The sequence below is a fragment of the Equus przewalskii genome, chromosome 15 (genome assembly GCF_037783145.1).
Source record: "Equus przewalskii isolate Varuska chromosome 15, EquPr2, whole genome shotgun sequence".
Taxonomy (NCBI): Eukaryota; Metazoa; Chordata; class Mammalia; order Perissodactyla; family Equidae; genus Equus; species Equus przewalskii.
The window spans coordinates 41890839-41962458 of NC_091845.1; the positions used below are offsets into that span (position 1 = coordinate 41890839).

The window sequence follows — 71620 nt, forward strand, 5'->3', positions numbered from 1 at the left end:
TCCTTTGTCTTGTAAAGAGATAATTCATATACCTATGCCTTAAATTTAGCCCTACTCTCAACCCATGTTTGCAGCAGCTCCTCCTGCCCGTGGGTCCTGTCCCCACGCAGCAGCTTTGACTGCCCATGGGTCCTGTGCCCATGCCAGCAGCAGCAGCTCTGACTACCCATGGGTCCTGTGCCCATGCTATTCCACACTATTCTCTGAATAAAAGAGCACTACTGCCAGACCTTGAGAGTCAGAGAAATCTTTCTTTTGACTCCTCGGCTCACGGACCCTGCATCATTTCTACCTATCCATCTGTCATCTATCTAACTCATCTTTGCTGTGCCACTTTAGTCTCCTGGACTATGCCTTGCTCTATTTCACCTCTGCACACTTGCATTGTTGTTCCTTCTCCTGTGCTCTCCCTAAAGAGCTTCTAGGCAACCCTTACTCAACTGCTCAATGCCTCCTACAGCTTCCCTTCCCTGATGCCCCAGTATTTGGGTTGGGAGAGCTCGCCCACCTCCAACCCTCAGAGTCTCCTCCATGATCCTTGTTCAGAGAGGGCTTCACAAACACCACTGTAACTTTGTCTGCCTGCCTCTCTAAATAGGAAATCTTACAAGGACAAGGACTCTCTTTCATGGCATGGTCTTGTATCTTACACACAGTAGGCCCTCTGTAAATGTTTATTGAATGAATGAATGCTGAATGTTGAGCTGCAAACGGTTAATGCACAACTGAACTGAAGTAGGGAGACCCTCCCCCACTTCCCCTCTCCCCAGGTTTCTGCTTTGGCTGAAAGGAGGGCAGAACCTCTGCCCATGTTCCCTCTCCTTCTCAGGGGAAGGTTGGCGGGGTCACTTCCCATTGTTCTCCCACCTGTGACCCCCCCAGTCTCCATGAGAGGAGAGTGGGCTTGGGGTCTATTGACTGCTCCCCTTTCCCCAGGCACACCTGAGGGTGAGGGTCCCAGATCAGATTGAGGGCCATGGTAAGAAACCCTATTTCCTTCCTGCCCAAGCCACATCTGCCCAGGCGACTTTGCCAGAACTTCTTGGGTATTTAATAATTACCTAATTCTTAATAAATTAATTCCTACTTTGTTTCTCCTTGTGCATAAGCTTCTGTCAGAATCCCAGAGGGAGGGGGCGGGGAGTTGGCCTGCCACCAAAGACCTCCCTGTTTGCTTTGAGCTATAGGGTCTGCATCCAACCAGAATTACGTTATCAGGTTAATTCCCCCCGAAAGTCTTTCCAAAGTAGCTCCCTGAGGTCAAACGGTTGAACACAACTCCATGAAGTTGGGAGCCCTTTCCATCTGTTACTCTGAATCCATGGTATTTGATTTCACACGCAAAGAGCCCTCTCAGGTGTGCAGGGCTTCTGTTCCACTGCAGAAAGTGAGCTGGATTGCCCACCATGTTGAAGAGCATTCTCTGGGGAAGTGCAACCCTACTCTAAAGAGGAAACAGTCATTTCTGGGAAAGTAGCTACAGCTCCAAGAACTTCTCTGAGCCAGGCACTGCATTAAACCCTTAATATGCAATTTCTCATTTAATCCTCGGAACAAACCTATGAGGTAGGTGTTAGTAGCCCTGTATTACAGATGAGGAAACTGAGGCTTAGAAAAATTCAGTAAGAGCCAGGCCTGCTGGCCTAGTGGTCAAAGTTTGGCACACTCTACTTTGGTGGCCCAGTTTTGGTTCCCGAGTGTGGAACCACAGCACTCATCTGTCATGTCAGTAGCCATGCTGTGGTGACAGCTCACATAGATGAACTAGAAGGACTTACAACCAGAATATACAATTACGTACTGGAGTTTTGGGGAATGGAAAAAAAAAGAGAGGAAAATTGGGAATAGATGTTAGCTCAGGGTGACTCTTTCAAAAAAAATTAAGTAATTTGGCCAGTAATTTAAACATAGAAATCCCTGATGCCATTGTCCAAGTTACACTGATAGTTATTGAACATCTATCATATGCCAGACTTGTACAGTCCATTAATATAGCCATTGGCCATATTACAATTAAGTTAATTAAAATTAAATAAAATTAAAAATCTCTTCCACTGTCACATTAGCCACATTTTGCATTAGTCTGGTGGTCACTGTACCGGACAGTGTGAATACAGAGCATTTCCATCATTACAGAAAATTCTTCTGGACAGTGCTGGTCTAGACACTGTAGCCCAACATAACTCTGTCAGGTAGATATTAATAGTATCCCAAATTACAGGAAAGGAACCTGAGATCCAGAGACTCTAAGTCACTTCCCAAAACTCCCACAGCCTCAGGGCTGGAACTCAAGTCAGTCTGACTTTTAAATTCCTACTGTTTTGTCTACAAGACTCTGCTTTCTACCCTGCAGGAAGGAGTTAACCAGTCAATAGAGAGTCCGGATCTGGGTAAATGTAAGAAAAGCATCATAATTCTCTTACAAGGGATTTGAAGACTACTAGCTAGTGAAAAAAACCTAAGTAGAGGCATTTTACAGTAAATATGGACTATCGCTGTTTTTAAACCAGTTTTGTTGTATTCTCTGCAGAATTATCATTGACTCACCCATGCCTGACACAGACTTCCAGAGTTTTCCAGTCCTTCAGAGATATTGCTTTACTGGATGTAGGGGAGGAAGAGAATTCCTCCACCTGTTAGGTCCTTCTGGCTGTGCCATGAATTAAATTGACGTGAGACAGAATAACAGGAGAAAATCAAACAAAGCTTTATAACATGTATATGTGGGTGAAACTCAAGAAAACTGAGCAACTTTCCAGGATGGCTGACGTCGACACCTTAAATACCATCTTCAGCTAAAGACAAATGAGGATGTTGAAGGTAGGGAGAGTCTTTTATGGGAGATCACCAGAAAAGCACAGTAAACAAGAGTAAGGTTATTATGCAGATTTAGGTCCTTGTCTTCCGAATTGATAAGAGTTTCTAGAGAGAAGGTCATCTCCTTTCTTCTTCCTGGTACAGAGAGGGAGACACCTTTACAGATGGAGATTTCCCTTACAAATGTAAACGTCTCTTGCAAAGGGTAACTTCTACTTGGTTTTCAGAGCTTGTCCTCTGTCTGCAGTTTTTAAAAGTAACCAGCCCCAAATGATCCTCATGCCAAAGAGACACATTTTGGGATGGCCAATTCTGATCCCCCACATAGACATAGGGGTATGGCTCACAGGAGGGATGAGGAAATGGCGGGGGGAGAATTCTTTCACCAACATAAGCAAAATCTACATTCACTTATAAAGCATCTCAGACCTTTTCTAGATGAGACACTGTTCTCTCTTGAATTTGAAGCTGCCAAACTCAGCATGGGCACCAGATATCCCACTTTTATTTACTTTTCACTTGGAATGGACGGGGCAAAACATAATTCAAAACCAGAGATGAAAGCAAAATACTTGGAGCCTCAAATACAGGTATTTTATATTGCCAATTAAGTTTAGATGCATACGCTTTAAAAACCAGCATACAGGAAGACAGAGTTAATGTTCTGTTGTGAAATCGAGGAGCTGAACGCAGATTCTCCCTGGCCTGCAGGCCGCGCGCTTCCCGCCAGGCTGGGTCCTCCTCGGGCTGTAGCCCTTGCTCAGGCACACTCTCAGGTTGATGGGCTTGCAGCTGTGGTTTTCAAACTTGGCTACACTTAGAATCACTGGGAGCTTCTAAAAGTCAAAACCACAGGCCACATTACAGACCGATCAAATCAGAATTGCTGGGGTGGGACTCAGGTGTCACTATTTGTAAAACTCCACAGGTGACTCCAACGTGCAGCTAAGATCAAGCCAGGGCTATGAGCACGGCCCCCACGAATTCCAGGCCCAATCCTGCCTAATTAACATGGGTGCTGACGGTGAAGGGAGTTTGAACCGCTCCCACCTGCTCTCCTCCATGGCTCACAGCTGGCTACCCATGTGTGATGGGGAAACACCAAGCGCACGAACCCCCGCGGTGCTCTGGTCTACCACAGACCTTCTCCATCAGCGTTTCTGGGGCTGGGGGCAGACTCTGCTCTTTGCTCACCAGGCCAGGGGGTTAGATTGACTGATCTTCAACAACCTTTCTCTTTTCAAATTATACGATACAAGGAGAGTGATCAAAACGAGGTGATAACAGTAATGGAGAAAGAGTGTGAATAAAAAAGAAAACCGCCTGAACTCCAATCGTACTTGCTTCAAACGCTTGGTACCTGCAATGGTTGTTGGGCATACGAGACAGATATGTGACAGGCATCACAAAGCATTTTCTGACCCTGTTGCAAGGTCGTGAGCTCGGGGATCTGCAGAGATTGGCCCTCAGCAGCGTGGACCTTCATTTTACCACAGGCACCCGCCTATGTCTTCCACTGATGCTCCTTTTGTTCTTTAGAAAAATAAGAGAGAGCTGTGCATCATCTGCCCTGAGCTGCTGTGGAAATATTTCCTGTCCATGTGGGCATGGTGCCAGCAGAGGCAAATATTAAACAGCTGAACCTAAAAACATTCCTTGTCTACATTGTCTGCCTTCAAGGCTGCTGCTGGATGCCCTTGTTGGTTCACCAAAGTGGCCACATGGGGGCAGTATAGCCCAAGGTTCTAAACGGCTGTGAAGGCCTTTCCATTGCAACTAGTTTGAAAAAAGACTTTTATGCAAATTCTTTCTTAAGCTACCACCTTAAGAAAAAGAAACAAAAATAAGCTGCTGAAACACAGAACTTACAATCAAATTAAGGTGGTAACAGAATGGAGCCAAATATAAAACTTGTAAAAATGCTTACAGAAAATTTTGAAGGAAGATGGGAAATTTGGCACAATTATGACATATATATAATCTAAAATATTACAGTTTGACTCTGTTTTGGAAAAATGCAAGCAAGACTTTTATAGTGCATTTTACGTAAAAGCAAAGATGTTATGTAAATGCTGTCCTGTTTTTGCCCCTTCGACCCACCCTCGTCCATGGAAGCTCCACACAGTCTGACTGCACGTGAGTGGATGTGTTAACAAACCGCGAGCAAGGGCTGTTAGAAAGTTCACGACCTGTTCTCCGGGCTCACGTCTTCACTCCTAGCCCCCGGGGAGCTGGTGGTAAGTCTCTGCCTTCATGGGAAGGGTTAACACTTGAAAGTTGACCTTCAAGTTTGGGAGCCTGTCCTTCCCTCAGATAGAAAATAATTGACTTGTAAATTTACTCACAACAGCGGAAACGCCAATGCGTCTTAAGTTTTTCAGAGCTGTTTAAACTAAGAACCTTTGGAATACAAGAGTAAACAGAATCTTGACTTATGAATTTGCACATCATTCCTCTCTGCTAAGGATGCTCACCTTTACTTTGACTTTACCTATGGCATGGACTTAATGTCCTGCTTGACACGGGCCTCTGGCTGAGGCAGTAGGGTACCTTCCCCCAGGGGATGGTGAGTGGAGTCAGAACCTGAAGGTCATGATGAGTTCAAATTTGTTTGCTGATCTAAGGGGAGGGGCAGAGAGGAGGTGGGAGTGGAGGGTCCAGGCAAAGGAGGAGTGAAGGAATGGGCATGGGGAGAGAGGTGATGGAGATGCGCCTGGAAAGGCTGCAGACAGCTCAGGGGCAGCCTTTTCTTCATGCTAACCTTCCTTCATTAAGATGGAAAAGGATACAAAGTGCATGTACATTGGCCGTGAAAACGGATGCCTCCTGACGCCCCGGCAGCTGCCTTGCTGCCTTCATCGTACAGGACAGGTCTCCCTCTCCCTGACACTTCCCTCTGCTGCAGCCCCGCCCACCCTTCCTTGGCTTTTGCCTTCTTTCGGCCTAAGAGATGGAGGCAAGGCAGCCCTTTACATATTATTAGAGAGAAGCTGTCCTAAGAACCAGCCCCAGGTGTCCTTGTCTTCTGCTCACTTCAGGGACCTCCAGGTAGGATGGTGGCCGGCTCTGGGAGGTGAGAGCTCAGCAGGCTGAAAACCAGCGTGTTCCAAACTGTGAATGACCCAGACAGGTCACCTCTACCTGAAGTGCCTATCCTCTCTGATGGTAAGAGACACGTGCATAGAAATCCAAATGGGTACCGTCGTCATCATTGCAATCACAGCCCAGTTTTGGGGAGGAATTTTAAGTGAAAGAAAAGCAACCTTTATAGCAACCAACCTCATCCTCATGCTTCACGTGTGTGCAACTCAGGACTGCAGACCAATGACCAGGCCTTGACATTACCTGCCTTCTTCATTTTCAAACGTAGATGCACGACATATGCTTGGACACACATCAATTTTCTTCTTTTTCTAAATATGTTGATTCTTTTGCTTGAGGACTAGAATTAAATTTGAAATTTAAAAGTTTTCAGGGTCAGGTGCTCAGAGACTGCCTCTTTAGAGGCAGCATTTTTAAATATGAATTATTCTGGCAAGTTGAGCCAGCGAGAGGGTCAACTTTTAAAAATATTTTAAAAGAAATACAATTTTCAATATGTGTGTGTGTATGTGTGTGAAATTTTCCAAAACAGCTGCTTACAAAATGCTCTCACCATTTTATGTGCTATTCTCTAAACGTACACCTGACTGCAAGAACAAGAATACAAACCATCATTTGAGATGTTGGTTTTTATTAGATACATATTTCTTCGAAGCAATTTGTAACTTTCTTTGTACATCAGAATATCATATAAATGTATATATATATATATATATATGCATCCACCCAAAGATATCAGAATGCCCTTGAATTGCCCCAGAGCTGGGGTCATATGCCCCTTGTGTACTCTCAGCAACCTTAAGAGCCAAAGAAAAGGCTCTTCCAGTCACTTCCTGTTGACAGCCACAGCCCTCCAGTTGCATGTTTCAGAGCTTGAGAGAAATCAGTAGCACCTCTTATTATTGTGACACCTTGCTCTCCTGAGGAGCCTCACTCTTTTATGTTTCCTCACTTCATCTTTACTACGATGCTCTGAGCTACCCCAACATTCAAAACAATCTCAGGCAAGTACGAAATAACACAAGTAGCAAATGCAAAATAAAGTCATCACTCTCCGTTTGAAATTAGTAAATCCCATAGTGTTGGGTACGATTTGTCTGGAGAAGGCATCTGCGAGGTGTGTTGAAAGCCCCACACTCAGCCTGAAACACGGAGGGTAGTCAACTGGCCTTTTGTAGCTTATAAAGCTCGAGGCGGCCTGCTCCCCGATGAGTGTGTCCCTCGCCCCCTTTGCCTACTGATAGTTACATATGAAGACATACTTAAACAGTGGTGTGTCCCGAGCAGGCAGAATCTGAGTCATTTGGGCTTCCCTCCGCTCTTTGGGGCCTCTTTACTCAGTGCTTATAAAGCTCTGGATTTTCATTCACTATGTCATCAGGCCTCACCTAGATCTCGCATCTGTCCTAACGGTGTCCCTTGACCTCTGGCTCATGGTTCACAAGCCGAGCGTTTCAAAGCCCCCTGGAGATGCCTCATTCTCCGAGCTGGGGTGGGAAGAAGGATGGCTCTGAGGGCAGGAGCAGTCAGGGAGAGACAGCCCAGAGTCTGCCTGCGTGAGGCTGTGTTCAAGCTCACAAAACCGACCCTTCCTCTTCCACCAACCCCTCCTGTGTTTGACCTAAACCTCCTGCTCCTTGCGTGCTTGACGTCTCTTTTAGGCCATCTCCACTCTGCACGCTAGAAGCCTGGGGGCTCTCTCTGACTCCCCTCTGCCCTTCACCTCCAAGCCAAATCCGCCCCAAGCTGTGCTGACTCTCATCCTAAATGCTGTGAAAATACACCCCTCCTTCTCCTCCCTGGTGCCTCAGCCTACGCGGGGGCCTCCTACGCGGGGGCCTCCTCGCTCGGTCTGATTGCTGCTGGTCTCCTTCCCAGGTCACGCCCTGCCCATGGAATGAGACTTGGGCAACCCCGGCCAGGGCTCCCTGCTCTTCCCTCAGGTTTTGATGAGCAAAGCAGTCTCAGTTCCTCACTTTCTCAGCCTTGGCCTTCCTCCCCAGGGACGCCCCCATGTCTCCCGACAGCCAGCCTTTGCCTGTGCAGTCCCTGCACCCTGGAGCTCAGTTCCCTCTCCTCCACCGACAGCTGATCCACCTCAAATCCCTTCTCTTTGAAGAAGCTTCAGCAGGCCACAGGGCTTACCTAGTCCTGAACATCTGTGGAACTTAGTAACCACAACTTGGAGGGGAAATCCCCTTGGAGAAGAGCTCATACATGGAAGATGTCATTTCTTTTCTTCTCTTTTTTTTTTGTGAGGAAGATTGGCTCTGAGCTAACATCTGTTGCCAATCTTCCTTTTTTTGCTTGAAGAAGATGGTCCCTGAGCTAACATCCACGTCACTCCTCCTCTACTTTGTATGTGGGACAGCACCACAGTATGGCTTGATAAGCAGTGGGTAGGTCTACGCCCGGGGTCTGAACCCTTGAACCCTGGGCCGCCAAAGCAGAGCACACAAACTTAACCACTATGCCACCGGGCCGGCCCCAAGATGTTTTTTCTTAGTGGATCACATTCATGTCCTTTTTCCTCACAGCAAGACAAGGACCTATTTTAAGTACATTTGCAAACCGTACATTGCCTTGCACAGGTAAGAAGCTATACAATTCATTTGGTTATTCCTGCTCAGGTAAGCAAACCCAAGAATCAGCAATTCTCTGAGGAGTTTTTCTTTCCTGTAATGAACTTTTGCAGTGAAGGGAGAGTTTCCCAATAAATTGATGCACATGGAGGGGACATGAGAAGGCTGCTATTTCATCAACACATGGATTTGGCTTTCTGGAATTGATGGGCTTAAAGTATCTAATATACTTAAAAGAGACGCCAAATAGATGGATGGATCTTAGACCCTCTATGATAGTAGGTTCCTTTTTAAAAGAACTGCTCCCAGCCCCAGGCTGTGTATAAACACCACTCTAAGTCACAAGCCAACAGAGATTTCCTGTTCGCCGGTAGATCCGGTATAAATGGAGTTTACTCGCTTGGGAGCCTCTCCCTGGAAGACGGGACAGCTTTTGCAAAAGCGTCTGACGATGTGCTTTCGGAAATACCCCAAGAGGTAGTTTCTGAACTTCTCCCCGACGAAGGCGTAGATGACGGGGTTGATGCAGCAGTGCGTCATCCCAAGCGTCTCTGTCACCTGCATGGCTTGGTCCAGCCTATTAGAGCTACTGCATTGATCCAGGCCAAAGGATTTCTGGAAGGTGCTCAGGAGAAGGACGATGTTGTAGGGAGCCCAGAAAAGAAAGTACATTATCATGATCACGAAAATGAGCCTCACGGCCTTGTGCCTCTTCTTCTCGTTGCGACACCGAAGCAGGGTTTTCAGGATTCCGGAGTAGCAGATGATCATGACCAGCAGTGGCAGGACCAGGCCCAAGATGGTCATCTTTAATGCCTGGAAATTCCTCCAGAAATGGTACTGACTGGGTGGGTAATGAGGGCTGCATGTAAAACGAGTACCCTCTTTTTGGGATTTGGTAAAGATGATTCCTGGGAGAGAGACAAACACAGCCACCGCCCAAGTGACCCCACTTGTCATCAGCCCAAAGGTGACCGTCCTGGCTTTTAAAGCAAACACGGCATGGACGATAGCCAGGTACCTGTCGATTGTCAGGAGGATGATGAAGAAGATTCCAGAGAAGAAGCCTATAAAATAGAGCCCAGTCAGAAGTCGACACATTGTATTTCCAAGCTCCCACTGGTGAGCTGCGTAGTGAGCCCAGAATGGGAGGGTGAGAAGGAAAAGCAAGTCAGAGATGGCCAAGTTGAGCAGGTAGATGTCAGTCATGCTCTTCAGCTTTTTGCACTTTATCAGGACGAGGGCGACTAACAAGTTGCCCACAAAACCAGAGATGAACACCAGCGAGTAGAGCGGGGGCAGGAGCCTGGCTGCGATTTGTCTCACGTCGGTTTTCTGGCAGGGCTCTGACATACCGTAATCGATGTCATAGAACGGACTTGTCGTCTGATAATCCATCTTGCTCAACCCTGTGAGTAAAGAAACAGTGATCTCTTATAAGGTCCTGGAATGTGTTTAGTACCCCACCATGGATGCAAGCCATCTTATACAGTACTAGGTTTTTAAAGTTGGAACATAGATTTCTACATTTAACTGAGCTCCCTTTTTTTGGCCAACAATGAACTTTTTTAGTAAAGGGAAGGTTTGCTGCCAGCTTTTCTGCTCACTAGACGGACAGCCCAGCTCTGTTGGGGAAATTCACGAAAGCATCATCTCTCCAAATAAAATCTGGTGTTCTGTCACCACAGGGAGTGAATGGGGCTTTGATAAGAATTTCAAGAAACTGAGTCAGGCGCCGTCCAACACCGTCTTATAGTCCGTGCTGAAGCTGCTGGTCCCTGGAGTTAGCTTCCTCAGAGCATCCCCACGAGTGTGCCAGTCATCATGACCAGTTCCCAAGGGCGCTCTGCATGCCAACCAGTGTTCTAAGCTTCACATCCATTCAGTCATTAAACCTCAAGCTGACTCTAGGAGGCAGGTCATGTTACTGTCCCCATTTTGCACATAAGGACCTTGAAGCACAGAGAGGATGAGTAACTTGCCCAAAGACACGCAGCTAGGAAGCAAGTGATTTTGAATGCAGGCAGCCTGCACTTTTATCCACCATGCCACCCTTCCTCCTTGGTGAGAGGACTAAGGAGTGGGACTGTTAGCCTGGCACCTCATTGTGGTCAGAATGAAAGGGGATCATGCCCACATGCCCCTCACAAGGTCATAGGAGCCAGAAGCCACTTTGTAAACGCCAGACTGCCTGTCTCACATTGTCTCTGAAGTTTGTGTTTGTAGTTCCTGAGCTGCTAAAACTAAGAGCTCCCACACATACATGAGAAATGGCCAAGTGGAAAATATTTCATTCACCACCATACGTTCCGGGTTAGCTTGGCCCCTTCGCAGCCTGCTGGCTTGCCTGGTCTACTTCAGCTCCACTGCTCGGCTCAGAATTGCCTCTAATTATCTTTGTACGTCTCAAGCTCCCTGTGCCTCACGTTAGGCAGCTGGGAGAAGCACACAGAAAATTTCACCTTTAAATTCTGAGCCAGCAAAGGAATCATACACTCCATGTGTTGCAGAACTGATATATTAAAGGAAAACTTTATATCATATTGCAATTTGATATTAATTTGGAGAATATTTAGGCTTCCCTTTTTTCTGGGGAAAAACAAAACGAAACAAAAGAACCAGACTTAACACAACTTCTGGTTGGCCCCACGTTCAAGGGCATCCCCTGCGGAGGCTGTCGTGCTCCTCACCAGAAGATAACCTCTTCCAAGAGTTTGGCCAACCATCATCTCTCTGAAAATCTCTCTTTTGAAAGGCGAGGGTTTAAAAGAAAAAATTCTCCCTTTAAAAACTTTCATTCATAATCATGTTTTATATCTTTGATGTTATCATGGTCTGAAACTCTTTCTAAATCCTAAGTCTTTCCTTGTCTCAAAGATGGTATTTTAGGATAGTTCTACGAGCAGCTGGTATGGTTTAATGTCTTCTCTGGGTTTCCTCTACAGGCTGTTACTCAGCCAGGAGCTGAGCTGACTAGTGGCAAAGGGGCTGGGAGGTGACTTACCAGGAGGCCTTCTCGTCAGGGCACAGATGTCTCAGCTGCTCTGCTCTGCTGAGCTGTGTGAATCAAACATATAGACAGTGTGAAAGTAGGAAATGCAGCTTCTTTGAAAGGGGGTGGAGTTTAATGAACAAGTATATTACCAGGCAAAAAAATCAGAGAACAGTTCTTCTTCTTTTTTTTTTTTCCTATTGAGCTAAAAATAGGCTGGAGACTAGACCTCCGTCTGAGAGTGTACTTGCCGTCTCCCCCGAGTGCGCCGTCTTCTTTTGGTTCTCTGCTCGTCCACTGCGCAGTCTGTTAGAAAACAGAAAGAACTGAAGGATGTTAGAACTAGAAGGACATTCACACCATCTAGTCCAAAGCCCTCATTTCCTGAAAGAAACTGCTGTCCAGGAAGCAGATGATGTCTACAAGACCTCAGGGCTTATCGGTGGTGAGGCGAAAAGGGTGAGAGATTCTGATTCTGTTCCTATTTGTCCTCCAGGAAAACCAGCTGGAACCAACTTCAAAGTGGGACAGGAGTGCCTCACACCAACCCCACGCTCCCCTTTATCCACTCTCCTCCCATCCCCCCCGCCCACCTCGACTCACACACTCGCTCACCACTCAATACTGTTTTTCTCTGTAAACTAAAATAACATTGTCTAAAGGGTTTTAACTACAGGTTCACCTTGCAGCTAAACACGTCGCCCAGCTTTCTCCGCGTCAGGTACCTGAGGGGCGGTGGGGGGTGTCGTTATGAATGTTCCCTCTGCCTCGTCACTGTCTTGCAGCCCTCCACGCCAGCAGCACCTGTGAGCGCCTGTGCTGGGCCAGATGGAGAGGCAGCGGACCTCCTCCCGCCACGCACACAGTCTATCTGGAGTATGAGAAATTTTCAACAGGAAATGGGCAAAAATTGACAGAGGGACAGGGTCAGGTTCAGGATCATACGAGCAGACTACTGTATAGGCAGTCACATCGAGCTTTCTTCGTGGTTGGTTCCTTATCTACAAACCTCAACTGTTGACAACAGAGCTGAGAACACAGGGGAGAGCCGCTCCTGAGCCACAAGCACGCCCTCTGGGGGTGTCTGTTTCCTCATTATGAGGTAAGAAGCGTTGGCTTCTGAGCTAAGGGATGGCAAAGGAGACCCTAAGCCTGTGGAGGCAGCCTCCCCCTCGGGCTGAGCAAGCGACCTCTTCAGGCAGACGCCCGAGCTTGAGGCCTGCCCGACCCTCAGCTTTCCCATCTGTGCGCTGGGCTGCACACTCCAGCTGCTCCCCGGGTCTGTTGGGAGGATTCTGTGAGGCAGCCCCGTCCAGGATTTAGCACAGAATATGCTCTCAATAAACCTCAAAGTCTTAGTTACTCATTCCGCGATGTTTTCTTAGAGAGAGTTTATTTTATAAAATTCTAACAAAATTGGTTCGCTGGGGTCCCCGTCTAGAGCAGATTAGTGTCAGCGAACTAGAGGGTGGAAGGGTGAAGCTAATGGTTGGTGCTCAGAGACCAGGAGGAAATGAGTGTCGGGGAAGCCAGGAAAGGCAGAAGTAGCCCAGCGATCAAGAACCAGCCCATATAGGGTGATGGTTTGTGTTACAACAGCGCCCAACGACCAGCAATCAAAACCAGGACAGTGAATCGTGCAAAAGATGTTCCAGTTCATCCTGCATGGGCAATTCGAGAGGCGGTGATGAAGAACTGGACTCTGCAGACGTGCTGTGGGGTTTAAACCCCGGTTTCACTGTTTCCTTCTTGACTCTGAACGAGTTACTGAAACTCTCAAGCCTCAGTTTTCTTATCTGTAAAATGGGGGCAAAAACCCCAAAACACAAACCTACTCGATAGGTCTGCGGTCAAGATCAAATGATACAACAAGGGTAGGGTCTTTGCAGATCCCGGCCCTCTGCGAGCTACTGAAGCAGTGAAATATGGGCCACACAGAGATCCACATGCACATTCATAGAAAATAGGTCAGCTAAATTCAGTTTGTTTCTCTGAAGAGCATTCTGTGTGCCCTGGCGATGCACGTGGGTGGAACTGTCAGATGCTGCTGGAGAAATGTTACATTTCTGTCTGTGACAGTGGCCGGGTCTTACTTTGACCACAGGAGCCAAGGCTTTGCCCTGTGTTCTGGGTCTCCGTCACAGGGGTAGTGGAGCTCATGAAGGCGTGCCCACCTGCAGAGGGCGGCGTGGAGTAATGGAGCAGCCTCAGAGTCACCCAGACCCTGCTGCTGACTGTGGTGTGCCCTGGGTAAGATACTTCCTTTCTCTGAGCTTTCATTTCCTCATCTGTCAAGTGATGTGCTAGCCCTGGGGGTCCCAAAGCAGCTCCCCCCTTAATTACTAAACGACTCCATGGCCAGGTTGGTTTGGAAAATACACGTTGGGTGGGAAACAGGGTGAGGATTCACAGGCTGAAACAAGGAAGCCCAGTTTAGCAGGGTGCGTTACCTCCTTTCAGGTTTCTGGGTCCAGAGGTGAGGTGAGGTCACCTCTCGGACCGGGATTCATCCCAAGGATGCACGAGGAAGTGAGGACCCATGGGAACTTCTTCAGCATTTCATCAATGGAACATTGTTCTGGCTTAAACAACAGTGACTGCAAACTAGGGGTTTCTCATGCTGTGACTTTGTTTCTCTGCTTCTCTTTCTACCTTGGCCCTTCCAGTTTGCAGAGTCTCATTCACATATATATACGGCATTCAGGCTCCCCAGGAGACATGAGCCTTAGACTGGCTTGTCACTCTAGACTTGGTATCCATATTGGAGAGTGTCTGGTGCCAGTCCTCCTTTCTGGGCACTGGCCAGCCTTTAGACAACTGCTCCAAACCTAGACACTGCACCCAAGTTCCAAGGGTCATTCACTCTCCTTGCCCACGCCGTCCCTGGACCGTCGACTCAGAGCATCTCCCCCAGCATGGGAGAACGTCAGCCTTCTCCTTGGGTGCCAAGGGCCCACTGCGTGAGCCCGACGAGCTGAAACTGCCACACAGCGGCTGCCATGAACACAGCCGGGGCTCGAGTGGGCTCTGGGTCTGTGTCAGTCAACAGTGCGATGGGCCACAGAAACGTAGGATTCTCATTGTGTGAGATGAGGAAAAACAGAGAAATAGAAAGTAGGAACAAAATTAGGCACATTTTCACAATCTCAGAACAACCCCTCTTGACACTTGATGTTTCAATCCAGACCTTTTGCTGTGCATACTTTTTGCTTAACTGTCCCCTCACAGCACCAGTTCTGTATGATGCTCTTTTCTTTTTTGCTCAAGATTGCAGTATAGACATTTTCTCATGTTGTTAAAAAACTCTTTGTGAGTATAGTTCTTTGTTACTTTTACTGAGGTGTCACTCACATGCAGCACAGGCCACTAATCCTTCGTGTCAGCGTGGAGAGGTTTGCCATGCATGCACCCAGGGAACCACCACCCAGCTCGAGATGATCACCCAGAAGCCTCCCCCAGAGGCAAGGGCCACTCTGACCTCTGTCGTCATGGATTGGATGTGCCCGCTCTTTAACTTCATATAAATGCCATCACAGATGCTGTCCCCTTTCATGTCTGGCTTCCTTTGGTGAACAGAATGCCGTGACTGGATGTGACAGAGCTCTGCGATGACAGTCGGGCTCTCTCTGTGGTGCACTAATGTGGACACTGTGTTTTGCATGTTGCTGTCAGTGCTCGTATCCCGGCCCAGGAGGATGCTCCCAGTGGCCCCAAAGCCACCTTCACCAGGAGAACCAGAGATCCCCGTGATCCTCGCAAAATAGGAAGACTCCACCCCCGGGGGGTCGCATTTTGTCACCTGTGTGCCTCAGCAATGATGCTGGGTGCTGTGACTCCCAGCAGTCCTTCGCCTTCTGCCTCAGACGCTTCATGGGGAGCGGGGTGGGGAGGTCACTGTGCTGTCCTCTCCCTTCCCGCTGTCTCTGTCCTCTAGAGCCTCCCCTTTTCCCAGCCCACGAGTACATCCCCCATGCCCTATGCACGTCGTCGAACCAAGTAGAGGCCTGCAGGCTGCTGCCTCTGCCCTTTGTTAGATGTGTTCAGACGCGGTGGAAACCCACTCACTCAGTGGGGGCGTCTGCTGTGTGCATTTTGGGTATTGCTTTCGGATCAGGGCCCAGACCTGGGCCAACGCAATCTTAGGTGCAGTGACAGAAGCCGAATGCACCGATTAAGGTCTATCACAGGCCACTGGGATCTTCAGGGGTCGGATCACACCTGTAGCTCTCGATTCAGCTCTGTGATAACAGGATATCATGTGGGACTTTTCTTGTCCCAGAACTGGCAACTACGGCCTGAGGCTGACGGCAACAGGTGTCAAGTACCCGCCAGTTTTAAAACCACTGACACCTGGGCTCACCCACCGCCTCCAGGGCTGACAAAGAGTGACAGAATCAGCCCTGTGCCCCCATCACCAGGTCAACTCCTCCCACCGTGTCCCACAGAAGGAGACAAGCTTGCGGGGGAGAGGGCTGTAGAAGTGGGTGGGATTGACGGGGAGGAGGAGGGTTCCTCTCCACAAAGCCATGGGAGGGGCTCTGAGACAATCATGTGAGGAATGGGGACTTGCAAGAAGGGGAGGCCAGCACCTCCTTCCTGGGTGGGGCATCCACTAGGCAGCAGACCAGCTGAGCAGAGGAAGAGGACATGGGAGAGGTGATGGTGGAGACAGGGTGTGGCACTGAGGCAGCAAGGACGTCCCGAGGATGTGAGAGCACCCCTGGGTCAGGGTACAAACATGGTGCCAAAGTGGTGAGTCTGAGGAAATTTCCAACCTCAGTCACTCACCACACCCAGGGCCAGCCCGCCCCTCGATTCCTGGGCAGCTGCACAGAGGTGGCTCATCAGCCGGGTTTACACTTCTCTGCCCGTGCGTTTCCTCTTGGAGGCGCTTGGTAGACTTTGCCGCTGGCTGATCACCGGAGGCCATCTCAGTTTGTCAGGGAGATGTGAATAATGAGCAAAAGCAAAAGTGGAAAGATGGCATCTTGATGGGTGCCTCCCAGGAAGCTGCAGGGCCTCTCGGAGAAATGCTCCAACCCGGCCAGCTGCTTTGAGCACCGCAGATCAAGGAGGACGGCATGGGGCGGACTACGTCAAGCCCCCAACTCCACCAAGAGTCTTGAGAGACCCAGACCTTGGAATGGTGACCTTTCCTGAGCTCTGCTTCCCTCACACAGCCCACTCAAAGGTTCTCCCCTGGTTAAAGGAGACTCGAGGTTTCCACTGCTAGAAATGGAGATTGTTGGCAACTTTTTTTTTATTAAAGATTAGCACCTGAGCTAACAACTATTGCCAATCTTCTCTTTTTTTTCTTTATGCTTTTTCTCCCCAAGTCCTCCTGGTACATAGTTGTATATTTTAGTTGTGGGTCCTTCTAGTTGTGGTATGTGGGACGCCGCCTCAGCGTGGCCTGATGAGCTGGGCCATGTCCGCGCTCAGGATCCTAACCAGTGAAACCCTGGGCCACCGAAGCAGAGTGCACGATCTTAACTTCTTGGCCACGGGGCCGACCCCCGGTCGGCAACTTTTAAGTGGCAGTTTCTTTATTGGCAACAAAATCCTCCTGTACAATTATTATCACTGAGTTAGTCACTCTCTCCTCTGGGCTCTCAAAAAATGTCACTTATGCCTCTATTTCTGTGCTCTGCACAGTGCACTGTGATTTACAAATATTCCGTTCTCTACCGCTCCTCCCCATCAGCAGTCCCTGGACTTGGAAGTCTAAGGGCATGGGCAGTGACACATCCATCTTTACATGCACGACCCAGTCTGGCACGTGGTGGATGCCCAGGTGTGTTTGTCACATTGAATTCCATGATGGAAAAACAAATGGACACTTCTCCAAATTTTGTTTATGAAGTCATTACATGCCATATGTATTAATTAGCTCTTGTTTTTAGCAAACACCTCCCCCCAGCCCCCAACTCAGTGACTTAAAACAGTAAACGTGGGCCTCTTGCTCCTGTGACATGTGGCTGCCATGTGGCTGGGACCCTGGCCCTGTTCTCTGTGTCTTCTCGCTTGCTCACCAGGGCCTGGCTGAAGGAGTCACGGTCTGGGACGGGCCCTCCTGTGGCTGCGCAGGGATAGCCAGGGGCTCAGCGTGACTCCACTTAATTCTCCACTTGGATGAGGCAGATGTCACTTCTGCTCAGTGTCTATAGGCAGAGCCACCTGTGGATCGGGTGGCGCTGTCCCGTCTGCAGGACACACTGCAAGCCACAGGGCAAGGACCAGCACGTGTGATCACACAGGGGAAGGAGTGAAAATTCGTGAACAATAAGACAATCTATCACACCACAGTATGACAAAGCGGGCAGGCTTCTTTTATTGTGGTAAGAATACTTAACATGGGGTCTACCCTCTTAACAGATGTTTAAGTGTATAATACAGCATTGTTACCTATAGGCACAGTGTTGTACAGCAGATATTTAGAACTCATTCATCTTGTATAACTGAAATTTCATGCGCACTGATAAATGGATAAAGAAAATGTGGTATATACCTAGAATGGATTATTATACAGGCTTAAAAAGAAGGAAATCCTGCAATATGCAACAACATGGATGAATCTGGAGGACATCATGCTAAGTGAAGTAAGCCAATCAGAGTAGGACAAATACTGCATGATTCCACTTACATGAGGTACCTAAAACAGTCAAACTCATAGTTGTGAAGAATGGAATGGTGCTTGCCAGAGGCTGGGGGAGCAGGAAATGCAGAGTTGCTAATCAGTTTCTTTTTTAAAACAATCTAGTTAGAGCATTGATTCATTTTCCAAGTTATAGGTTTTTTTAAAACAATATTTAGACTTCATTATCATCAAAACGAAAGTGAATGCATTCATTAGGATAATGCAAATGTCTGAAGGTGAAGTAGTGACCTCCCCTCCCCCACGCCCATCCCAACACATACCATTTCTCTCTGAAACCTTCTGCAGCCACCAGGCAAGAAAGTAAAACCATGGTAACTTCCAGCTCCTGAGTTGCCAGGTTCCAGAAGCCCATTGTTTCTCACTTGTATCAGATCAGAAATGCACTGGGCAAAATTCCTAACATTCTTGATGTTCTTAACTTGGCTCTACTGTGAGGAGAGGCAAGTCTTGGCTTACTTAAGTGACCAACTCCCCTCCTTTACAAACAAGGTTGGAAAACTGTGATTAGGGCTCATCTTGATTTAGGAGTTCCCATTGGCCAGACAGGACCTTTTTTTTTTTTTTGAGGAAGATTAGCCCTGAGCTAACATCTGCCAATCCTCCTCTTTTTGCTGATGAAGCCTGGCCCTGAGCAAGATCTGTGCACATCTTCCTCTACTTTATATGTGGGACGCCTACCACACCATGGCTTGCCAAGCGGTGCCATGTCCGCACCCGGGATTTGAACCGGCGAACCCTGAGCCGCCAAAGCAGAACATGTGAACTTCACTGCTGTGCCACTGGGCTGGCCCCCAGATGGGACCTTTTGAGCATCAATAAGGACATCTGCAAAGCACAGAAGCATTCAAATCTGATGAAATCCATGACATCATGATGAAACAAAAAAAGGTTTTTGGCAGCAAGTCTGAGAGAACAAAGGCATAGTTGAGAGGACAGTCGTGGCATGTGTACTGTGATCCAAATGATGTTATAGACACTACATTACTGTAAACTAGTAAACCCGTAGGTCATAGACCTCCAACTCCCTGATCAACAACTATTTCTGTTGAGTCGGCAGTTTCCAAAAAAGACAACGTGCTCCAAAATTTTAACCTGAAAACCAGAATTGTTTGTGACTAATACACAATTTCAGGCTCAGGATGATAGTAACTCTTAATATGATACTTTACTATGTAGTGGAGGAAGACATTTCTTCTACCCACTCTAGGTCCTTCCGGCTGGAAAACGAATTAAATTCACATGGCACAGAATAACAGGAGAAAATTAAACAAAGCTTCGTAACATGTATACATGGGAGAGACCCAAAACTGAGTAACTCACCAAAATGGCGGAAGCTCTCACCTTAAATACCATCCTCAGCTGAAGACAAAGGAGGATGTTGGGATTGGGGGGAGTCAGCAATGGGAGATCACCAGCAAAGCACAGTAAACAAGAGTAAGGTTTTTATGCAGATTTAGGTCCTTGCCTTCCACACTGATTAAGAGTTTCTAGAGATAAGATCATCCCCCCTTCTTCCTGGTACAGAGAGGGAGACACCTTTACAGATGGATATTTCCTCTAAAAATGTAAATGTCTCTTAACAAAGGGTAAGTAAATTCTACTTTCAGAGTTCCTCTCATGTCTGCAGTTTTAAAAAGTAACCAGCCCAAAATAATCCTCATGCCAAAGAGACATATCTTGGGGTGGCCAATTCCAGTCCTCCATAGTCCCTCCTTTCAAACTTTTAAGTTTCACAGTTCTTTGAAACTTTAAGAGGTTTCATAGTCAGAAGCTGAGTGGTAGATTATTCCATCTCCCGGAACTCATTCCTTAGACCTGGTATAGATCAGTCCAGGGAAATTCATTTTAGAAGTGGTGATGCGGGTGGGCTCCAAATTTGGGCCTATATTGTGGAGGCTAATGATCAGATATTTAATAAGAAGTCTTTCTATGGAAAGAAAAAGAAAAACAAGGTTAATGGTTGGAGCAAATTATAAACCGGTTTCTGAGCCCAGGGGGCAGCCAGTCAAGATTTCTAGATGTCAGAGTCGAAGCATGTTTTGCAGTTTGAGATGTCTGTGATAATGTCATTGGGTGTTAAAGTATCTTTTTGAGTGGCTTCCAGCCTACACAACAACAGACAGGAATCTCTCTTAAGTTTACATCAAGTTGTGCAGCTTCAGTTTGCAAGGCTTCAGGAAAAAGGGCAGGTTCAGTTCTCAATCATTCCGTATGAAAATAAGGGAAAAATTTGAAAACGTTAGTTTGGGGATTTGTAGCCAGATATTTCAGGAGACTGAAAGAATTCAGGATCCAGTCCAGTTCACATGTAGAAAAACCCTCAAAGACAATTAACAGGACTAGGATCTAATATCCACAAATGTGTATTATAGTTTTTTACTGAAACATAATTTTTCTCTCTAAAATCACTCTCATTTTTACCAAGGATAGCCAAATTAAGACTAACTGATTTGCCGAATAAGTGTAGTTTCAATAAAACTTGGCCCAATTATTTACGTAAGTGCAGCAAGAATAGCAATTGATCATATAGGCTCTTAAATCTGCTTTCCTGGAATTTTTTGTGAGGAATCTCAGATTGAACTTTAAAGGCCTCTTGAGGCCAGAAAAGCCAAGCCAAGGACTTGCCATCAGATTTTGCCTGCAATACCTACAGATTTGGGTGGACTCCTCTCTTCTTGAGGTCCTCCAAAATATTTCAAGTTTCCTTGCACCTGCCAGATAAGTGAACTTCCTTACTTACCAGGTAAGACTGCTAGAATCTCTCTAAAAAAGGTACCAGGCCAATATTTCCAAGTGGCTTTATTCCAGAAAGTCAACCTTATTCCTCAAAGGCAGTATTGTCATATCTATGCCTGTATGTTTCTCTCAAATATGACATTCTGTTCAAAGCCTTGGTAAGATAACCAATGTTTCCACTTGTGTCCTGTTATAAGGAGAACAGATTCCTATTGAACTTATGCAAATAACTATATTGCCATGAAATAACCATATTCTCTCACTAAGTTTCCAAATTTTGGAGGGATCAGATACAGAGAAAAAGATAAATGTTTCAGTTCTGCTCGCAAACGTATAATTTCACCAAGTTGCTACAAGTCATAGCTAGCATAAGAGAAAAGAGAAGAAGATTTCCTTAAATCTGAGAAAACAAAGCAAAACATCAAAAAATGAACAATATTTCAAGCAAAAGTCATAAAAAATTATTATCATCCTCATCAGTTATACAGTCCTGTATAATTGATTCTTGATCTTAATCTTCTGTTAGCAGATTTATGAGGTCATCAGTTTCTCCACCAGATTTCTGTAATTTCTTACCCAGTTCAGTTTTATTATCAGAAACCTGTATTCCAGAGTAAGTGTCAGAGTCTTTTCCATGAATCTTTCTGAAGATGAGACATATTTGCAAAAGCGAAAAGCATCAGAGTAAAACAATAAATGTCTGTAAACAACAAGACTCAAAAATGGAAATTGACAACAAGTTATTTATCTGACAAAGGGTTAATCTCCATAATATATAAAGAACTCACACAGCTCAACAACAAAAAATCAAAGAACCTGATCAAAAAATGGGCAGGGCACATGAACAGACATTTCTCCAAAGAAGATATATGGATGGCCAATAGGCACATGAAAAGATGCTCATCGTCACTAATCATCAGGGAAATGCAAATCAAAACTACACTAAGATATCACCTTACACCTGTTAGAATGGCAAAAATATCCAAAACAAAAAGTGACAAATGTTGGAGAGGTTGTGGAGAAAAAGGAACCCTCATACACTGCTGGTGGGAGTGCAAACTGGTGCAGCCACTATGGAAAACAGTACAGAGATTTCTCAAAAAATTAAAAATAGAAATACCTTATGACCCAGCCATCCCACTACTGGGTATCTATCCAAAGAACTTGAAATCAGCAATTCCAAAAGTCCCATGCACTCCTATGTTCATCGCAGCATTATGTACAATAGCTAAGACGTGGAAGCAACCTAAGTGCCCATCATCTGATGATTGGATAAAGAAGATATGGTATATATATATATATATATATATATATATACAATGGAATACTACTCAGCCATAAAAAAGGATAAAATCATCCCATTCACAACAACATGGATGGATCTTGAGGGTATTATGTTAAGTGAAATAAGCCAGACAGAGGAAGATGAACTCTGTATGACTCCACTCATAGGTGGAAGTTAAACATGTAGACAAAAAGAACTGATTGGTGGTTACCAGGGGAAAGGGGGGGGTGGGGGGAGGGCACAAAGGGTGAAGGGGTGCACCTACAACATGACAGACAATAATGTACAACTGAAATTTCACAAGGTTGTAAACTATCATAATCTTAATAAAAAGAAAAAAAGGAAATTGACAAAGAAATTTGGTTACTTTTGTGACATAAAACACCTTAAAATAATAACCAGAATTATGCCTGATAACCAGGATAGATAAGAATTTTAGGAATGTCATATAATTTTTTAAACATCTATATCAATAACTTTTACCCACAAAATACCATAGGTCCCTTTGACACAGTGTTTAGTTATGCGTTTAACCATAGTGACAACTAAAGACTTTTAGGCAAATTCAGAGGATCAAACAGCTGTAAGACCTTAGCGCCTGTGATTAAAGACTTGCTAAACAATACAGGATATTTATTTTGATAAAACATACAATCCCTTCTGCTAGACAACTTAAAGAAAAAACTTTCCATACTCTCTTTACCAAGAGCAGACTAGAAGTTCAGGAGAATTATCCTTTGAGAGAAAAACCAACGTTTAATTTCTGCACCAGCTTATTTTTAACATTAAAACTCATTTACTTTAATATTAGTCAACTTCACCAGCATAAAACTCCTTTCAGAATTGCTCCCTCACAAACCTTCCACTACTTTCTTTTCACCTTCAGAATTCGTCCCAAATTTTCTTCCCTTCTGGTACTTTAGGACAAATTTATCTTTCTTAACCCAACAAACAAACATATCTCACTCTTTATACCTTCTTTACTGAAAACATACATTTTACTTTCCTTAGATACAAAGATGTTTTCCTTTTAAATTTTTAGTGGCTTTAATTACATATATCAATTAAATTTTTAACCCTTACAGACCCTAGTAAAAACTAAAAAGTAAGCAACTATGAACTGTGTTTTATATTAGCATACTGTGGTTTGGCAAATTTATAAATACTTTTCATAATTTCTAGAAACATGCTACTTCGTGGTAAAATACAAGACATGTTTACTGATAGACCCAAACTCCTTTTAGTTTCTTTGTAATAAGAAGCCAAAAGTAGATAAACATATATTTAATAATTAATGTCTAATATATTATTTGGAAATGATCTAAATACTCAATGAATGTTATCATTTAAATTGACCTAGCAAAACTTCAAACTTTCAAGTTACCAAAAAGATTCTGGAATTTATTTTAAATATACATGTCATAAGACATAATTATTTTAAAAAGTTTACCTAACACTTGTAGCTTTTTCACATCTGTTTAGTTTACTCGATCCCAACAATTATTTAGATTGCCTATAAAACTTCATGAGACATTAGTCAAAATTAGCCATCATTTAAGTTATTATTTTTGTTAACCAGTTTTGTAATAGAGATAACATCAGCTTATTTGACCAATAAATGTAGAAGAAAGGCTGCATGTCTGCATCATATCCAGTGCTAACTCTGGAGGACATGTCCATTTTAATCAAACCAACATACTTAAATAAGCTTTCATTTACCAAAGATTAATTTATATCATGTTAACTTGAAAGACAGTTGAGTTAGGTTCTATAATATTTACAATTTACACAAGCGCTTATTTTTAGCCAATTGAACAAAGCTCTTAATTGTAGTCATATCATCTGGAGGTAAAAATATCATACACATCTAACATACATATAGACACACATGCACAGAGTCTCCACACCTATTGTTTTAAAAGCTACTGCCATGAATCAGGTACAGTAATACAAAGCTCCCTAGTTATGAATCCAAATTTTTTTTTGAGCCTTTTTAGTAATATTTGTGGAGAAGACACTCAAGATGCTAGATTTTTGGCAAGGGCACGCTTATGGCCACGTTTTTGGCCTTTTCCCTTTCCTTTTTTCTTCAGTCTTAGAAATTAGTGATGGGCTAGATAGTCCCCAGAGGATTTGCAGGCTCTTTGAGATGAGGGAAGTGGGTGGAGCCTGAACCACCTCTAGAGCTGCTTTTCTAGCCTCACAGGATTTTTTTTAAAGATAGTTGCTCTTGATTTCCCAGAAACTGGGTTGTAACTCAAATGATAGTATAGGTTGATCTACCTGTCCAACTACATAATAAAGGTACAGAGAGAGAAATCTCTCAAGTTTTCTCCAAGATGGAGTTTCTGGGGCATAATCCATCCAATTGAAAATGTTTCCAATTAAAATGCACCCAAGGGGTGAGTCTCCGGGGATGCTTGGGGTATTCCCCATAGCAGTAAAGCCGGTGTCTGACTGACAGTGGGCTGGAGAAAGGGTGCAGAGCCCAAGTGTGGGCATCGATATAGTTATAAGATGTAGTCAGGTCCCGCTCAGCCCAGGCACTTAGCCCCTGAGCCAGCACAAGGTGAGCCAAGGGAAGCAGGAGGCAAAGGCCTGGAGCTGGCCGGAGGCTGGGGCTCCCAGCACCGGGGTTGAGAGTTAAGTCCCTGGAAAAAATGTTTCAAGCGTTCAATTTACCAAAGATCCAGGTTCTGCTCAGGTCCAGCCTGAACTTAACCTCGACTTGGTGACAATAGAGGAGATGACAAAGGAAACAGACAAAGAAAGGAAAAGAGGAGATCAGGCCTCATCCTCGTGGCCTCTTCCAGAGGTTTATCAAAATAAGGGTCATACAACAGTTCTCATGCCGGGGCACACAACACGGGCAGGACAGTTCACAGAATAAATTACAGGTCTCCTATCCTTATACCCGACTCAGTAGGCATCTAAAATACTCAACGAGTCAACTGCCAAGAGAGGGTACCCCATTTGGGGTCACCGGGGTGATCAGGCCCAGAAACCAGAGTGGGGGCTCCCAGGGGCGGATCCTTTGACACTTTAAAGATTTCTCTGTTTCTCAATTGCAAAGCTCAAAAGGAGCCCAAAATGGCCACTGTAACTTTAAGAGAGATGAAAGAAAAGGGTCCATTACCTTGAAAATCCCCCCTAAACCTAGGGCAGCGTCCTACCCGTTGTTCCTCCTGTGGAGTTCCTATAGCAAGGGGTGATGGGGACATCCCCCTGCATTGCATCCCTTGTATATCTTCCCTATTATGCCTGGCAGTAATAGGCGCCTGGTGAATGGTCTCAGAGATAAAAGAATAGAGAAAAACAGTGAAGAATTTTCCACCCATCTGGGGGACATTCTACCCAATTGCATCCTGGAGCTGTTCTCCCAAGAAAGGGTTCCCATACTCAACCAGAGGTTAGAGTTTGTTACTTTCCTTGAACCAGAGTCCCAGTTGGGACTTTCCCGAGGTTCAGAGTGTGGTCAGGAGCCATAGGGAGGGATTCCAAACCAGCCTTAGGAAAAGAAACCTGCTGCAGGAGTCTTGGAGATTGGCGGCCGTCCTGATGAGTTACGTGGTCTACCTGTGGCCATGTAAAATTTATATATTAGAGATAGGATTAGGAAGGAATGGTTTAATTTGTTCTTCATCACCCTCAGGCTTAAGGTACTGGTTCTCTTCGGGTTGAATGCCATGGTTTGCCCCATAAAGTAGCCATGGGCAGCAAACGTGGATTCATACAGCTGTCCAAGAAGGTTCCTGATGGAGAAGTGAATTTAGATCCATCCTTGAAAAAGAGAAAGGCACAAGGAAGAAAAGTGCACTTACCAGAACTTCAGCTCACAAGCTGGTGAAGCAAGATCTCCATACGGGCCACCAGAAGAAGGGATGCAGGCTCTGCAAGCCAAGGAGTCGAAAGAAAGATTTCTTGGACTCTCAGGGTCTGGTAGTAGTACTCCTTTATTCAGAGAATAGCGTGGGGACAGGACCCATGGGCAGGACTTTATCAATAGGTCATGGCCTTATAATATTGGACAGGGAAGTATTCCCAGTTAGACATTTTAAAACATACTCAGGCAAAGTTGATATAACCTCTTTATAAAAAAAAATCAGCTCAAGCATTCTAATCTTTATAAACTTATCAACACTTACACTTTTATTTTTCATCATTTCAATTGTAACCTGAGTCAGGGGCTTAAAGCTAGTCACTGTTTTTCTGTGTGTGTGTTTCTTTTTTAATTTGGCCTTTTCATATGTACCGATAAAAATTATGATGAGAACTCTCACAAATTTTTTCCCCCAATTTAGAAGTTTTCCCAATTTAAATGATCCATCGTCTGGCCATATTGACGAGTAGGATCTTAAAAGCAACTCAGCCAATAAGCTTAACTGTGGACAGGGGAGGCGTCCCCAAAAGAGATCCAGAAACGTTCACTCCCAAAAATAGTCTAAGAAAGTAAAGGCCTTCCTTGCACAGCAAGCAACAAAGGTTGAGATGACAAACACCCCTCATGAAAGCAGTAGGGACCCCCTATGACAAACTCCCCTGAGAGCTAACACAGCCAGACAAAGAGAGTGTGTCCCGGCACCCCAGTCTACTCCACTGGCCACCAAGATGTGTGCCAGTACATGCCTCCTCCAGATGGCGGAGACCAGAAAATTCACAAAACCAAGCTCTCAAGACATAGAACAAGACAAAAGGCCCAGACAACAGGCTTATAGAGGTGTCTGTACCTTATGACAAACAACAAAAAAAGACAGACGAGGAAAAGTACTCTCTCTGGGAGGAAAAGGATCTACAACCAACGGGTGCTCAACCAAATCCCAGAGTTGCTGAATCCAAGAAGCTAGCGACAAGAAATTTTCACATATTGAGGTATATAGGGTAACTATTCGAGTTCAAAACTGATTCGGCTTGAACTAGAAAGCCTGACTTATGGCCTATCAAACACACATTGTACATCTGCTTATCCATTAAAGTAAGGACTCTCTTGAGAGAAAGAATGCATACTTCCGCTCCTGTGACCTATTGGTAACAACACCTTATTGGTAACGCCCTATTGGTAACGCCTGGATTAGTCCCTTTCCTGGCATCATGGTCATGTTGACCCGCTAATTTGCAACCGAATACCTCTTTGAAAATGTATCCTGGGTGTGTCCAATGTATCTTCTTTGTTCTGAAAAGATATAAGACAGTACTGAAACTCACACTTCTCTGGAATGCCTTCTAAGGCCTTCCCCGGTGATAATCTTCACTTTGGCTCATAATAAACTCACCCCAATTTTGATTTATAGGTTGGTTATGGATTATTTGCATTGACACTAGCCTCACCAAAATTCCCCCCACTAGTCTAAAATTAGAAAAGCAAAAAATCTCACCACTCCTGCTTCCATTGGACCCTGCAAGCAGAGATCCGGGAGACTGACGTCGTAAGAACTCTTAGCTCTTGCCAGCTCTCATCAGGGGTCCAGGATCTCTTGGTTGCAAGCAGTCCAGGAGTGAGCAGTGTCCAGCCAGTGAAATTTTATCCCATCCAAGTCGCCAAACTGTAGGGGAGGAAGACATTTACTCTACCTGCTCTGGGTCCTTCTGGCTGGACAACAAATTAAATTCACATGGCACAGAATAACAGGAGAAAATTAAACAAAGCTTTACAACATGTATACATGGGAGAGACCCAGAAAAACTGAGTAACTCACCAAAATGGCAGAAGCTCTCACCTTATATCCTCAGCTAAAGACAAAGGAGGATGTTGGGATTGGGGGGAGTCAGTTATGGGAGATTACCAGAAAAGCACAGTAAACAAGGGTAAGGTTATAATGCAGATTTAAGTCCTTGCCTTCCACATTGATTAAGAGTTTCTAGAGATAAGGTCATCCCCCCTTCTTCCTGGTACAGAGAGGAAGACACATTTACAGATGGAGATTTTCTTTACAAATGTAAATGTCTCTTAACAAAGGGTAAGTAAATTCTACTTTTCAGAGTTTCTCTCATGTTTGAAGTTTTTAAAAGTAACCAGCCCAAAATAATCCTCATGCCAAAGAGACATGTCTTTGGGTGGCCAATTCCAGTCCCCAGCAACCACATTTGCAAACTGCAGCTTTCAGCTTTAATTTTACTTTTACAAAAAAATGTTGAACTCTATGCCTATATTCAACAATGAGGTCCTGGAAGGTAGTTTGTACCAACCCATCTACAGTGTTCTTCATCTAGGCCCGCCCAACCTGATAACTTACACCCTGAGATCATAGGCCAGACGGGTGATTTCCAAGGCAGGGGTCTCTGTCACATCTCAGACCCCTTCTCTGCCCCAAGGACACACCCCAGTGCCCCCACCCATTGTTTTCCCTCTCCTGGGCCCAACGAACCTGCTTGTTGCACAGTTTCCTTCACATTCTCCCCAACTCTACCCCGCTAGACATCCACAAACTGGGTTTGGGAGAAGGACAATCCTACAGGCAAGAGTTATGTGGCAAAGGCTGTGGGGAAACAGACGGGTCAAGGGCAGCAGGGAGGCAGGCAAAGGCAACAGGAAACAGATGCACACAACACACACACAAACACACTCACACACACACACACACGCGTGTGCATGGTCCGATCTAAGACGTGAGGCCTCTACTGGTGCTGGTGCATCCGTCCTGGCCTCTCCTCTGAGCTGATTCTGGAAGCATAGTGGTCTCACACGTCCTCCTGTGTTCTTGCTAAGGCTCTTCCACTCCTGATGGAGGAACTCACTAGTCCCCACACTTTCCCATAATCACTACCTCCAGCCCACACCGTTCCCTGGAAAGACCAAACCAGGGCTTTTAATTGTTTATCTCATTGTAGCTCATGCATATTTAATAAACAAAAATTGTCACAAATTTTTATAAAGAGGGATGTGGCCTAAGAACCATGTGAAAAATGGAGCATGATATTTAGTAAACTTCAAATGTAGGGTGTGTGTTTGTTATAGATAAAACGTAATATGGCGAACATGTGTCATGCGTGTACGGAGAAGGGGATCACGGACCCAACCAAAGCTCCAGAAAGTTATCGCAGTTCCCAAGCTCTCCACGACCTGGTGGAGTCTTCAAAGTCAAACACGGGTGGGAGATTTATTTTCTGGCTGAATGAGCGAACCCATCACCTTCATCTTCATCCAGCCTCAGCTGTGCTCATGTCTCCCTCCTCCTTACACTTGGCCCTGACCCCACTCACTCTCATTCTGTTCACCGGTACCTGGCTGCGCTCCTCCCCACCTCCAGCTGGGTCCTTGATTACAAGAGATTGATGGAATCAGAGAGCGAATGAAGACATGGAGGAGGCTGGAAAAAGAGCATCAGCACAAGGCGATGAGGCATTTCCAGGAACTGAGATGAGTTTGCTGGAGAGTTAACGTCTCTACCCACAGTTGTTCTGGAATATTCCCTGAGCACACATTGGCTATGCAAGGAGTGACAAAAGTCTGTCTTGGTACACACAGCCCTGAGGTTCTTGGGCACTTGCTTTAGAGACTTACAGGCCTCTATTCCTCAGCAAACCCCGAGGTGTACTATCAAATATAGATTGTTATCTCCATTTGAAAATAAGCAAACTGCTGCTCCTTTATCAAGCTATTGAGAGTTCCTGCTCCCCAGCGGAAGGGGTGTTTCTTGAACTCACTCGTTCTACAGTCTTCCCACAGAAAACTGGGCAGCGAGGTTTGCAGAGATGTTTGGCAACGTGCTTTCGGAAGAACATGGAGAGATACCTTCTGAACTTCTCACCGACGAAGGCGTAGATGATGGGGTTGATGCAGCAGTGCGTCATCCCAAGAGTCTCCGTCACCTGCATGGCTTGGTCCAGCCGACTGGAGGTCTCAAAGTCACTCAAGCCAAAGATTTCCTGGAAGGTGCTCAGGAGAAGGACGATGTTGTAGGGAGCCCAGAAGAGAAAGTACACTATCATGATCACGAAAATGAGCCTCACGGCCTTATGCTTCTTCCTGGGGAGACACTGAAGCAGGGTTTTCAGGATTGCTGAGTAGCAGATGATCATGACCAGCAGTGGCAGGACCAGGCTGAGAATGGTGATCATTATTATATGGAAATTCCTCCATTGTGGTGGAAAATAAGGGCCGCAGGAGTAAACAGACTCTTTCTCAGATTCCAAGAAGTCTTCTTTTTGGGATTTGGTAAAGATGATTCCTGGAAGAGAGGCAAACACAGCCACCAGCCAAGTGACCCCACTTGACACCACCCCAAAGGCGACGGTGCTGACCTTTAAAGGAATCACAGGATGGACGATAGCCAGGTACCTGTCGATTGTCAGGAGGATGATGAAGAAGATTCCAGAGAAGAAGCCTATAAAATAGAGTCCAATCGAAAGTTGACACATTCTATTTCCAAAAACCCAACTGTGTGCTGCGTAGTGAGCCCACAATGGGAGGGTGAGAACGAAAAGCAAGTCAGAGATGGCCAAGTTGAGCAGGTAGATGTCAGCCACCCTCTTTAGCTTTACGTACTTTATCAGGACAAGGATGACCAGCATGTTGCCCAGAGAACCACAGATGAACACCAGCGAGTAGAGCGGGGGCAGGAGCCTGGCTGCGATTTGTCTCACATCGGTTTTTTGGCAGGGCTCTGACGTACTGTAATCGATGTCATAGAACGGACTTGTCGTCTGATAACCCATCTTGCTCAACCCTGTGAGTAAAGAAACAGTGATCTCTTATAAGGTCCTGGAATGTGTTTAGGAGCCCACCATGGATGCAAGCCATCTTATACAGTAATAGGTTTTTAAAGTTGGAACATAGATTTCTACATTTAACTGAGCTCCCTTTTTTTGGCCAACAATGAACTTTTTTAGTAAAGGGAAGGTTTGCTGCCAGCTTTTCTGCTCACTAGACGGACAGCCCAGCTCTGTTGGGGAAATTCACGAAAGCATCATCTCTCCAAATAAAATCTGGTGTTCTGTCACCACAGGGAGTGAATGGGGCTTTGATAAGAATTTCAAGAAACTGAGTCAGGCGCCGTCCAACACCGTCTTATAGTCCGTGCTGAAGCTGCTGGTCCCTGGAGTTAGCTTCCTCAGAGCATCCCCACGAGTGTGCCAGTCATGATGACCAGTTCCCAAGGGCGCTCTGCATGCCAACCAGTGTTCTAAGCTTCACATCCATTCAGTCATTAATCCTCAAGCTGACTCTAGGAGGCAGGTCATGTTACTGTCCCCATTTTGCACATAAGAACCTTGAAGCACAGAGAGGATGAGTAACTTGCCCAAAGACACGCAGCTAGGAGGCAAGTGATTTTGAATGCAGGCAGCCTGCACTTTTATCCACCATGCCACCCTTCCTCCTTGGTGAGAGGACTAAGGAGTGGGACTGTTAGCCTGGCACCTCATTGTGGTCAGAATGAAAGGGGATCATGCCCACATGCCCCTCACAAGGTCATAGGAGCCAGCAGCCACTTTGTAAATGCCAGACTGCCTGTCTCACATTGTCTCTGAAGTTTGTGTTTGTAGTTCCTGAGCTGCTAAAACTAAGAGCTCCCACACATACATGAGAAATGGCCAAGTGGAAAATATTTCATTCACCACCATACGTTCCGGGTTAGCTTGGCCCCTTCGCAGCCTGCTGGCTTGCCTGGTCTACTTCAGCTCCACTGCTCGGCTCAGAATTGCCTCTAATTATCTTTGTACGTCTCAAGCTCCCTGTGCCTCACGTTAGGCAGCTGGGAGAAGCACACAGAAAATTTCACCTTTAAATTCTGAGCCAGCAAAGGAATCATACACTCCATGTGTTGCAGAACTGATATATTAAAGGAAAACTTTATATCATATTGCAATTTGATATTAATTTGGAGAATATTTAGGCTTCCCTTTTTTCTGGGGAAAAACAAAACGAAACAAAAGAACCAGACTTAACACAACTTCTGGTTGGCCCCACGTTCAAGGGCATCCCCTGCGGAGGCTGTCGTGCTCCTCACCAGAAGATAACCTCTTCCAAGAGTTTGGCCAACCATCATCTCTCTGAAAATCTCTCTTTTGAAAGGCGAGGGTTTAAAAGAAAAAATTCTCCCTTTAAAAACTTTCATTCATAATCATGTTTTATATCTTTGATGTTATCATGGTCTGAAACTCTTTCTAAATCCTAAGTCTTTCCTTGTCTCAAAGATGGTATTTTAGGATAGTTCTACGAGCAGCTGGTATGGTTTAATGTCTTCTCTGGGTTTCCTCTACAGGCTGTTACTCAGCCAGGAGCTGAGTTGATTAGTGGCAAAGGGGCTGGGAGGTGACTTACCAGGAGGCCTTCTCGTCAGGGCACAGATGTCTCAGCTGCTCTGCTCTGCTGAGCTGTGTGAATCAAACATATAGACAGTGTGAAAGTAGGAAATGCAGCTTCTTTGAAAGGGGGTGGAGTTTAATGAACAAGTATATTACCAGGCAAAAAAATCAGAGAACAGTTCTTCTTTTTTTTTTTTTCCTATTGAGCTAAAAATAGGCTGGAGACTAGACCTCCGTCTGAGAGTGTACTCGCCGTCTCCCCCGAGTGCGCCGTCTTCTTTTGGTTCTCTGCTCGTCCACTGCGCAGTCTGTTAGAAAACAGAAAGAACTGAAGGATGTTAGAACTAGAAGGACATTCACACCATCTAGTCCAAAGCCCTCATTTCCTGAAAGAAACTGCTGTCCAGGAAGCAGATGATGTCTACAAGACCTCAGGGCTTATCGGTGGTGAGGCGAAAAGGGTGAGAGATTCTGATTCTGTTCCTATTTGTCCTCCAGGAAAACCAGCTGGAACCAACTTCAAAGTGGGACAGGAGTGCCTCACACCAACCCCACGCTCCCCTTTATCCACTCTCCTCCCATCCCCCCCGCCCACCTCGACTCACACACTCGCTCACCACTCAATACTGTTTTTCTCTGTAAACTAAAATAACATTGTCTAAAGGGTTTTAACTACAGGTTCACCTTGCAGCTAAACACGTCGCCCAGCTTTCTCCGCGTCAGGTACCTGAGGGGCGGTGGGGGGTGTCGTTATGAATGTTCCCTCTGCCTCGTCACTGTCTTGCAGCCCTCCACGCCAGCAGCACCTGTGAGCGCCTGTGCTGGGCCAGATGGAGAGGCAGCGGACCTCCTCCCGCCACGCACACAGTCTATCTGGAGTATGAGAAATTTTCAACAGGAAATGGGCAAAAATTGACAGAGGGACAGGGTCAGGTTCAGGATCATACGAGCAGACTACTGTATAGGCAGTCACATCGAGCTTTCTTCGTGGTTGGTTCCTTATCTACAAACCTCAACTGTTGACAACAGAGCTGAGAACACAGGGGAGAGCCGCTCCTGAGCCACAAGCACGCCCTCTGGGGGTGTCTGTTTCCTCATTATGAGGTAAGAAGCATTGGCTTCTGAGCTAAGGGATGGCAAAGGAGACCCTAAGCTTGTGGAGGCAGCCTCCCCCTCGGGCTGAGCAAGCGACCTCTTCAGGCAGACGCCCGAGCTTGAGGCCTGCCCGACCCTCAGCTTTCCCATCTGTGCGCTGGGCTGCACACTCCAGCTGCTCCCCGGGTCTGTTGGGAGGATTCTGTGAGGCAGCCCCGTCCAGGATTTAGCACAGAATATGCTCTCAATAAACCTCAAAGTCTTAGTTACTCATTCCGTAATCCTTTCTTAGAGACAGTTTATTTTACAGAATTCTAACAAAATTGGTTCGCTGGGGTCCCCGTCTAGAGCAGATTAGTGTCAGCGAACTAGAGGGTGGAAGGGTGAAGCTAATGGTTGGTGCTCAGAGACCAGGAGGAAATGAGTGTCGGGGAAGCCAGGAAAGGCAGAAGTAGCCCAGCGATCAAGAACCAGCCCATATAGGGTGATGGTTTGTGTTACAACAGCGCCCAACGACCAGCAATCAAAACCAGGACAGTGAATCGTGCAAAAGATGTTCCAGTTCATCCTGCATGGGCAATTCGAGAGGCGGTGATGAAGAACTGGACTCTGCAGACGTGCTGTGGGGTTTAAACCCCGGTTTCACTGTTTCCTTCTTGACTCTGAACGAGTTACTGAAACTCTCAAGCCTCAGTTTTCTTATCTGTAAAATGGGGGCAAAAACCCCAAAACACAAACCTACTCGATAGGTCTGCGGTCAAGATCAAATGATACAACAAGGGTAGGGTCTTTGCAGATCCTGGCCCTCTGCGAGCTACTGAAGCAGTGAAATATGGGCCACACAGAGATCCACATGCACATTCATAGAAAATAGGTCAGCTAAATTCAGTTTGTTTCTCTGAAGAGCATTCTGTGTGCCCTGGCGATGCACGTGGGTGGAACTGTCAGATGCTGCTGGAGAAATGTTACATTTCTGTCTGTGACAGTGGCCGGGTCTTACTTTGACCACAGGAGCCAAGGCTTTGCCCTGTGTTCTGGGTCTCCGTCACAGGGGTGGTGGAGCTCGTGAAGGCGTGCCCACCTGCAGAGGGCGGCCTGGAGTAGTGGAGCAGCCTCAGAGTCACCCAGACCCTGCTGCTGACTGTGGTGTGCCCTGGGTAAGATACTTCCTTTCTCTGAGCTTTCATTTCCTCATCTGTCAAGTGATGTGCTAGCCCTGGGGGTCCCAAAGCAGCTCCCCCCTTAATTACTAAACGACTCCAAGGCCAGGTTGGTTTGGAAAATACACGTTGGGTGGGAAACAGGGTGAGGATTCAGAGGCTGAAACAAGGAAGCCCAGTTTAGCAGGGTGCGTTACCTCCTTTCAGGTTTCTGGGTCCAGAGGTGAGGTGAGGTCACCTCTCGGACCGGGATTCATCCCAAGGATGCACGAGGAAGTGAGGACCCATGGGAACTTCTTCAGCATTTCATCAATGGAACATTGTTCTGGCTTAAACAACAGTGTCTGCAAACTAGGGGTTTCTCATGTTGTGACTTTGTTTCTCTGCTTCTCTTTCTACCTTGGCCCTTCCAGTTTGCAGAGTCTCATTCACATATATATACGGCATTCAGGCTCCCCAGGAGACATGAGCCTTAGACTGGCTTGTCACTCTAGACTTGGTATCCATATTGGAGAGTGTCTGGTGCCAGTCCTCCTTTCTGGGCACTGGCCAGCCTTTAGACAACTGCTCCAAACCTAGACACTGCACCCAAGTTCCAAGGGTCATTCACTCTCCTTGCCTACGCCGTCCCTGGACCGTCGACTCAGAGCATCTCCCCCAGCATGGGAGAACGTCAGCCTTCTCCTTGGGTGCCAAGGGCCCACTGCGTGAGCCCGACGAGCTGAAACTGCCACACAGCGGCTGCCATGAACACAGCCGGGGCTCGAGTGGGCTCTGGGTCTGTGTCAGTCAACATTGCGATGGGCCACAGAAACGTAGGATTCTCATTGTGTGAGATGAGGAAAAACAGAAATAGAAAGTAGGAACAAAATTAGGCACATTTTCACAATCTCAGAACAACCCCTCTTGACACTTGATGTTTCAATCCAGACCTTTTGCTGTGCATACTTTTTGCTTAACTGTCCCCTCACAGCACCAGTTCTGTATGATGCTCTTTTCTTTTTTGCTCAAGATTGCAGTATAGACATTTTCTCATGTTGTTAAAAAACTCTTTGTGAGTATAGTTCTTTGTTACTTTTACTGAGGTGTCACTCACATGCAGCACAGGCCACTAATCCTTCGTGTCAGCGTGGAGAGGTTTGCCATGCATGCACCCAGGGAACCACCACCCAGCTCGAGATGATCACCCAGAAGCCTCCCCCAGAGGCAAGGGCCACTCTGACCTCTGTCATCATGGATTGGAAGTGCCCGCTCTTTAACTTCATATAAATGCCATCACAGATGCTGTCCCCTTTCATGTCTGGCTTCCTTTGGTGAACAGAATGCCGTGACTGGATGTGACAGAGCTCTGCGATGACAGTCGGGCTCTCTCTGTGGTGCACTAATGTGGACACTGTGTTTTGCGTGTTGCTGTCAGTGCTCGTATCCCGGCCCAGGAGGATGCTCCCAGTGGCCCCAAAGCCACCTTCACCAGGAGAACCAGAGATCCCCGTGATTCTCACAAAATAGGAAGACTCCACCCCCGGGGGGTCGCATTTTGTCACCTGTGTGCCTCAACAATGATGCTGGGTGCTGTGACTCCCAGCAGTCCTTCGCCTTCTGCCTCAGACGCTTCATGGGGAGCGGGGTGGGGAGGTCACTGTGCTGTCCTCTCCCTTCCCGCTGTCTCTGTCCTCTAGAGCCTCCCCTTTTCCCAGCCCATGAGTACATCCCCCATGCCCTATGCACGTCGTCGAACCAAGTAGAGGCCTGCAGGCTGCTGCCTCTGCCCTTTGTTAGATGTGTCCGGACGCGCTGGAAACCCACTCACTCAGTGGGGGCGTCTGCTGTGTGCATTTTGGGTATTGCTTTCGGATCAGGGCCCAGACCTGGGCCAACGCAATCTTAGGTGCAGTGACAGAGGCTGAATGCACCGATTAAGGTCTATCACAGGCCACTGGGATCTTCAGGGGTCGGATCACACCTGTAGCTCTCGATTCAGCTCTGTGATAACAGGATATCATGTGGGACTTTTCTTGTCCCAGAACTGGCAACTACGGCCTGAGGCTGACGGCAAACAGGTGTTAAGTACCCTCCGGTTTTACGAAAACCACTGACACCTGGGCTCACCCACCGCCTCCAGGGCTGACAAAGAGTGACAGAATCAGCCCTGTGCCTCCATCACCAGGTCAACTCCTCCCACCGTGTCCCACAGAAGGAGACAAGCTTGCGGGGGAGAGGGCTGTAGAAGTGGGTGGGATTGACGGGGAGGAGGAGGGTTCCTCTCCACAAAGCCATGGGAGGGGCTCTGAGACAATCATGTGAGGAATGGGGGCTTGCAAGAAGGGGAGGCCAGCACCTCCTTCCTGGGTGGGGCATCCACTAGGCAGCAGACCAGCTGAGCAGAGGAAGAGGACATGGGAGAGGTGATGGTGGAGACAGGGTGTGGCACTGAGGCAGCAAGGACGTCCCGAGGATGTGAGAGCACCCCTGGGTCAGGGTACAAACATGGTGCCAAAGTGGTGAGTCTGAGGAAATTTCCAACCTCAGTCACTCACCACACCCAGGGCCAGCCCGCCCCTCGATTCCTGGGCAGCTGCACAGAGGTGGCTCATCAGCCGGGTTTACACTTCTCTGCCCGTGCGTTTCCTCTTGGAGGCGCTTGGTAGACTTTGCCGCTGGCTGATCACCGGAGGCCATCTCAGTTTGTCAGGGAGATGTGAATAATGAGCAAAAGCAAAAGTGGAAAGATGGCATCTTGATGGGTGCCTCCCAGGAAGCTGCAGGGCCTCTCGGAGAAATGCTCCAACCCGGCCAGCTGCTTTGAGCACCGCAGATCAAGGAGGACGGCATGGGGCAGACTACGTCAAGCCCCCAACTCCACCAAGAGTCTTGAGAGACCCAGACCTTGGAATGGTGACCTTTCCTGAGCTCTGCTTCCCTCACACAGCCCACTCAAAGGTTCTCCCCGGGTTAAAGGAGACTCAAGGTTTCCACTTCCAGAAATAGAGATGGTCGCAACTTTTTCTTTTTATTGAAGATTGGCACCTGAGCTAACAACTGTTGCCAATCTTCTCTTTTTTTCTTTCTGCTTTTTCTCCCCTAATCCCCCCAGTACATCGTTGCATATTTTAGTTGTGGGTCCTTCTAGTTGTGGTATGTGGGACGTTGTCGCAGCATGACCCGATGAGCTGTGCTGTGTCCACGCCCAGGATCTCAACCGGTGAAACCCTGGGCCGCCGAAGCAGAAAAGTGTGAAGTTTAGTACTCAGCCAGGGGCCGACCCCTGGTTGGCAACATTTAAGTGGCAGTTTCTTTATTGGCAATAAAATCCTCTTGTAGCTATTATTATCATTGAGTTAGTCACTCCCTCCTCTGGGCTCTCAAAAAATGTCACTTATGCCTCTATTTCTGTGCTCTGCACAGTGTGCTGTGATTTACGAATATTCCGTTGTCTACCGCTCCTCCCCATCAGCAGTCCCTGGACTTGGAAGTCTAAGGGCATGGGCAGTGACACATCCATCTTTACATGCACGACCCAGTCTGGCACGTGGTGGATGCCCAGGTGTGTTTGTCACATTGAATTCCATGATGGAAAAACAAATGGACACTTCTCCAAATTTTGTTTATGAAGTCATTACATGCCATATGTATTAATTAGCTCTTGTTTTTAGCAAACACCTCCCCCCAGCCCCCAACTCAGTGACTTAAAACAGTAAACGTGGGCCTCTTGCTCCTGTGACATGTGGCTGCCATGTGGCTGGGACCCTGGCCCTGTTCTCTGTGTCTTCTCGCTTGCTCACCAGGGCCTGGCTGAAGGAGTCACGGTCTGGGACGGGCCCTCCTGTGGCTGCGCAGGGATAGCCAGGGGCTCAGCGTGACTCCACTTAATTCTCCACTTGGATGAGGCAGATGTCACTTCTGCTCAGTGTCTATAGGCAGAGCCACCTGTGGATCGGGTGGCGCTGTCCCGTCTGCAGGACACACTGCAAGCCACAGGGCAAGGACCAGCACGTGTGATCACACAGGGGAAGGAGTGAAAATTCGTGAACAATAAGACAATCTATCACACCACAGTATGACAAAGCGGGCAGGCTTCTTTTATTGTGGTAAGAATACTTAACATGGGGTCTACCCTCTTAACAGATGTTTAAGTGTATAATACAGCATTGTTACCTATAGGCACAGTGTTGTACAGCAGATATTTAGAACTCATTCATCTTGTATAACTGAAATTTCATGCGCACTGATAAATGGATAAAGAAAATGTGGTATATACCTAGAATGGATTATTATACAGGCTTAAAAAGAAGGAAATCCTGCAATATGCAACAACATGGATGAATCTGGAGGACATCATGCTAAGTGAAATAAGTCAATCAGAGTAGGACAAATACTGCATGATTCCACTTACAAGAGGTACCTAAAATAGTCAGACTCATAGTTGTGAAGAATAGAATGGTGGTTGCCAGAAGCTGGGGGAGAAGGAAATCCAGAGCTGCTAATCAGACAGTTTCTTTTTTAAAACCCTCTAGTTAGAGCGTTGATTCATTTTCCAAGTTATAGGTTTTTTTAAAAACAATATTTAGACTTCATTATCATCAAAACGAAAGTGAATGCATTCATTAGGATAATGCAAATGTCTGAAGGTGAAGTAGTGACCTCCCCTCCCCCACGCCTATCCCAACACACACCACTTCTGTCTGAAACCTTCTGCAGCCACCAGGCAAGAAAGTAAAACCATGGTAACTTCCAGCTCCTGAGTTACCAGGTTCCAGAAGCCCATTGTTTCTCACTTGCGTCAGATCAGAAATGCACTAGGAAACATTCCTAACATTCTTGATGTTCTTAACTTGGCTCCACTGTGAGGAGAGGCAAGTCTTGGCTTACTTAAGTGACCAACTCCCCTCCTTTACAAACGAGGTTGGAAAACTGTGATTAGCTAGGTTTAGAAGTTCCCACTGGCCCAATGGGACCTTTTGAGCATCAATAAGGACATCTGCAAAGCACAGAAGCATTCAAATCTGATGAAATCCATGACATCATGATGACACAAAAAAAGGTTTTTGGCAGCATGTCTGAGAGAACAAAGGCAGAGTTGAGAGGATAGTCGTGGCGTGTGTGCTGTGATCCAAATGGTATTATACAGATACTACATTACCATAAGCTAGTAAACCCGTAGGTCACAGACCTCCAGCTCCCTGATCAACAGCTATTTCTGTTGAGTTGGTAGTTTCTGAAAAAGATGACGTGCTCCAAAATTTTAAGCTCAAAACCAGAATTGTCATGTGACTGATACAGCATTTCAGGCTTGGCATAAGAGTAACTCTTCAAATGATACTTTACCACATTTGCAAACTGCAGTTTCAGTTTTAATTGTATTTGTACCAAAAAAAATATTGAATTCTCTGCCTATATTAAAAAATGAGGTGCTGGAAGGTAGTTTGCTTCAACCCATCTACAGTGTTCTTCATCTAGGCCCGCCCAACCTGGTAACTTGCACCCTGAGATCTTAGGCCAGATGGGTGATTTCCAAGGCAGGGGTCTCTGTCACATCTCAGACCCCTTCTCTGCCCCAAGGACACACCCCAGTGCCCCCACCCATTGTTTTCCCTCTCCTGGGCCCAACGAACCTGCTTGTTGCACAGTTTCCTTCACGTTCTCCCCAACTCTACCCCACTAGACATCCACAAACTGGGTTTGGGAGAAGGACAATCCTACAGGCAAGAGTTATGTGGCAAAGGCTGTGGGGAAACAGATGGGTCAAGGGCAGCAGGGAGGCAGGCAAAGGCAACAGGAAACAGATGCACACAACACACACACACACACACACGCATGGTCCGATCTGAGACGTGAGGCCTCTACTGGTGCTGGTGCATCCGTCCTGGCCTCTCCTCTGAGCTGATTCTGGAAGCATAGTGGTCTCACATGTCCTCCTGTGTTCTTGCTAAGGCTCCTCCACTCCTGATGGAGGAACTCACTAGTCCCCACACTTTCCCATAATCACTACCTCCAGCCCACACCGTTCCCTGGAAAGACTAAACCAGGGCTTTTAGTTGCTCATCTCATTGTAGCTCATGCATATTTAATAAACAAAAATTGTTACAAATTTTTATATAGAGGGATGTGGCCTGAGAACCATGTGAAAAATGGGGCACGATATTTAGTAAACTTCAAATGTAGGGGGTGTGTTTGTTATAGATAAACCATAATATGGCGAACATGTGTCATACATGTACGGAGAAGGGGATCACGGACCCAACCAAAGCTCCAGAAAGTTATCGCAGTTCCCAAGCTCTCTATGTCCTGGTGGAGACTTCAAAGTCAAACACGGGTGGGAGATTTATTTTCTGGCTGAATGAGCGAACCCATCACCTTCATCTTCATCCAGCCTCAGCTGTGCTCATGTCTCCCTCCTCCTTACACTTGGCCCTGACCCCACTCACTCTCATTCTGTTCACCGGTACCTGGCTGCGCTCCTCCCCACCTCCAGCTGGGTCCTTGATTACAAGAGATTGATGGAATCAGAGAGCGAATGAAGACATGGAGGAGGCTGGAAAAAGAGCATCAGCACAAGGCGATGAGGCATTTCCAGGAACTGAGATGAGTTTGCTGGAGAGTTAACATCTCTACCCACAGTTGTTCTGGAATATTCCCTGAGCACACATTGGCTATGCAAGGAGTGACAAAAGTCTGTCTTGGTACACACAGCCCTGAGGTTCTTGGGCACTTGCTTTAGAGACTTACAGGCCTCTATTCTTCAGCAAACCCCGAGGTGTACTATCAAATATAGATTGTTATCTCCCTTTGAAAATAAGCAAACTGCTGCTCACTTACAAACCAGCTGAGACTTCCTGCTCCCCAGTGGAAGGAGTGTATGTTGAACTCACTCGGTCTGCTGTCTCCCCATAGAAAACTGGGCATTGTTTGCAGAGATGTTTGGCAATGTGCTTTCGGAAGAACATGGAGAGATACCTTCTGAACTTCTCACCGACGAAGGCGTAGATGATGGGGTTGATGCAGCAGTGCGTCATCCCAAGCGTCTCCGTCACCTGCATGGCTTGGTCCAGCCGACTGGTGGTCTCACAGTTACTCAAGCCAAAGATTTCCTGGAAGGAGCTCAGGAGAAGGACGATGTTGTAGGGAGCCCAGAAGAGAAAGTACACTATCATGATCACGAAAATGAGCCTCACGGCCTTGTGCTTCTTCTTTTCATTGCGACACCGAAGCAGGGTTTTCAGGATTCCTGAGTAGCAGATGATCATGACCAGCAGTGGCAGGCCCAGGCCCAAGATGCTCCTCATTATTGTATGGAAATCCTTCCATCCTGTTGGAAAATAAGGGCCGCAGGAGTAAACAGACTCTTTCTCAGATTCCGAGAAGTCTTCTTTTTGGGATTTGGTAAAGATGATTCCCAGGAGAGAGGCAAACACAGCCACCACCCAAGTGACCCCACTTGTCATCACCCCAAAGGTGACAGTTCTGGCTTTTAAAGCAAACACAGCGTGGACAATAGCCAGGTACCTATCGATTGTCAAGAGGATGATGAAGAAGTTTCCGCCAAAATAGCCAATGTGATACAGCCCTGTGAATAACTTACACATCTCATCCCCCAAGACCCACCCATTCGTAACGTAATGAGCCCACACTGGTAAAGTAACAAGAAAAAGCAGATCAGAGATGGCCAGATTGAGCAGGTAGATGTCAGTCATGCTCTTCAACTTTTTGCAGTTTATCAGGATGAGGACAACCAGCATGTTGCCCACAAAACCAAAGATGAACACCAGCGAGTAGAGCGGGGGCAAGAGACCAGCTGCAATTTGTTTCACATCTGTTTTTCTGCAGGGCTCACTGAAATCATAATCATAACTAGTGGTGGGGTCTTCATCCTTCCCCTTGATATTCGTTGTAAGCAGAGAATGAGATGTGGACAGCATGTTGTGGCCGAACTGGGGAAATGTGTTGTTGCCATCCATTTTTCTCTGTCCTGTAAACGGAGAGCAAAATGATGACACACAACATAACTGCCACAATCCCTGATCTTTCAAAACTTCTTGCTCCACTTTAGCAACGTCCCAGGCTTTGATCTTTCCTTTGCAGCCGTCTCTTTGAAAGCATGTCTGCTAGTTCATCACTTCCCCTTATTCCTTGTTGCAGGAGCCAGTTGTCTCCCCAACAGCCATTTCCCAACGCCTTTGGCCTTCCTGGTGAGCCCGATTCTCACCATAAAGCTAAACGTGCTGGAGGCTTGCTTTCTCTACCTCCTCTGCAGGTGGAACACAACCCTGTGACCCACTCCTGGACAGTACTATACAAAGAAACTCTGGTAGGGGGCTTCTGGGAACGCTCTTCTCTGGTAGGAGAGATGCAAGAGAAATCCCAGTCTGGTCCTTCCGCTTTTGTAGCTTGTCTTATGAGGGCTTGGTGCTTGGGACCGTGAATGAAAGATCCAGAGAACTGGAGCAAAACTAAGCAGAGTCTCAATGTCGAGTCCCAGGCCCACCCTTGAACTGCCCATCTTCTGATTTCTTTTTATTTGAGAAAAATGAGCTCCTGTTCTTAAGCCATTATGGGTTGCATTTTTCTGTTACTTGCATCCAAAGCATTATAACTGATACCTTCTCAGCTTTCTGCCTCCATGATCCTACCCAAACTTCTCTTGCCAAGGTTGCAATAGCAACCCAAGTTTTAAATGCCCTGGCTTCGTTTCAGTTGCATCCTCATGGAGCATTTGACCCTTCTGCTAACTTCTTCCATTTAAAACTTTTCTGGCTTCCAGGAGGTTAGCTCCTGCCTCACCACTTCTTATTACTTTTCTTCATTGGTGTCTCCTCCCCATGCCCACACTGTAAGAGGCCTCAGACACCTCCCTTGGCTCCCACCTCTTTATCTCTTCTTACCTCTTTATTCTTGCTCCAAAGTACTTCCTGAATCGTGTTGTCTAACTCAGGATTCTAATTCCTCCCAACACTAATGCTTCCCAAAGTTCTGTCTTCCAGCCCACCTTCCAACTCCTACTCCTCAGAGTTGAATTTTCCATTGCCTACTGCACAGCTCCCCATGGATTTGTTTGTGTAACCAACATTTACTGAGCACCTACCATGAGCCATACTCTGTTTAGGCACTGGAGCAGTGAGCAAAGTGGGTAACATACAAGTACCTTAAATTCAACCCACCCCAAACTGAACACTTCTGGAAAGCTTCTTCAGCTTGTGCATTCCTTATCTTGGCTATTGTTATTTACGCCATTAGCTAAGAAGCAGGATTTGGTACTCTCCTGGGTCCCCTCCTCTTCAGAAGATTAGAAGCTAGGCCTTTCGAGGCAAACAGAACTGGATCGAATCCTGCCTGCCCTTTATAAGTTGCATAATTTGGGGCTAAGTACTTCTTCAGTTATCAGTTTCTTTATGTGTAAAATGTTAACTAAGCCGAGTTGCTGGGTGGATTAACGGAGACAAGGACTTGGCACAGCACCTGGTGCAGAGAAACGCTCTGTATTATTATTATGACATCATGAATCTACTTCAGCAACCCCTCTCAGATTCCTCCCCTCTGCGCCTCGTTCTACTGCCACTCTCTTGCCTTAGACACTTCTTGCTTCTCGCTTTGCTGTGGGCTTTCATTTGCTCATCACTTTTTCCTAGCCATGCTCCCTTCAATCTGTCTTCTCTAAAACTGAAATTAAGTCATGCACTTCTCAGCTTAAAATCACCAGGTGCCCCGTGATTTGTATGTGGTGGGACCTCAAGGTAATAGCCAGACTACTCATCATGCTTTTTCTGAGCTCACTTCTCAGCTCAATCTCTGATTGCTTCCCAAATCCCAGATCCTGTGTTCCAGCCACAGCCATCTTCTTTCCATTTCCCCCAAACTCACCATTTCCTTCATGCTTCAATGGTTTTGTATATGCTTGCCCCTCTGTCTAAAACAACTGCTGAGCTCCTATTCACCCTTCAATATCCCCTGCTCAAATTCCCCTACTCTGTGAAGCCTAACCTGCCTCCTCTATCAAATCATCCTTATCATCTGAAAAAACTATGTATACCTCTAAATAAGCACTTATCATATTTTCTACACACTGTGAGCTTCTTGAGGTTAAGGATCAGATTATTTCTCTATCTCCAGCTCTTATGATAGCATCTGGCTAAAGGAGGAATCATTAAACATTTATTGAAAGAATGCACAAAACTCTTTCTAATAAGTATGACACCTAACATCAATAGCCTTGATTTTCAAGATTACTCATTTTTTTCTGGCAGTGATTGTAAATTTATTTTATCTACCTACAACCTTATTCTTCAATTTCTCTTGTGACCGATACACTTCACAGATCATGCATTTCACGTCACTGAGCCATACTCTTGGAATCTGCAGCGACTAAATAAGTCCTCTGATCAAGATTGGAAAAAAACGTAGCCACCTAAAGAATCACAACTCTGATCAATAACTGAGTGCTCCTTCAGCTCCAAGTGCTGGGCTAAATCCTTTGCATACATTAATTAATTTAATCCTTACAACTATTTTGTGAGATAAGTATCTATACATTTTACAAGTGAAAATTCAAGCATGGGTAGATTAAATGACTTTCCCGAACTCACAAAGCAAATAATGGCTGAGCTGGAACAACCTGGGTTGTTCAATTTCAAAGGCCCTCGGGGGCTCCCATCTGTGGGCTCTGAGAGTAGAGATGAATGCAGAACAGGCAGCAGAATTCCTAGGTATTCTTCCATGCCTCAAACAGAACTTCTTTGGTATTACCCTTAAAATCCACACACTCACTCATACAAGCATGCCCCACCCATGCATGCACAAGCTGGTGTGCGCGCGCCCGCACACACACACACATTTCTACCAGAAAATAAGCTCCACGAGGACAGAAATCTTTATTTTGCAATGAGGTATCTTGGTGCCCCAGAACCCACCCTAGCACATGGAGGCTACTAAATAAGTATCCATTGAATAAGTGACTAACAGAGAACTAGCAGGCTGTAAGCTGCTGAGAATCAAAATGCTCCACTGTGGACTAGATGCCCAGGTAATCCAGAGGGAGACCTTATAAAATTGAACACTGTATATTGGAGATCTTTGCACACTGCCCCTTAACTGCAGCAAACCCCCTGGGCTGTTCTGCAATTACCTAGGGGGCTCAGTCTCCTCGTCTGTACAGGACAGTGTGGACAGAATCAGTGGTTCTCAGATGCTGTATCACACAGGAAGTTTGTCAGTTAGAGATATACAGCCCAGACCCTCGCTTCTGGTGATTCAGATTGGGGGTGAGGGCAGGGTGCATTGCCCCGACCACTTCCACCTCTACGCTGGTTGTTTACCTGCCCTGGCCTCTCAAATGCCAGCCACCATCTCCTTTTTAGTACTCCTCTCCTGTCACTCCAGCACACCTAGCTCCTACCACGCTTAGCAAGTGCTAAGACACTTAGCAAGGTGGCTGAAATGCACTGGTCTAGGTGTCACTTTCAAGTGTCAGGGCACATCATCCAGAATCAATTAAAAGCTGCCTCTCAGAAAAATTCCTCACTTCAGCCTCTGTGGACCTCCTAATTTGAGGCAAGAGGCACATTTTGATTCAGGGCCTTGACTATCACATATGGACTAGAGGGGGAAAAATTCGACATAGAAAGTTCTAGCTCTTTAAAGCCCTTGGGGCCTAGGAGGGGCACAGTGAGAGGAACACTAGCTGAGCACCTGATTGTCCTTACTTTCTTAGGTTGCCCTCTTTTAGTACAATCTCTCCTATCATCTGAGCCTGAGGGGTGGTCTCCCCCTGCTCTGCTCTCCCTTACTGTCACCAGGGTCTCTCTAATATTCCTGGAGCAGACACCACCCTCCACTTCTTTTTCCCATCTTGATCATCCCCCAAGTTCCTGGGCTGGGCAGACCCTCAGGATGTTCCTAGTCCCTGCATCTCCACTGTTGAGATGCTTTGAGCCTATAAAAAAAAGCCATAAAGTAATGGAAAAAGCATCCATAACTCACCAATGGATGGCTTCTTCCAAGTGGCACTGGTGTGTCAGGCTTCTCAGCAGCTGAACAAACAGATCTGAAGGTAGAAACTTGGTGTGCAGAAGTAGGAAATAAAGTTTCCTGCAGAAAGAGAAGGCGGAGATACAAGGGCAAGTAATGGTAAAGATTTGAAAAAAAAAAAAAACAAAACCAAAAACAAATGCTATAGTTCTTCTTTTCCAGCCAGGATCATTGTACACTAGGTTAAGGTCTCCAGAGTAGGATTAATTTTGAAATCTTGCTTATGCAAGCTTGAGCGTGAGTCAGACACACCCTGTACATCTGCTCCTGTGCCTACCGACTCTGGGCTTCTTTATCTTGTGGGTCTCTATATCTGGAAATCTTCCTCTCTCTTCTGCCAGTGATAATTTGCATGAAATGAACACAACAGAACTTCATTTCCCGGAGGATAAATGCTAACTGGGGCTGTTGACAGTGGAGGAAATATAATGAGGTTTTCTGTGACCATATGCACTGGTTTCAGTGGCATCAGCAATTTGGGATCTAGTTAGAAATTTTATTTAGCTAGAGCTTTTTAATGAAAAGGGAATGGTAAATGGTCGCTTGTGTCAGAGATGTCCTTAGCAAGAAGGGCCTCAGTTATTATAGGTCTCACTCCTCAGAAGGAGGCTTTGTTTAAACCACTATTGAGAGTTTTGGAAGATGGTGGAGTAGGAAGCACCAGGAATCTCTCTCCCCACCTAGACAACAACAGCAGAACCTGTCTGATCTGAGTGTTTTGGAAGTCTGGAGTCTGCTGAAGGCTTGAATCTTTCAGGGGAAGGCTTGGATGATCAATGGCAGTTAACTCAGTCAATTTCAGCTCTTAGCACCACAGCAGTTACTCATCCCCTGGCCCCTTGGCAGGCTGCCTTGCTCACGTTCCTGGAGCAGTTGGCACACGACTTGCAGGAGCCAGGCTGGGTGAAATTTGGACCTTGTCTTCCAAATACAAGGGATCTGTGCTCTGATTTCTGATTCTGCTTCTGATCTCAGAGGTGCAGACAAAGAGGCAGGCAGCCACTTTTGTTGTATTTCCCCTCATTGTTGCAAGCTCTCCCCCTCTGGCTGAAATGACTTTCAGGGGATTTAAAGAGCCACCACTTTTTATTTCTCTCCCCTTCATTTTCCTCTTTTGGGAACCAGACATTCTAAAGCAACTGTATTTCCAGGGAAAATTAGAAAGTGACCACACAAACCCAGGGAAAGGCACATGCTCAAAAAAGACCTGAGAAGACTTTAAGTTCACACCTCAGGCTGATCCTTGGCACAGAGACAGTCCACAACAACTTGAAAACATAATAGAAAACTGCAAACCCTGGAGAAGGGGGAGAATCTGATTTCCAGAGTTACATTATTAGATTCAAATGTCCAGTTTTCAACAAAAAATCACAAGATGTACAAAGAAACAGGAAAGTACAACTCATTCAAAGGAAAAAATAAACCAACAGAAACTATTCCTGTAAAAGATCTGATGGCAAATTTACTAGACAAAGACTTTAAAACAAATGCCTTAAAGTTGCTAAAAGAACTAAAGGAAGGTGTGGAGAAGGTCAAGAAAACTATGTATGAACAAAATGGAAATATCAGTAAATAGACAACCTAAAAAGGAATCAAAAAGAAATTCTAGAGCTGAAAAATATAATTGAAACAAAAAAATTCACTAGAGGGATTCAAAGGCAGATTTGAGAAGGCAGAAGGAAGAATCAACAAACTTGAAGATGGGACAAGGGGAAATTATTGAGTTTGAGGAACGGAAAGAAAAGATTGAAAAAAAAAATGAAGAGAGCTTGAGGGATTTATGAGAGTCCCAGAAAAAGAGAGGCAGAGATAATATTTGAACAGATAATGGCTGAAAACTTCCCAAACTTGAAGAAAGACATGAGTATGAACATCCAAGAAGCTAAATGAACTCCAAATAAGATGAACTCAAAGAGACTCACACCAAGGCACATTATAACCAAACTTTCAAAAGCCAAAAATGCAGAGAAGATCTTGAAACTCTGAGAGATGAACGACTCATCACATACAAGGGATCTTCAATAAGATTAGCAGCAAATTTCTCACCAGAAATTTTGGTGGCCAGAAGGCAATAGGCCAATATATTAGAAGAGCTTAAAAAAATTTTCATCCAAGAATCCTATATCTGGCAAAACTGTCTTGTAAGAGTGAGGGAGAAATTAGGGCATTCCTAGATAAACAAAAGCTGAGGAAGTTTGTTACCACTAGACTTGACCTTCAAGAAATGCTCAAAGGAGTCCTACAGGGTGAAATGAAAAGATGCAGGACTTGAAGCTGTGTGAAGAAACAGAAGGAAACACATGGCAATTACGAAAGCTAGTATTATTGTGACAATGTTTTATGACTCCACGTTTTGTTTTCTACGTGATTAAAGAGAGTAATGTATTTTTAAAACTTACTAGTCTAAAAGCTAGTATTATACTTTTGGCTTGCAACTCCACATTTTGTTTTCTGCTTAATTTAAAAGACTAATTCATTTAAAAGAATTGTTAGTTTACATTTTAGGGCACTCATGAATAAAGATGTAATTTTGTGACAACAAAACCAAAAGTGGTGTGGATGGAGCTGCAGAAGAGCAGAATTTTTGTATGTTATTGAAGTTAAGCTGGTATAAATTAAAATCAGAATGTTGTAATTTTGGAGTTAAATGTGATCCCCATGGTAACCACAAAGAAAATAGCTATACAACATACACAAAAGGAAATTTTAAAAAAGTAACCATTTCACTACAAAAAATAAACACAAAAGAAGACAGTAATGCAGGAAATGAGGGACAAAAAGCTATAAGGCATGTAGAAAAAAGAAAAATGACAAAATTAAGTCCCTCCTTATCAGTAATTACTTTAAATGTAAATGAATTAAGCTCTCCAATCAAAAGATAGAGAATGGTTGAATGGATCAAAAAAACCCCATGATCTAACTGCGTGCTGTCAATAAGAGACTCATATTAGATCCAAAGACACAAATAGATTGAAAGTAAAAGGATAGAGAAAGATATTCCATGCAAATAGTAACCAAAGAGAGTGGGGGTGGCTATACTAGATATCAGAAAAAATAGACTTTAAGTAAAAAAAGATTACAAGACATAAAGAAGGACATTATGTATTAATAAAAGTTTCAATACAGCAAGAAGATATAAACGTTTACTCCCAACGAAGGATCATCAAAATATATGAAGTAGAAAGTGACAAAACTGAAGGGAAAAAAAGACAGTTGTACAATAATAGTTGGAAACTTCACTACCCCATTCTCGATAATGGATCCAACAGCCAGACAGAAGACAAGTAAGGAAAGAGAGGACTTGAACAACACAATAAACCAACTAGATCTAACAGAGCACTCTGCCCAAGGACGACACCATACATATTCTTCTTAAAAGCACGTGGGACATTTTCCAGGATGGACCATTTTGAAAATAGAGAACTCCTAAAACTCAACAACAACAAAAAAACTCGATTCAAAAATGGGCAAAGGACTTGAATAGGCATTCCTCCAAAGTAGATATACAAATGGCCAATAAGCACATGAAAAGATGCTCAACGTAACTAATGATTAGGGAAATGCAAATCAAAACTACAATGAGATACCATCTTACACTCATTAGGATGGCAACGATCCAAAAAACAGAAAATAACAAGTGTTGGTGAGGATGTGGAGAAACTGGAACCCTTGTGCTCTGTTGGTGGGAATATACAATGGTGGAGCTGCTGTCGAAAACAGTATAGCAGTTCACCCCAAAATTAAAAGTAGAATTACCATATAATCCAGCACTTCTGCTTCTGGTTGTATATTCAAAAGAAGTGAAAACAGAATCTTGAACAGATATTTATATACCCGTGTTCATAGCAGCATTATTCACAACAGCTTAAACATGCAAGAACCACAAGTGTTCATTGATGAGTGAATGGATAAGTAAAATGTGGTATATGCATGCAATGCAATATTATTCAGCCTTAAAAAGGAAAGAAATTCTGACATATGCTATAACATGGATCAAACTTGAGGACGTTATGCTAAGTGAAATAAGCCAGTCACAAAAAAACAAACACTGCATGATTCCACTCATTTGAGGTATGAAGAGTAGTGGTCAAAATCGTAGAGACAGGAGGTAGAATGGTGGTTGCCAGGTGCTGGGGGGAGGAGTTAATGGGGAGTTATGGGTTAATGGGTCTAGAGTTTCAGTTTTACAAGATGAAATGAGTTCTGGGGATGCAAGGTGGTGATGGTTACACAACATCACGAATGTATTTAACGCTACTGGACTGTACACTTTAAAGTGGTGAAGATGGCAAGTTTTATGTTTTGTAAACAATATACATTATGTTTATTTTACCACAATAAAAAAAAAAGGAAATCATCATTAACAGTACAAATTCTACAATGTAGGCACTGCACTTAGGAATACTCCTAAAGTCCCACAGGGAACATTGGGTCATCTGAGTTGGCCCTTGGCACATTCTGGAATTCAGCAGACTTTGGGGTCAGGATCTCATGCTGTGGCTTTGGCAAATTTCTAAACTTTGATTTCCCTAACTGTAGAATAGAAAAAATGAAGCCTCTGGGATCTAGGGGGTTTCCATGTACAGAAAGCAGCTAGTACAGTGTCTGCAATGTAGTAGGCACTCAACAAATAGTGGCTAACAACAACAACAGCAGTAAAACACTCAGTGCAGTCTGTGTGTCTCTTCTAGATTTCAGTAAGTTGTGATCATGTGTCTTGCATAAGACCTGGCTTTTGTGTTAAGCAAGAAGGGCCTCAGTTTTTCCTTAGAACACTGCTCCTTGCTTGATCAGGAATGGAGAAAGTTCCACAGCTGTCCCCTAATGTGCTCTCTGAGCAGGGATGAGAAGAATCTTTCTGAGATTTCAATAGCAAAACAGGTCATACTCATCTCAGTGATGCTGGATCCACCCCCACTTATGGAAATCTCCTGATTCCAGCATCTTGCTTCTAGTTCCTTTGAGTCAATCTGGGATATGGAAGGTCAAGACCCAGGAATTTTGCATTTGCTGATTAGGACCACTCTACATTTCTATCTTCACACTAGACACCATTGACTGTAGCCCTGTAATTTTATAAACAGAGAGAGGTGCAGAGGTAGGTAGTGGTAGAGCCAGGATTTGAATCTTTGACTTATCTCTAGCACAGGAACAGACGAGACACTTGGCTGAGATTTTGAAGAGACTGTGTAAGGATGAGAGTATGTACAGAGGGGTAGGCTGGGTTCAGAGAACCAAGAGGGGTGGTGAAGTGCCCAGAGACTAGCAACAGTGGGAGCTGGTACTCCTATGCTTAAAGGGTTAAAAGAATAAACAATATCACCTGAGTCCTGCTGAGAGCTGTAGGTGAGAGCTGAAGGTCAAAGGACACAGCCACAACTAGAACTTTGGTGATGCAGGAAGAGAGTAGGAGCAGAAAGTATCCTAACCTCCTGCTCCCACTCTGATCTCCTGCCAGTGCCTCCAAGCAACTGAACTCACTGGGCAGAGGGAGCAGCGGGAGTCTAGGTGACGTAGCCCGTAGACATCAGCTTCCTGAGGCTCAGAGTGGATCTGAGGGAGAAAGGCTAATAACCACAAACCAGTGAATCAAACATTTTTTCTTGTCACTTTGTTCTCACCTGCTCCATGCAGATAGAAAATTAGGAACTGGAGTAAGTACACCTTAGAATTCTTTATGCACATGGAGTTAGGAAAGATGCTTTTCCATGAGTTTGAGAACCTCATATCTACCTGTTGGCACTGGGTTCCTGGTTTCTGAAATTCTCTGTCTTGAAGTGGAGTATATCCTTTTGAGCAGACTTGAGGGAAAGTACGTCACTACCCTCCTATTGCTAGTGTGCCTGCTGACTAAGTAAGATCGTGTAGAAGGCATGGCTGTGGTCACCTCAAAATGACCTGGGGCAGGGATGAGGAGACAATCAATTCTTCTGTAAACCAAGGAAATAAAAATAGTTCAAGCTCCCTGAATGAAGAGGCGAGAACCAGAGTGACACTGGCCATGAGAAGTTTAAGATTCTTGTTTATTCGTACTCTGAAGGTCAGCAGCTGAGTTGGGGGTTGGACCATTGAAGCTGAAAGTTAGGTTTGTCCTAAGAAGCTCTCTGCCCCTCCATGGATGGCGATACTCAACAAAATGAAAACATGGAAAAAGGCATGGCTGGAGAGAATTGCTGCCAAGGCAAGAAGCCAGAAAAGGTTTCTCAACAGCCTGAGCGGACTTTGACCATGCCCTTGCAACTTCCTTACTGGTCTGTGATCGATTTGTTCAGTTGACACCTTTAGAAGATAAATTCTTGCCTTTTTTCAACACAGATGCTTTGGGTTGATTGTGGTTTCTGTGGTTTGCATGCTTCCTGTGACCTACTAAAATAGATTAGTGAGTTCTAGGATTTTACCTCTTCAGTTTTGGTTAAAAACAATGATCTGGACTAATAAGATACCCATAGAAAAAGCACAGTTGTATGTTCCCATGTGTTCTGGTCCTGTCTTCCTAATAAAAATAGAAAATTATTTCCACTGTTTTTGTCCCAAGTGACAAAGTAACACAACAGGGCATGTAGTCACAGCAAGAGAGCGCAGAAACTGCAAATGGTTTTTGGAAAGGAAAGTGTCAGATAACAGAAGTTAACAGGAATTTTCCCCTCACCCTCTAAGCTCACCACCGTCTCCAAGTGAATCAAGAACGGACAAGAATATGTGACTAAAAATAGAAATAAAATGTCATCAGAAAAATTGAAATAAAATGATAATTTGTCTTTATTAACCTAGAGTGCAAAGGTAGCAGAATTGGTATTTCCATATCTTCAGGCCAAATAAACTTTGGGAAAGTAGAGGTGAAGTCAGAGTCTTTAACACATTCACTTACTGAAAAGCCCTATTAAGTGACATAAGGGGATGTCATTTGAATGCTGTAGTAGGGAGATAATCTTGTGTTCTATAGCCCAGATATTTTAAACTACTCTGTGACTAGACTCAGATCTCGGTCTAGTTGCTTCAGAGGTGGTCTGCTCTGGGGAGGAAGCCTTGGCTAGGGAGAGTCAGGACAGAGTACTTAGATGGCATTTTTAGACACTCTCAGGACACGGCAACAGTGGGTTGGGGACTGGTTCTGGGGAATGAGAAGCTAGAACTCACTCTCACCACTATCCCCTGCCCTCCCCCCAAAAGCATGGTGAGGAGGAGGAAGACGGGGTGAGTGCCTGCAGGATGAGGTTTCATACACGGCATTAGGGGTCGTAGCTACTCGTCTCCCGTCTCTGACATCATCTACTATTTGAGTGTGGCTTCTGAGGTGTCCCAGTGAGGGGCACAATGCTGTAGCCAACTGTAAGAAAACCAATAGCGCTCTTTGCAGGTACAGGTGGAGTGAGAAGAAATCCACAAAACTGGATGTGGCAGAGATTCTCATTGGAGGACATGACTGATGCCTCAACCTAGGTGGGTGATGAAAGATAGTGAGAGAGATTCTGACTAAGCGTGGCTAGCTGGAGATGTGCCCAACTGCTGTTGGCTTTGCAGAAATCATAAATACTTGGTGGTGGGGAAAGGACAAGTCTGAGGAGGACAACTCATTGGTAACGCAATTCACTGTCATGCAACATAATATATATATTTTAAAGCAATGCATGGTGAAAACAAAAGTTAGTTCTTTGAAAATATCAAACAAGTTGATAAACCTCTAGCTACACTAAGAAAAAAAGAGGACACAAATAACTAAAATCATACGAAGGTGGGGATATTACTACTGACTTTACAGAAATAAAAGAGTATAAGAGAATGCTATAATCAATGTCCACCAACAAATTAAATAACCTAGATGAAATGAATGAATTCCTAGAAACACAAACCACCAAAAACTGGCTCAAGAAGAAATAGAAAATCTGAAAAGATCTATAAAAAATAAAGAGGTTGATGGGGCCGGCCCCGTGGTTCAGCAGTTAAGTGCGCACATTCTGCTTTGGCAGCCCAGGGTTCGCCGGTTCGGATCCTGGGTGTGGACACGGCACCACACGACAAGCCACGCTGTGGTAGGTGTTCCACATATAAAGTAGTGGAAGACGGGCACGGATGTTAGCTCAGGGCCAGTCTTCCTCAACAAAAAGAGGAGGATTGGCAGTAGATGTTAGCTCAGGGCTAATCTTCCTCATAAATAAATAAATAAATAAATAAATAAGAGGTTGAATTAGAAATTAAAAATCTCCCAAAAGAAAAACATCCAGGACCAGGTGGCTTCACTGGTGAGTTCTACCAAACATTTAAAGAAAAATTAATATTAATTCTTAAACTCTTCCTAAAAATAGAAGAAGAGGTAACATTTCCAACTCATTTTATGAAACCTGTATTACCCTGATAGCAAAGCCAGAAAAAGACACCACCAGAAAACTGCAGACCAATATCCCCTATGAATATAGATGGAAAACTCTCAACTAAATACTAGTTAGCTGAATCCAACAGCAAATTAAAAGGGTTATACTCCATGACCAAGTGGGATTTATCCACAGAATGCAAGGGTGGTTCAATATAATGAAATCAATCAATGTAGTACACAACATTAACAGAATGAAGGAAAAAACTATGATCATCTCAATTGACACACAAAAGCATTTGACAAAAATCCATCACCCTTTCATAACAAAAACACTAAAAAATTAGGAAGATGAGGAAACTTCCTGAACATGATAAAGGGCATTTGTGAAACTCCACAGCTAGCATTACACTTAATGGCAAAAGACTAGAAACTTTCCCTCTAAAATCAGGAACAATAACAATAATTCACCACTGCTATTCAACACTGTGCTGGAAGTTCTAGCCAGAGCAATCAGATAAGAAAAGGAAATAAAAGGCATCCAAATTCAAAAGGAAGAAGTAAAATTATCTCTATTCACAGGTGACATGATCCTATATACAGAAAATCCTAAAGAATCCACAAAAGAACCTACTAGAGCTAGTAAACAAATTCAGCAAAGTTGCAGAAAACAAAATCAATGCAAAAAAATTGGTTGTGTTTTTATACATCAGCAATGAACAATCTGAAAAGAAAATTAAGAAAATTTCATTTACAATAGCATCACAAAGAATAAAATATCTAGGAATAAATTTAACCACGGAGGTGAAAAACTTGCACACTGAAAACTACAAACCACTGCTGAAAGAAATTAAAATAAATGGAAGGACAGTGCATGTTCATGGATCGGAAGACTTAAAATTGTGGAGGTGGCAGTATTGCCCAAAACTGTCTAAGGATTTAATGCAATCTCTATCAAAATTCCAATGGCTTTGTGTAGAAATAGAAAAGTTGATCCTCAAATTCGTATGGAATTGCAAGGGACCCTGAATAGCCCAAACAGTCTTAAAAAATCACAAAAAGAACAACTTGGGAGGACATAAACTTCCTGAATTCAAAACTTAACCACAAAACTATAGTAGTTAAAACAGTGTGGCACTTGTGTAAAGATAGACATATAGACCAATGGAATAGAATTGAGAGTCCAGAAATAAACTTCTGCAACTATTGCCAACTGATTTTCAACAAGGGCGCCAAGACCATTGAATGGAGAAAGAATAGTCTTTTCAACAAATGGTGCTGGGACAACTGGATATCCACATGCAAAAGGATGAAGTCGGACTCCTTCTTCACAGCATATAGAAAAATTAACTCAAAATGGATTAATGATGTAAATATAAGAGCTAAAACATAAAATTCTTAGAAGAAAATGTAGAGGTAAATATTTATGACCTTGATAGGGAATGAATTCTTATATATGACACCAAAAGCATAAGTCACAAAAGAAAAAAATAGATAAATTGGACTTCATCAAAATTAAAAACCTTTGTGCATCAAAAGACGTTACCAATATAACGAAAAGACAACTTACAGGATGAAAGAAAATATTTGTAAATTACGTATCTGCTAAGGGTCTAGTATCCAGAAAATATAAAGAATGCTTATATCTCAACAACAAAAAGGCAAACAGCCCAATTTAAAAATCGGCAAAGCACTTGAAGACACATCTCTCTAAGGAAGATATGCAAATGGCCAACAGCACGTGAAAACGAATTCAACATCATTGGTGGTTACAGAAATGTAAATCAAAACCACAGTGAGATATCACTTCATACCTACTAGGATGGCTATCTTTTTTCTAAAAAAAAAAAAAAGAAATAAATATTGGCAAGGATGTGGAGAAACTGGCACTCTCTTAGACTGCTGGTGGGAATATATAATGGTGCACCAAATTTTTAAAAGTTTGGCAGTCCCTAAAAAAACTAAATGTAGAATTATCATATGACCTCGAAATTCCAGTCCTCGATAGAAACCCCCCTAAATTGAAAACAGATAATCAAATACTGGTCCACTAATGTTTATAGCAACACCATTCACGATAACTAAAAGATGGAAACCTGAATTTTCATCAACAAATGAATGGATAAACAAATTGTGGTCTATACGTACAATTATCCATGAAAAGGAATGAAGTCTTGATACACACTGCAATGTGGATGAGCCTCAAAACATCATGCTAAGTGAAGGGAACCTGTCATGAAAAGTCACATATTGTGTGACCCTATTTATGTGGAATATGCAGAATAGGTAAATCCACAGAGACAGAAAGCAGATTGGTGGTTGCTGGAGCCAGGGGAGGGGAGAATGGGTACAGGGTTTCATTTTGGGTTGATGGAAACATCTTGGAAGTCAATAGAGGTGGCGGTTGAACAACATTGCGAGTGTACTTTTCCACCAGTTTACAGTTTTGTTATTATTGTTTATAAGGCATTGAAGTCATATCTATATCTATATCTAATTTTGTACCTTTACAGTTTTTCTAATAAGCAAGCCAAAATTTTTTCTATGTTGTAAATTCTTGATAAACGTAATTTTAATGGCTGCATACTTGTCAAATGATAAAATGGTTCATGTATTTATTCACTCAACAAACAAATACTCGGTCTATTCCATTTTGTATCCATTGTCCGGTACAATGGATATAAAAAGATGAATAAAACCTACCCAGCCTTGACCCTCAAAAAACTTTTGTGTTCAAATGTGGTAGAGAGATGTTAAACAAACAAAAACACATATAAATATATAACTACAAATTTTAATAAGTGCATGGACAAAAAAGGACAGGGTCTATGAAACCTAGTTTATATTGGAGAGTCAGAGTAGCCTTTGAAAGGTAATATTTTAACTGATGTCTAAAATATAAAGGACAAAGAGGAGTTGACTAGACAAAGAGATTTAATAGCGATGGTGGTGATGACGATGGTGATGATGGCATACCGATGGTGATGCGGGTAACAGCAGACACTTATTAAATGCTTTAGGCGGTGTTCTAGTGCTTTACATACAGCGGCCACTGTTAACCCTTAGAACAACTCTAGGAGCTCAATACTAGTATCATACCCAATTATTGAAAGAGAAACTGAGGCACCAAGAATCTCTCTCTAAGTCAACTCAGTGGTGGAACTCAAGCCCAGGCAGTCTGGCTCTCTGACTCTCCTCTGAACCACTTCCTAGAGAATTCCAGCTGGAGGAAGCCATGCAGGTGAAGGCCGGGAAGTAGAAAAGAGCTGGTTACAAAAACTACCTGTGTATTTTTTATTTTTTAAATGGACTATTTAAATATACAGAAATATTTAAAAAATTACAGAATGCCTGTGTTCCTACCGCCCAACTTTAACAAATCTTCTTTTGCCATAGTCACTCTATTTTTAGAAAGTAAAAGTTTAGAGCTACAACTGAAACTTACCTTGTATCCCCTCTCCTAGTCCCTGTTTATCTTTCTCTCTCTTTCCCTTCCCAGTGGCAACACTGTTCTGAATTGGGTGTTTATTATTCTCATGCATGATTTATTTGTTTTACTGTATATGTAGTGCTGTTTTATGTGTTTTAAAATAAAAAAATATATACTGTTTGTATCATCTGAAACTTACTTTATGATTTTAATATTTATCTGACTAGCATAATTGCCTCTTTTGGGTAAATGCTAAAAGTAGGAGTACCAGATCAAAGAATACGTTCGCTTTAAATTCTTATGCGTAATAGAGAAGCCCACTGATCAGACTATGGATGGAATGGTCCTTGCAAAGGTTTCCATCTGGGTGAAATGAAATACCGATTGCTTCGTGTAGTATGCCATTGCGTGAATAAATGATAATTTTAAAAATCTTCTTCTGCTGATGGATATATTAAGTGATTCCAGTTTTTACTACTTAAGCAACTCAAGAATGAACTCTCTTAGATATTTAGCAGAATTTCTCTGGACAATATACCTAGGAGTGGAATTGTACCAGAGGTTCTCAGACCTGAATGTACTTACCAGTCTGGCGGGTAGTAGTGTTTCACTGTGGTTTCCTTTTGTATTTCCCTGATCACTAATGAAGTTTATTGGAGATGTTTATAAATTCAGGTACTAATCTTTTTTCTTTTTAATATTGGTGGCATATATTCTCAGTTTGTGGTTTATCTTAGCTATTCAAGGTGTCTTTCAGTGGACAGAGTTTTTTATTATAGCGCAATTTATTAAAATATTTCTTGATGAGTAGTGTTTTTTGTATCTTGTTTTAAAAATCCTTTTCTACCTTAAGGTCATAAAGGTTGACTTCTAAAAGCATTAAATTTTTGCTTTTCTCATTTAAGTCTATGATTCATCTGAAATTTATTTTTGTGTATAGTGTGAGATAAAGATCTAATTTTTTTCCTATATGCTAATCTATTAACTGTCATTATTGAATAGTCCATTCTTTCCCTGATTTTTAAAGTTTTATTGATATGTAATTCACAAACCATAAAACTCACCCGTTTTAGGGGCCATCTCCATGGCCGAGTGGTTAAGTTCGCGCACTCCGCTGCGGTGGCCCAGGGTTCGGATCCTGGGCGCGAACATGGCACCGTTCATCAGGCCACGTTTGAGTTGGCGTCCCACATCCCACAACTAGAAGGACCTGCAACTGAGATATACAACTGTTTACGGGGGGGGGGGGGGGGGTTGGGGAGATAAAGCAGAAAAAAAAAAAAAAGATTGGCAACAGTTGTTAGCTCAGGTGCCAATCTTTAAAAAAAAAAAAAAACTCACCCATTTTAAGTGTAAGACTCAATTTCTTTAGTATATTCACAGCATTTTGCAACCATTACCACAAGCTAATTTTAAAACGTTTTCCTCACCCCCCCCCCCCCAAAAAAAAGCCCTGTACCTGTTATCAGTCACTCTGCATTGCCTCTCTCACTCCCTGCTGCCCTGCCATGCCTGGAACTAGCAACCATTAGTTTACTTTCTATCTCTATAGATTTGTCTATTCTGGACATTTTATATGAATAGAATCATACAACGTGTGGTCTTTTGTGACCGCCTTCTTTTACTTAGCATAATGGTTTTAAGCTTCATCTGTCATTGTAGCATGTGTCAATACTTCATTCCTTCTACGGCCAAATGATATTGTATAGATATACCACATTTTATTTATCCACTCATTAGCGAATAGATTTATGGGTTGTTTTCTTTTGTTGCCTATTATGACTAAAGCTGATATGAACATTTGAGTATAAGTTTTTGTGTGGACTTACGTTTTCACTTCTCTTGGACATATACTTAAAAGTTGGATTGCTCACTCATATAGTAACTCTATGTTTAACTTTTTGAGGAACGGCCAAACTGTTTTTCAAAGTTGCTGCTGTCCACTTTACATTCTTACCAGCAATGTGTGACAGTTCCAATTTCTCCACATCTTTGCCAATCACAGTTGTCTGTGTTTTTGACTATAGCCATCCAGGTAAGTGTGAATTGGTATCTCTCGCTTTTTAGTTTGCATTTCTGTAACAATGATGCTGAGCATCTTTTCGTGTGTTTATTGGCCATTTTTATATCTTCTTCGGAGAAATGTCTGTTCATATTCTTGGCCACTTTTTAGTTGGGCCATTTATCCTCTTCATTTTGAGTTGTAGGCATTCTTTATGTATTCTGGACACAAGTCTCTTATTAGATGTATCATGTGCAAATATTTTCTCCCATTCTGTGGGTTGTCCTTTCACTTTCTTGATAGTATCATTTGTAGCATGAAAGTTCTTTTAATTTTGATGAAGTCCAGTTCATCTATTTTTTTCTCTTGTTCTTGGTGCTTTTGGTGTCATGTCTAAGAAAACATTGCCTAACCCAAGGTCATGAAGATTTACTCCTACATTTTCTTCTAAGCATTTTATACTTTTACCTCTTCTTGCATTTAGCTCAATGATTCACTTCAGTTAATTTTTGTATATGGTATGAGATAGGCATTCTAATTCATTCTTTTTGTGTGTGTATATGAGGAACATTTACCCTGAGCTAACATCTGCTGCCAATCTTCCTCTTTTTATATGTGAGCCACCACCACAGCATGGCCACTGACAGACGAGTGGTGTAGGTCTGCACCTGGGAATTGAACCCGGGCTGCCAAAGTGGGAGGTGCCAAACTTAATCACTAGGCCACTGGGGCTGGCTCTTTTTTTCTTTTTTAAAGTGTTTTTTTTTGGCTGGCAAAGATTCACCCTGAGCTAACATCTGTTGCCAATCGTCCTCTCTCTCTCTTTTTTTCCTTCCCCAAAGCTGGAGTACGTAGTTGTATATTCTAGTTGTAAGACCTTCTAGTTCTTCTACGTGAGCTGCTGCCAAGGCATGGCTACTAACAGATGAGTGGTGTGGTTCCATGCCCGGGACCCAAACCTGGCCACCGAAGCAGAGTGTGCCAAACTTTAACCTCTAGGCCATCAGAGCTGGCTCTATATGTCTATTCTTATACTGGTAACAAATATCTTGATTACTGTAGCTTTGTAATAAGTTTTGAAATCTGCAATTCTGAGTCTTCCCACTTTGTTCATTCTTGTTTCAAGATTGATTTTCTTATTCTGGGTCCCTTGCATTTCCATATCAATTTTATGATCAGTGTGTCATTTTCTGCAAAAACATCAGCTGGAATTTAATAGAGATTGAGTTGACTCTGTACATTAATTTGGAGAATATTGCCATCTTAACAATATTGAGCTTTATTATTACTTCCGTTTTTTCTACCCACCAACTCTAGCTCAAGCTTTCTATCCTCAAGTTCACTTGCTCATCTAAAATGGCCCCAGCCATCATGCCCACATTCAGACAGCAAAAAAGAGCAAGTGAGGAAGGAAAGAATAGCAACTCATCCCTTTGCTTTGGAGGAGAATTTGCAGAAGTTCTACATAATACTTCTGTTCACTTCTCATTGGCCAGATATTAGTGATACACAGTAGCAAGGGAAGCTGAGAAAAGTCATCTTTCAACTGGCTATAATTGCCTTGCCTAGGATCTTGTTGCTAAGAAAGATGGGGTAACAAAGAAAGAAGCGCTATTAGAAGGCAACCAATAGTCTCTGCTGGAGTCAGACATTTGAATGCATTTCTACACAGTCCCCAGTCCTTCTGTCAGGAGGGGGTAGAACCTCATCCTAGCCTCTGACTAGAAGCTATAAGCCTTGGCTATCTCTATTACCATTTGCTTTCTTCACGAATTGTGAAATTTTGACTTGTAATCTCATTTTGAATAAAAGAATGTTGGCTTTCCTCCTCTTCTTATGCTTGCTTTCCCTGTCCATCTATTTTGTGGTTGTCTTCATCTAGTCCCCCAGGCCAGAGCCAGGCCTTGTGTGCTGGTTCAAAGCACTTGCCCCAAGAGGATATTGGAGATCTAACAGGAGGTGGCCTGGTTCAGTGCCTGCTTTCCAGGTGATGGCTGCGTCCTCCTGTCTCCTTAGGCCTGCTGCTCTGTATAAGCTGTAACCCTGGGAAAGAACGAGCAACAACTGTCAGCCTTCTTTCAGGAGTTGTGGAATCTCATCTTACCTTTGATTTTAAGACTCAGCCTGGCTCCAAGCCCCATCTCAAGTGTGCACTTTTAGTACCTATTACCCATCAGAAGCCACACTCCTGGCTGCCATCAGCTAATTCTGGACCTGGGACCAACAGGCTTGTGGTTTAGCTCCACTCACCACAGTGGTTTTCTGCTCCACTTCTGTTTTAGAGTCTGGATTTGTCTTTTTATACATATATGATTTATTATTATACATATATATAACATATTATTTTATATATATTATATTTATGTATATATATGTATTTTATGACTGCCATAGCTTCACATGAGAAAGAGCACAACCAACACTCGTTACTAAGCCATCTGAATGAGAAATAAATGTTTCCAAGGAGGTAAAAGAAGGCCAATGTGGCCCGAGCACAATCAGTCTGGGAAAGTGACGTGAAGTTTGCTGGGTTGGAAAGGATCAGACTGTATGATGCCTTCTTAAAGGGCTTAAGTATAATGTAAAATAGTAAAGCCTTATAATCAGGGATATAGAGAAGGGAAGTAAGAAATTACATTTCCAAGTTTTTTCCATACATATTCTTAAACTTTTTATTTTACAATGATTTCCAACTTAGAAAACAATTGTAAGAAGAGTACAAATTAATTTCTCCCCTATGCAAAAAAAACCCCCCAAAACCCCAAAACAAACCCCTACATTTCCCAGAATATCTCTCCTTGAATGGATTTTATATGGCTTCCTTTCTCTGTATGGTTGGAGATTGCCAACGAGAAGAGCTTGAGTGATTTGGAAGGCAGAAGAGAAGAAAGTCCATTATTCTCAGAAATTTGCGGCAGCCAAATAGAAGGGCTATTCAGACTTCTCTCTCAACTCTTGCGTCACTGTTAAGAGAACCAGGAATTATATTGTTCGTGAAGTATTATCATAGAGCCTCATTTTGTTACCCGGGGGTCTGGGGAATGTGGACTGCCTGGGCACTTTTCATTATATTTTACTGTCTTTTCCCCTTTGACTCATTAACTTGGCCAATATGTATCTCTCTTTAAAGTCAGGTGGACAAACATTGCAATGTGTAATGATTAGCCCTTAGAATTTTTCAATAAATTGTCCTCTATGTTAATGACTTTGCATTGACCTTCATTATTTTTTCTTTAGATCAATATCAGGGGAAATTAATGGCCCACTTGAAATATATACAAATATATCTGGAAACAGAATATATGCATTCATTCATCAAACACTGACTAAGAGCCTAAGTGTTTTGGGTACTGTGCTAACGAAATATAAAGATGCATGAGGCATGATAAGGTGTCTGTCCTTAAGGGGATGACAATGTGGCAAGCTGGAGAAATTTTAATATAAGGCAACATAGGGGAATGGCCACAAATGTAGACCTCTGTGCTTTGGAGAGCTCAGAGGAGGGAGAACCTCCGGATGGTGGTTTTCATAAAAGACTTCATGAAATAAACGTCATTTGAGATGAGATCTGAAGAATTTAAATCTGGGGACATGGTGAGGCAGGATATTTCAGGTAGAGGAAATGGCATGAACAAAGGTATGGAGAGAAAGTGCAATAACATGAAGTATGTAGTGAAGACACGTCACTGGGGATAAGGCTAAAATGTTAGGTTGACTCGTGGAAGTATGGTAGACTTTGAATGATAAGTTCAGGAGTTTTAGGCAATGAGGAGGAACCAAAGACTTTTAATCTCAAACCTGCCTTAAATGAATTGGTATTTTGACAAGGTAAATCTGAGGGAGGTGGGCAGTATGGATTGAGGCCAAAGAAACCTACAGAGTGGTTGAGCTAGGAGGTCATTGTAAGAGTTACCTGGTGTGAGGAAACTGGAGAGAAGACAATGGAAAGGAAGGGAGGGATGGATGTAGATGAGAAACTAAAGGGAGAATGAATGGAATTGTGGGTATGTTACTGATTAGGAGTGGCAGTGAAGATATCAGACTCAGAACTTTGGTTCTTGTTCATCTGCCACATCAGCCTGATCAGCCTTCAAATTAGGGTGCCTAGAGCCTCGCTGTTCAAAGCATGGTCCACAGACTGGCAGCATCAGCATCATTTGGGAGCTTGTTAGACATACAAATTCATGGGCCCCACTCTGGTCTATAGAATCAGAAGCTCTTGGGATGGAATAATCTGCCTTATAGGTGATTCTGATGAATGCTGATATTTGAAGACCACTGGTCTAGAGAAAAGAGGTTTTCTGTAGGAGATAGGGCACTAGATATGCAGTTGCAAACATTGAGTGTGGGTCCAGTGCTGCACCCTCATAATCTGGATGACTAAGTACAATCTATGTAGCCTCCCTGGGCAGGCAGGCTCTGGAGACAAACAGCCTACATTTTGATCCCACTCTTCCAGGCCCACCTGGTGACCCCAGGTGGGCAACTCTGTCTCTCTCAGACTCTGCTTCCTGTCTGACAGGATCATATGTAACGCCTCAGAGAATGGGAGTTGTTAGTATAGTCATGCACCACGTAATGATGTTTGGGTCAATGACAGACCGCATACACGATGGGGGTCCCTCAAGATTATAATAGAGCTGAAAAATTCCTATTGCCTAGTGATGTTGTAGCTGTTGTAATGTCATAGTGCATTACTCACATATTTGTGGTGATGCTGCTGTAAACAAACCAATTGTGCTGCCAGTCGTATAAAAGTATAGCACATACAATTATGTACAGTACATAATGCTTGATAACGATAATAAATGACTATGGTAATGGTTTATGTATTTACTATACTGTACTTTTTATTGTTATTTTAGAGCATATTCTTTCTACTTACATTAAAAAAATTTACTTTAAAGCAGTATGCTGTGTATGTCGGCAGCAGCCTCATACCTCCTGTGTTTACTGTATCTCTTGATTGCATCATTTTCTCTTGTGCTTGGTTTAATATTGTGTTGTTTTCTTCATCATGGCCTGTGATCATACAAAGTCCACTGCTAATGTTGCCAGTGAGAGACCACATCTAGTGATTGACCTGGAAAGGAAATTAAAAGTGATTAAGGACTTCAAAGTTGGAAAATCAGGGACAGTTATTGTTCGCTAGTCAGGCGTGCCCCATTCCACCATAGTTACAATTCTGAAGAACAAGAACATAGTGACGGAAGTTATTAAAGGATCTGCTTCATTGAAGGCAACAAGACTAACAAAAATTTGAGAAGGGCCTCTATCAGACATGGAGAAACTTCTATTGGCCTGGATTGAAGACCAAACACAGAAGTGAAGCCCTCTCACCACCGTGACAATCACAGCCGAAGCAAAAAGCTTGTTTACAATGTTGAAAGAAAAAACTGGGCCTGACCATGATGTTGAATTAACTTCTAGCTCTGGGTGGTTTCAGTGATTCAAGAACCGTTATTCATCACATAATGTGAGAGTGGGTGGTGAGTCTGTGAGTGCTGATGTGAAGGCAGCTGAAGAACTTTTGGAAACTCTAGATAAGCTGATTGTGGAGGAAAATTACTTGCCAGAGGAAATGTTCAATATGGGTGAAAACTTTCTATTCTGGAAACAATGCCTGAAAGGACTTTGATCCATAAGGAGGCCAAGTCAATGCCAGGTTTCAAGGATTTTAAGGACAGGATAACAGTCTTGCTGGGGGCAATGTTGCAGGCTACAAATTGAGACCCTTTGTGATCTGGCACAGTGAGAACCCCAGGGCCTTCAAGCATATCAGTGAGCACACAGTGCCAGTGTACCACAGCAGCAATAAGAAGTCCGTGGATGACCTAGCTCCTCTTCCAAGATGCCCTCCTGAATTGTTATGCCAGTGAAAAGAAGTACCGCTTAGCGAATAACATGCCTTTCGAGATTTTACTTTTTGTTGATAACGCACCCAGACATCCTCCTTTTATTGGTGATCTTCATCCCATCAAAGTGGTGTTACTTCCTCCAAACACCACCTTTTTGATCCAACCAATGGATCAAGGAGTTATAGCAGCTTTTCAGTCCTACTACCTGAGGAGGACCTTTGCCCAGGCTGTTGCTGCAACTGAGGAAGACACTGAGAAGACACTGATGCAATTCTAGAAGGATTACGACATCTATGACTGCATCAAGAACCTTGCTTGGACTGTCGTGATGTCACCAAGGAGCGGATGGAAGGCATCTGGAAGAAGACACTCAAGGGGTTTGTCCATGAAGTTAAAGGACTTTCAAAGGACGAGGAGGTAGCAAAAATCAACAAGGCCGTGGTTGAGATAGCAAACAGCTAACCTGGGTGTGGATGAGGATGACACTGAGGAGCTCCTAGAGGTGGTTCCTGAGGAAATGACTAATGAGGAGTTGTTGGAACCAGAATAGAAATGCACAGCTGAAGGAGAGGCAAGAGAAAAGGAAAGTGCAGGAGAAGGAAAAGAAGAACCTTCAAGAAAATTCACAGTGAAGTGTTTAGCAGAAGCTTTTGAAGACAGCAACAAGCTCCTTCAAAGTTTGAAAACATGGACCCCAACACTGAAGGTTTTCATTAATAGAGAGGAATGTTCATGGTGCATTATCCTCTTACAAGCAAATCTATGATGACACCAGACACAAACCAAGCAAACCACCATGGACATATTTCTGAAGAGTGACACCTCCTCAAGAAGAGCCTCAGGCAGGTCCTTCAGGAGGTATTGCAGAAGAAGGCATTGCTACTGTAGGAGAGGACAGCTCCATGCGTGTCGTTGCCCCTGAAGACCTTCCAGTGGAAAAAGATGTGGAGGTGGAAGAGAGTTATATTGATGATCCTGACCCTGTGTAGGTCTAGGCTAATATGTGTCTTTGTGTTTTGGTTTTTAACAAAAAAGTTAAAAAGTAAAAAAAAACAAACAAACAATTTTTAAAGTAGAAAAAAGCTTATAGAATAAGAGTATAAAGAAAGAAAACATATTTTTGTACAACCGTACAACGTGTTTGTGTTTTATGCTATTTCAAAAGTCAAAAAGTTTAAAAAAATGAAAAAGTTTGTAAAATAAAAAAGTTACAGTAAGCTAAGTTTAATTTATCATTGAAGAAAGAAAATATTTTTCTTAGTGTAGACTAAGTGTCCAGTGTTTGCAAAGTCCACAGCAGTGTCCAGTAACGTCCCAGGCTCTCACATTCACTCAGCACTCGCTCACTGGCTCCCCAGAGCAACGCCCAGTCCTGCAGGCTCCTTTCATGGTAAGCGCCCTATGCAGGTGTATCAGTTTTTCTCTTTTATACCGTATGTTTACTGTACCTCTTCTATGTCCAGATATACAATACTTACCATTGTGTTACAGTTGCCTACAGTATTCAGTACAGTAACGTACTGTACAGATTTGTAGCCTGGGAGCAATGGGCTGCACCATATAGCCCAGGTGTGTAGTAGGCTAGACCATCTAGGCACGACGACGAAATTGCCTAACAACGTGTTTCTTAGAAAGCGTGACTATTATTATGTCCTCATCTGCACAGTGACACAATTGACCTGGCATTCTATGCCTCTAAGAATTCTCTGAAAGGTAGCCCTGGTTGATACCATTTTACTTCGAAATGCTGTGTGGTAAGTTTATCTAGGAGTGCCTTGGGGTAACTGTGCTGATTTTTGAGGCAGAAGACTCTGTTGCAATTTTGGCCCTGCCCTCTCCAGACCTGCCATCCCAGGGATCGGTTGCCCTTCTTTGACCTCACCTTTGAGGTCATAAAATAGGTATATCAGTACCTGACTTTCTACTCTCACAAAGGTTTTAAGAGGACTCCACCTCAAAATAAAAAAGAATGTTCTTTTGTAAATTGGGAAGTACATGCTAATTATTATTCATGCTATCGTAAGGAATAAGGGATATTATTTCTTGGACGAGTGGTTCCCAAGTGTTAGTGCATTAGCAGTCCCCACTGGGCTTGTTGAGACTGGCCTCCACCCCCAGAGTTTCTGATGCCGTAGGTCTGGGGTGGGGCTGAGAATGTGCATTTCTGACAAGTTTCCGGGTGCTGCTGGTGCTGCTCACTGGGATCTCGCTCTGAGAACTATGGACTTAGATGTCCACCTGGTACTGAGGAAAGCTCAAGGGAGTCATGCCAATTCAATACAATGTATACACCATATTGATACGCGGGCCCAGTGAAAAGAGCACAGGAAGGATGTCAGAAAATGACTTTCTGGCCTGTCTCTGACCCCAGTTAGCTCTGTGACCCTGGGAGAGCTTCAGAGGCCTCTTGGCCTCAGTTTCCCTCCCTGAGATGGGAGGGATGGACATTTTTAAGAAAAGCCCTTTCAGCTTTAACACACCTTTAGTCAAGAAATTGCCCAGCTCCCCTTGAATTCTCTGGTTGCCATCCTGGTGCAGAGACTTATTTTTCTCAGAGCTGTTTCCCATTGACTATTTTTTCTCCTTTTTGGATGGAGCAGTCAGGGAAGAGGAGGAAGCTTTTGGACTTTCTTTGTAAGAAAATTCAATTTCCATTCCTCTTTTTCGGTAAGTAGAATTTTACCTTCCTCTTTTTGTTTCTTTCTCCGGAGCCCTGCCTTCTCTGAAATGTTTCAGTTCCCTCTCGTGTATTTTTAGTCCAATTTTCCATCTTTCGACAGACGTGGCAAGGGTACTTTTTGCATAGCTCTTTGGGGGCTAGGACCCCAGAGGGAGACCCCTTCTGGAATAGACAAACAGTGGATCCCCAAGTTTCTTCTTCATTCTTTCAAGGCTTTGGGTTTTAGGTACTGGGTTTTTTTTGTTTTTGTGGGTTTTTTTTGTTTGTTTGTTTGTTTTAGCTTACAATTAAGGCTGAAGTCTTCTAGGGAAGTCATTCACGAGAGTAAAAGTAAAGCCATTTCATTCAGTGATGCTCAGTCAACTTTGACTTTTTGCCTCTCTTAGTACCTTGCTTCATTTTTCATTCTTTCTTTTGCGATCTGTTTAACACCAACAGGAAACTAGAAGTGTATGTGGCTCACTCAGCACATTATACTCACCAGATACTTCTCCCTCCCTCTCTTTCCTTTCGGATCTTTCAGCATTGTTGCCAATTAGGTTAATAAAATGGTCTCTTACTTAGCAAACTTCTGAAGTTCTTTAACCCTGAGAATAGATCAAGAAGTCTTTCAGATCATGAAAGACTGACAGCTTTTCCTCTAAGATCAGGAACAAGACAAGGATGCCCACTTTCACCACTTCTATTCAACACAGTACTGGAAGTACTAGCCAGAACAATTAGACAAGAAAAATAAACAAAAGGCATTAATACTGGAAAGAAAGCAGTAAAATTATCTCTGTTCTCAGATGACAAGAACTTATATGTAGAAAACCCTAAAGATTCTGTGAGAAAACCTGTTAGAACTAATAAATGAATTCAGCAAAGGTGCAGGATACAAAATCAATACACAAAAATCCATTGCTTTTTTATGTGCTTAGAATGAGGAAACCAGAAAGGAGATTAAGAAAACAATTCCATTTACAATATCACCAAAAAGAATAAAATATTTAAGAATAAACTTAACCAAGGAAATGAAAGACTTGTACCCTGAAATTACAAAATACTGCTAAAAGAAATTGAGGAACATAAAAATAAATGGAAAGATATTCTATATCCATGGACGGGAAGACTTAGTATTATTAAGATGTCAGTACCAACTAAAGTGATCTACAGATTTTTTTCTTTTTTTTGCAGAAATAGAAAAATCCATCCTAAAATTCACATAGCATCTCAAGGGACTCTAAATAGCCAAAACAATCTTGAAAGAGAACAAAATTGGAGATCTCACATTTCCTGATTTCAAACTTATACAAAGCTACAATAATCAAAACAGTGGTTCTGTCATAAAGACAGACATATGGATCAATGGAATAGAATAGAAAGCCCAGAAATAAACCCTCGTGTATATGGTCAAATGATTTTTGACAAAGTACCAAGGCCATTCAACAGGGAAAGGACAGTATTTTAACATGGTGCTGGGAAAACTAAATATCCACCTGCAAAAGAATGAAGTTGGACCCTTACCTTACACCATATACAAAAATTAACTCAAAATGGATCAAAGACCTAAATGTAAGAGCTAAAACTATAAAACTCTTAGAACAAAACAGAGGATGGGGTCCATGACATTGGATTTGGCAGTGAATTCTTGGATCTGACATCAAAGGTACAGACAACAAAAGAAAAAATAGACAAATTGAATTTCATCAAAATTAAAAACTTTCGTTCATCAAAGGACACTAAAGACAGAATGAAAAGGCAATCCATTGAATGGAAAAGAATATTTGTAAATCATATATCTGACAAGGGATTAATTTCCAAAATATATAAAGAACTCCTACAACTCAACAACAAACAACCCAACTGAAAAATGGGTAAAGGACTTGAATAGACATTTCTGCAAAAAAGAAAAAGGCCAGTAAGCACATGAAAAGATGTTCCACATCGCTGATCATTAGGGAAATGCAAATCAAAACCACAAGGAGATACCACTCCACACCCATTAGGATAGTATTATCAAAAAACCCAGAAAATAATGAGTGCTGATGAAGATTTGGAGAAATTGGAACCCTTGTACATTGCTAGCGGGAACATAAAATGCTGTAGCCACCATGGAAGACAGTATGACAATTCCTCAAAAAGTTAAATATGGATTACTGTATGATTCAGCAATTCTACTTCTAGGTATATACTCAAAAGAATTGAAAGCAGGACTCACCCCAAACAGATGTTTGTACACCTATGTTCAGAGCAGCATTATTCACAATAGCCAAAGGTAGAAGCAACCCAAGCATCCATCAGCAGATGAACAGATAAGCAAAACGTGGTATATTCATACAATGGAATATTATTCAGCCTTAAAAGGGAAGGAGATTCTGACACATGCTACAACATGGATGAGCCTTGAAGACATTATACTGAGTGAAATAAGCCAGTCACAAAAGGACAAATATTCTATGATTCCACTTACGTGAGGTTCCTAGAGCAGTCAAACTCATAGAGCTAGAAAGTAGAATAGTGGTTGCCAGGGGCTGAGGGGAGAAGGGCATGGGGAGTTATTGTTTATTTATTTAAAAAAAATTTTTTTTTAAAGATTGGCACCTGAGCTAACATCTGTTGCCAATCTTCTTTTTTTTTCTTCTTCTTCCTCTCCCCAAAGTCCCCCAGTACATA

General features: G+C 43.8%; 3 protein-coding genes across 12 annotated transcripts; all 3 read right to left on the bottom strand.

Moving 5' to 3' along the window:
- Nucleotides 1-6530: 6530 nt before the first annotated feature.
- CCR5 (C-C motif chemokine receptor 5) lies at nt 6531-12363 on the bottom strand. 2 transcript variants are annotated; one of them, XM_070577144.1, is made up of 4 exons: nt 12219-12363; nt 11646-11799; nt 11506-11558; nt 6531-9910 (listed from the first exon to the last, which is right to left on the bottom strand). In XM_070577144.1, the coding sequence occupies exon 4, from the start codon at nt 9897-9899 to the stop codon at nt 8841-8843; it is 1059 nt and encodes a 352-aa protein (XP_070433245.1). In that variant the 5' UTR covers nt 9900-9910; nt 11506-11558; nt 11646-11799; nt 12219-12363; the 3' UTR covers nt 6531-8840. The 2 variants fall into 2 exon arrangements, with proteins under 2 accessions (XP_070433245.1, XP_008542057.1); XM_008543835.2 differs by lacking the exons at nt 11646-11799; nt 12219-12363 and having other exon boundaries at nt 11506-11635.
- Nucleotides 12364-17799: 5436 nt separating this feature from the next.
- On the bottom strand, nt 17800-46726 carry LOC103567210 (C-C chemokine receptor type 5-like). 9 transcript variants are annotated; one of them, XR_011527470.1, is made up of 7 exons: nt 33142-33283; nt 32571-32722; nt 32431-32483; nt 27545-30835; nt 27297-27342; nt 25994-26062; nt 17800-20078 (listed from the first exon to the last, which is right to left on the bottom strand). XR_011527470.1 is itself a non-coding variant. In XM_070577146.1 (4 exons), the coding sequence occupies exon 4, from the start codon at nt 30822-30824 to the stop codon at nt 29760-29762; it is 1065 nt and encodes a 354-aa protein (XP_070433247.1). In that variant the 5' UTR covers nt 30825-30835; nt 32431-32483; nt 32571-32722; nt 46640-46726; the 3' UTR covers nt 26108-29759. The 9 variants fall into 9 exon arrangements, 3 of the variants coding, with proteins under 3 accessions (XP_070433247.1, XP_070433246.1, XP_070433248.1); XR_011527467.1 differs by having other exon boundaries at nt 17800-25748; XR_011527466.1 differs by having other exon boundaries at nt 17800-26062.
- On the bottom strand, nt 38726-46777 carry LOC103555075 (C-C chemokine receptor type 2-like). Its single transcript, XM_008526431.2, has 2 exons — nt 46640-46777; nt 38726-42635 (listed from the first exon to the last, which is right to left on the bottom strand). Exon 2 carries the CDS (start codon nt 42622-42624, stop codon nt 41482-41484), a length of 1143 nt encoding a protein of 380 aa, XP_008524653.2. The 5' UTR covers nt 42625-42635; nt 46640-46777; the 3' UTR covers nt 38726-41481.
- Nucleotides 46778-71620: the final 24843 nt, after the last annotated feature.

Coding starts and splice junctions, on each gene's coding strand:
- LOC103567210 (XM_070577146.1), bottom strand. CDS start 30,824: ATGGGTTATCAGACGACAAGTCCGTTCTATGACATCGATTACAGTACG.
- LOC103555075 (XM_008526431.2), bottom strand. CDS start 42,624: ATGGATGGCAACAACACATTTCCCCAGTTCGGCCACAACATGCTGTCC.
- CCR5 (XM_070577144.1), bottom strand. CDS start 9,899: ATGGATTATCAGACGACAAGTCCGTTCTATGACATCGATTACGGTATG.